This window comes from Coregonus lavaretus, assembly GCF_964263955.1.
Source record: "Coregonus lavaretus genome assembly, chromosome: 3".
Taxonomy (NCBI): Eukaryota; Metazoa; Chordata; class Actinopteri; order Salmoniformes; family Salmonidae; genus Coregonus; species Coregonus lavaretus.
This window is the reverse complement of record NC_139990.1, coordinates 17205520-17266467: the sequence shown is the minus strand read 5'-3', so window position 1 is coordinate 17266467 and position 60948 is coordinate 17205520. Positions and strand designations below refer to the sequence as shown.

At 43.3% G+C, this 60948-nt stretch overlaps 1 protein-coding gene across 1 annotated transcript; it reads right to left on the bottom strand.

The window, feature by feature from the left end:
- Positions 1–8950: 8950 nt before the first annotated feature.
- kcnk9 (potassium channel, subfamily K, member 9) lies at positions 8951–48768 on the bottom strand (the record flags this gene model as incomplete). Its single annotated transcript, XM_084157268.1, has 2 exons — positions 8951–9879; positions 48168–48768. The coding sequence occupies 2 exons, from the start codon at positions 48766–48768 to the stop codon at positions 8951–8953; spliced, it is 1530 nt and encodes a 509-aa protein (XP_084013394.1).
- Between the last annotated feature and the right edge of the window lie 12180 nt (positions 48769–60948).

Below are 60948 nucleotides of genomic sequence, written 5' to 3'. Positions count from 1 at the left end.
TAGTGTTATAGTGGGGTTACAGTAGTGTTATAGTGGGGTTACAGTAGTGTTATAGTGGGGTTACAGTAGTGTTATAGTAGGGTTACAGTAGTGTTATACTGGGGTTACAGTAGTGTTATAGTGGGGTTACAGTAGTGTTATAGTGGGGTTACAGTAGTATTATAGTGGGGTTACAGTAGTGTTATAGTGGGGTTACAGTAGTGTTATAGTAGGGTTACAGTAGTGTTATAGTGGGGTTACAGTAGTGTTATAGTGGGGTTACAGTAGTGTTATAGTGGGGTTACAGTAGTGTTATAGTGGGGTTACAGTAGTGTTATAGTGGGGTTACAGTAGTGTTATAGTAGGGTTACAGTAGTGTTATAGTGGGGTTACAGTAGTGTTAGAGTAGGGTTACAGTAGTGTTATAGTAGGGTTACAGTAGTGTTATAGTGGGGTTACAGTAGTGTTATAGTAGGGTTACAGTAGTGTTATAGTGGGGTTACAGTAGTGTTATAGTAGGGTTACAGTAGTGTTACAGTGGGATTACAGTAGTGTTATAGTGGGGTTACAGTAAGGTTATAGTGGGGTTACAGTAGTGTTATAGTGGGGTTACAGTAGTGTTATAGTGGGGTTACAGTAGTGTTATAGTAGGGTTACAGTAGTGTTATAGTGGGGTTACAGTAGTGTTATAGTGGGGTTACAGTAGTGTTATAGTGGGGTTACAGTAGTGTTATAGTAGGGTTACAGTAGTGTTATACTGGGGTTACAGTAGTGTTATAGTGGGGTTACAGTAGTGTTATAGTGGGGTTACAGTAGTGTTATAGTGGGGTTACAGTAGTGTTATAGTGGGGTTACAGTAGTGTTATAGTGGGGTTACAGTAGTTTTATAGTGGGGTTACAGTAGTGTTATAGTGGGGTTACAGTAGTATTATAGTGGGGTTACAGTAGTGTTATAGTAGGGTTACAGTAGTGTTATAGTGGGGTTACAGTAGTGTTATAGTGGGGTTACATTAGTGTTATAGTGGGGTTACAGTAGTATTATAGTGGGGTTACAGTAGTGTTATAGTAGGGTTACAGTAGTGTTATAGTGGGGGTTACAGTAGTGTTATAGTAGGGTTACAGTAGTGTTATAGTGGGGTTACAGTAGTGTTATAGTGGAGTTACAGTAGTTATATAGTGGGGTTACAGTAGTGTTATAGTAGGGTTACAGTAGTGTTATACTGGGGTTACAGTAGTGTTATAGTGGGGTTACAGTAGTGTTATAGTGGGGTTACAGTAGTGTTATAGTAGGGTTACAGTAGTGTTATAGTGGGGTTACAGTAGTATTATAGTGGAGTTACAGTAGTTATATAGTGGGGTTACAGTAGTGTTATAGTAGGCTTACAGTAGTGTTATAGTGGGGTTACAGTAGTATTATAGTGTGGTTACAGTAGTGTTATAGTAGGGTTACAGTAGTGTTATAGTGGGGTTACAGTAGTGTTATAGTGGGGTTACAGTAGTGTTATAGTGGGGTTACAGTAGTGTTATATTGGGGTTACAGTAGTGTTATAGTGGGGTTACAGTAGTGTTATAGTGGGGTTACAGTAGTGTTATAGTAGGGTTACAGTAGTGTTATAGCAGGGTTACAGTAGTGTTATAGTGGGGTTACAGTAGTGTTATAGTGGGGTTACAGTAGTATTATAGTGGAGTTACAGTAGTTATATAGTGGGGTTACAGTAGTGTTATAGTAGGGTTACAGTAGTGTTATAGTGGGGTTACAGTAGTGTTATAGTGGGGTTACAGTAGTGTTATAGTGGGGTTACAGTAGAGTTATAGTGGGGTTACAGTAGTGTTATAGTAGGGTTACAGTAGTGTTATAGTGGGGTTACAGTAGTGTTATAGTGGGGTTACAGTAGTGTTATAGTGGGGTTACAGTAGTATTATAGTGGGGTTACAGTAGTGTTATAGTAGGGTTACAGTATTGTTATAGTGGGGGTTACAGTAGTGTTATAGTAGGGTTACAGTAGTGTTATAGTGGGGTTACAGTAGTGTTATAATGGAGTTACAGTAGTTATATAGTGGGGTTACAGTAGTGTTATAGTAGGGTTACAGTAGTGTTATACTGGGGTTACAGTAGTGTTATAGTGGGGTTACAGTAGTGTTATAGTGGGGTTACAGTAGTGTTATAGTGGGGTTACAGTAGTGTTATAGTAGGGTTACAGTAGTGTTATAGTGGGGTTACAGTAGTATTATAGTGGAGTTACAGTAGTTATATAGTGGGGTTACAGTAGTGTTATAGTAGGGTTACAGTAGTGTTATAGTGGGGTTACAGTAGTATTATAGTGTGGTTACAGTAGTGTTATAGTAGGGTTACAGTAGTGTTATAGTGGGGTTACAGTAGTGTTATAGTGGGGTTACAGTAGTGTTATAGTGAGGTTACAGTAGTGTTATAGTGGGGTTACAGTAGTATTATAGTGGAGTTACAGTAGTTATATAGTGGGGTTACAGTAGTGTTATAGTAGGGTTACAGTAGTGTTATAGCAGGGTTACAGTAGTGTTATAGTGGGGTTACAGTAGTGTTATAGTGGGGTTACAGTAGTATTATAGTGGAGTTACAGTAGTTATATAGTGGGGTTACAGTGGTGTTATAGTAGGGTTACAGTAGTGTTATAGTGGGGTTACAGTAGTGTTATAGTGGGGTTACAGTAGTGTTATAGTGGGGTTACAGTAGTGTTATAGTAGGGTTACAGTAGTGTTATAGTGGGGTTACAGTAGTATTATAGTGGAGTTACAGTAGTTATATAGTGGGGTTACAGTAGTGGTATAGTGGGGTTACAGTAGTGTTATAGTGGGGTTACAGTAGTGTTATAGTAGGGTTACAGTAGTATTATAGTGGAGTTACAGTAGTTATATAGTGGGGTTACAGTAGTGTTATAGTAGGGTTACAGTAGTGTTATAGTGGGGTTACAGTAGTATTATAGTGTGGTTACAGTAGTGTTATAGTAGGGTTACAGTAGTGTTATAGTGGGGTTACAGTAGTGTTATAGTGGGGTTACAGTAGTGTTATAGTGGGGTTACAGTAGTATTATAGTGGAGTTACAGTAGTTATATAGTGGGGTTACAGTGGTGTTATAGTAGGGTTACAGTAGTGTTATAGTGGGGTTACAGTAGTGTTATAGTGGGGTTACAGTAGTGTTATAGTGGGGTTACAGTAGTGTTATAGTAGGGTTACAGTAGTGTTATAGTGGGGTTACAGTAGTATTATAGTGGAGTTACAGTAGTTATATAGTAGGGTTACAGTAGTGGTATAGTGGGGTTACAGTAGTGTTATAGTGGGGTTACAGTAGTGTTATAGTAGGGTTACAGTAGTGTTATAGTGGGGTTACAGTAGTGTTATAGTGGGGTTACAGTAGTGTTATAGTAGGGTTACAGTTGTGTTATAGTAGGGTTACAGTAGTATTATAGTGTGGTTACAGTAGTGTTATAGTAGGGTTACAGTAGTGTTATAGTGGGGTTACAGTAGTGGTATAGTGGGGTTACAGTAGTGTTATAGTGGGGTTACAGTAGTGTTATAGTAGGGTTACAGTAGTGTTATAGTGGGGTTACAGTAGTGTTATAGTGGGGTGACAGTAGTGTTATAGTGGGGTTACAGTAGTGTTATAGTAGGGTTACAGTAGTGTTATAGTAGGGTTACAGTAGTGTTATAGTGGGGTTACAGTAGTGTTATAGTAGGGTTACAGTAGTGGTATAGTGGGGTTACAGTAGTGTTATAGTGGGGTTACAGTAGTGTTATAGTAGGGTTACAGTAGTGGTATAGTGGGGTTACAGTAGTGGTATAGTGGGGTTACAGTAGTGTTATAGTGGGGTTACAGTAGTGTTATAGTAGGGTTACAGTAGTGGTATAGTGGGGTTACTGTAGTGTTATAGTGGGGTTACAGTAGTGTTATAGTGGGGTTACAGTAGTGTTATAGTGGGGTTACAGTAGTGTTATAGTAGGGTTACAGTAGTGTTATAGTGGGGTTACAGTAGTGTTATAGTGGGGTTACAGTAGTGTTATAGTGGGGTTACATTAGTGTTATAGTGGGGTTACAGTAGTGTTATAGTGGGGTTACAGTAGTGTTATAGTGGGGTTACAGTAGTGTTATAGTAGGGTTACAGTAGTGGTATAGTGGGGTTACAGTAGTGTGAGACCAAACACAGACCAGAGTCAGAAGACAGAGTTTGAGGCATGTACTACCCTGGCTGCTGTTGCTATGGGTGAATAGTGAATACTGCACTGTGCTATCTCATTTAGCGGAGGCATATAGCTGACATTTACAGTAGTGTTACAGTAGTAGTGTTGTAGTAGATTTACAGTAGTGTAAGACCAGACAGACCAGAGTCAGAAGTCAGAGGGTTTGGGGCATGTGAGAAGGAGGCTCATAGTTTTTATTCAAGTGGTGTCATGGCTTCACCCAGGTCACCTGACCCGGAAGTCACCACACCAAATCATGCACACACAAAAATGAAAACATAAACATAAATGGTTGTTTACTCTCTCAACAAGTTGCTCTTTCCCATTTATTGAAAAGAGAAAGCCCATACTGCTGCATGTATTGACATCAGGAGTGAGAATAGTTTTCCAAAACTGTGAAACAAAAATGTCCATTGGGTCAATTTGGTCATTTGTTTAACCAAATGTATATAACATTGTCATTTGGAGATGGTATGCATTTAACATTTTCAAATAAACATGGTGCATGGCATTTGTTCGTCAGACCTAAAATATATATATATATGTATATTGCAAAGGAAGGATTATTTTTTAAATTAAAGAAATTAGAGATATTAAGAAAGAGTAACATGGAATCATACAAATAACCCAACAGCCTTCTAGAATTTATCATGACACAGATAGTTAGTTGTGCAATATCTCTGTCTTTGTCCCAGTGATAGGAGAACTTGGCAATGTGGACATCTGGAAAGATAGATATCTGCCACATTAAGCCCCAGGCATTAGGAGGACATGCAGAATGTTGAACGATCAACCAATAACCATCTGAATCCAGATCAGATCCACGTCATACAGGTACTGTTTGTGTTTCTGGCCACACAGCTTGAAGGTAAACATATCATTTCAAAAGAGCGGGAATAATTCAACAACTAATATAAAGGCTGATACCAACAATCGATGTCTTTCGTACAATGTATTTTATATTGTTCTTAACAAACATTTGTTATCTGTTGACTCACTCAGCATGTAATCCATGCATGTTAATATGGCACATTTCGTGGCAAGCAAACCCCATTAATAATTATTGTTTTACTTTCTTGTAAATCATTGTAAACCATTATCATGTTGGCATCACCTCACTATGGTATGATCAGTCATTAATATGCTGCTATGCACTTTATACAAATCAAAATAAAATTATAGAGATGTATTGAATATAGGCAATATTGACTCATAATCAATAAAAATGGCTTTAACATTGACTCTCAACCCTTAATATCCATGTGCATGTCCACCAGCCACACCAAGAAAATACTAATGTAGTAGCTTAGCAAAATTGTAAAAGAGTGAATTCTCCACCTATACCCAATCATTCACCTCAATAATTGGACAAATGTAGAACCTGGGGCAGTTCTGCCTAAATAAATAATTTGGACGTTGTAAATCAGCTGGATTGTGTCTGTATGGTTTGCCGAAAATAAGTACATTTTTGCTTTGGTTTTGTATTTGTATGAAGTGTACATTAATCCTTAGAGATTGATACATATTTTATAAGGAAAAGGGTTGGATTTATTTCTCAGATGTAAAATGTGCCTACAGGTATAGAAACATTGAAATATCGTTTCTTAAAGGCACATATTCTAAAATGTGTAAAAATGCTAACGCATCTGAGCTGTCGAAAGGCCGTTTTATTCCAAAGGATGAAAACTTACAATATATGTACTGTAGTAGATATAAAGTAGTCTGTATATTTACATATGTATTCCTAGGGTCATCTGAACATTCTAGAACCTTGGATGTTAATGTTACAATATTTTTAGTTATTCTCATTCAAGACAGACACTAGCTATGTTTCCATGAACTTGTCCAGGGATTTTTTGTCGACATTTAGAAAGTTCGCATAGAAAATAGGTGTGACAGTTGCCTGCTACGGTGTGTTTTCATTTAACTATCTTGTCGATAAAAACAGCTGGATGTAATGAAGTCACATTTTAAAAAATGAAACTTTTTTGCAAAAACCTAGTGTTGAATAAAACTGTAGTGGTTGAATTGTTTCCATTACCCATTTAATCAAATTGCTCATTAATACATTGGCGACAGCCTGTGTGCCCTCCCACCAATCTCTTTCACGTCTCAGGTAGCCTGCGAAAGCCAGCATGGATAGAATGCAATAATTGACTAATATTTGCCATATTGTAATAATTATCATGTGCCAACATATCGCCAAGGTCCTTGCCATGGTGAAACTTGCGCTCCTGTAGATCTGAAATAATTGGATGGTAAAACCTGCCAGCCAACCAGAAAAGCAAGGCGAAACAATTCAGGCATTCTCGAAAGTCAGGACACTCCTTTTCCTGAAAAGAAACATTATTTTTATAGTTGAAAAAATTGATTTTGCAAGCAGTAGGCATTTAGAATGAAATGTGAAGTGGAGCTTTATAGTTAACCTACGTGATGACATCACATGTCCCGCGTACCTTCAAAATTATTTGGCAATCATCATTTATTCGATTTATTTATAAAGAAAGTTTGACAAAATGGCACATTTTGTGCTAAACGAATTAATGCCCAGTATTGAATTGTTCCTTCAGAAATCCATCTGGTCATTTTTCACCCATTGATTGCCATTTGGCTGTCATTGAATTTAAATGTTTTGGATTGAACCCAAGGATAACATCACTGTATACATCTCAAATGCCTGTCATTGTGTTCGTAGGCTTGTATATATTCTTAGTGGCACTATTGAAGTTTGGATTCTTGGATTACACCTGTCATCAACATTAACATCCTTATAGAATAGCAGTGGTTCCCTGGCCTGCTTCTCTATGGCTTGATACAGTGAATATCTGCTGTGTGTGTGTGTATGTGTGTGTGTGTGTGTGTGTGTGTGTGTGTGTGTGTGTGTGTGTGTGTGTGTGTGTGTGTGTGTGTGTGTGTGTGTGTGTGTGTGTGTGTGTGTGTGTGTGTGTGTGTGTGTGTGTGTGTGTGTGTGTGTGTGTGTGTGTGTGTGTGTGTGTGTGTGTGTGTGTGTGTGTGTGTGTGTGGACGTGTTTAACTATCCTTGTGGGGACCAGAAGTACCCACAAGAATAGTAAACAAACAAACATTTGACCAACTGGGGACATTTTGTTAGTCCCCACAAGGTCAAATGCTATTTCTAGGGGGTTTAGGGTTAAGGCTAGAATTAGTGTTAGGGTTAGAATTACGTTAAGGGTTAGGGTTAGGAGCTAGGGTTAGTTTTAGGGTTAGGATTAGGAGCTAGGGTTAGGTTTAGGTTTAGGTTTAGGGTTAGGTTTAAGGTTAGGTGTTAGGGAAAATAGGATTTTGAATGGGACTGAATTGTGTGTCCCCACAAGGTTAGCTGTACAAGACTGTGTGTGTATGTGCGTGTGTGCGTGCGTGTGCGTGTGTGTGTGCGTGTGTGCGGGCGCTCTGAACCCATGCTTCTCTATAGTACAGGAAGCTTCCCTTAGTAAGATGATGCATCTCAATATCCTTTTCCTGGAAAATTAGTACTATTTAAAAAATGAATTAATATGTATTGTTTTGTTTGGCAGGTGCATTCACATTTCTGGGATTTCTTCTGTGTTTTGATTCGGGGAGCAGAACCTAAAGAAGCTATCCATTCAAAACCTGAGAGCAAAGGTTATTGTACAATTTATCTGAATGAAAAATAATGGAAAAGCAAATAAACAGCTCAGCCTACACTATACATAATTACCTTTAAGTTGCTAAATAAATAAAGTATCTTTTAAAATAATTCTTATGATTATTTGCTCAATATTCATTTCAATTGCAAGGCTATTATTATTTTTCTCCATTCATCTATATGCATACCATATCTATATTCCACAGTACATCAGGACATGCACTTATCAACCTTTTCAAACTGGAAAGCCTTAAGATCCTTGCTTATTCCTTTTTACATCCTCATATTTTACATCATCTGAAATCCAGAAAGAAAACATCTACAGACACAAACCATATAATACAAAATCTGCTGTTAAAAAATAAATTAAAAAGTTAATGAAATAAAATAATTATGGCACACTCATGTGATGACATCTAATGCACATGCTAAGATTGGCAACAATATTTTGGCATGATGTTCTTTGAACAAATCTTTTTTTTTTTTTATCCTAGGGTTATAGAAAATAATACCTGATATCATTTCAAATTGTATCATCTCTGTCTGCAGTGACACAATGGAGGAAAAGCACTTAACTGCAATTATTTTAAGTTAAGGTGAAACAGGCATGCTCACTTAAAAAAATAACATATCCCCCTTATAATGCTAAGTGTACATCATTTGGTACATTGTTACCAAGGTGCTATATTATTTTAGTGAGCCGGCAATAAGGAAATGTGTAACAAGATCTGTTGGTTCTGGTTAGTATATCTCAGATGGGCCAATTTCCTGGGAAAATAAGTATCCATGCTTCATGCTTTGAATCCCTCACAAACAAAACACAATTCATGTCCAACAAGTTTTCCTTTTCTTTCCAAAGCTCCTTCCTCTTCAATCAATCCCTGTGAATCGCTTCAATATATTATATCTTTAGACCAACCAAAATAAACAAAATAAAAGTGCTAAAATTAGATTTGGTTAGGAGCAGCATTGGAGATGCATTGTACTTGTATATAAAAAAAGGAAAGCTAGGAGTTCTTTGTGTAGATAGGCCAACCCAGTCTGATGATCTGTTCCAATTCAACGTTTTAGCATGTAGGCAAAAACATTGAAACGCAACATGTAGTTCAAAACACTCTGATGCGCTAGGCTCAGATAGATTTCCTTCTCTTCATGAGTCGGTGATTGTCTGTGAAGCTGTGGAGGCCTGGGGAGACTGAGCTGATGGGCGAGGGGAAGAAGCTGTTCTTTAGGGTGCTGGGAGAGATCTCCTCGATGCGGTACGACACCGAGTGAAAGTACTGGTGTGGGTTCAACTGGGAACTAAAGGAGTTCTGGTGGGAGAAGGCACAGCCCATCCCTCCTCCTCCTCCCCCCATCCCTCCCCCCATCCCTCCCCCACAGCTGCCGAACTCGTGTGAGTGGTAGTTCATGCAGGAGCAGACAGATGGCAGGTCAGTGACCTCGGCGCAGTACTGGCCCTGCGTTTCCCTGCGCCTCCTCCTGGCACCTCCTCCTCTCCCCAGCGTCTCCTCCTGGATGTGGATGATCATGCTGTTTCTGTTCCCCGCCAGCGAGGCCCTCTCCTCGGCGTCCCGCCTCTCGTCCTCACTGTTCATGGTCAGGAACCTCAGCACCACCAGGTTGAGGAAGGCTCCTATGACAGTCAGGCCCACCAGGATATACATGAAGCTGAAGGCCACGTACAGGGGCCTCCGCTGAAGGGCCCGGTTCTTCTGCAGGGCCACAAAGTCCCCGAAGCCGATGGTAGTCAGTGTGATGAAGCAGTAGTAGTAGCTCTGGAAGAAGCTCCAGTCCTCGTAGTGGGAGAAGGCAGCCGCCCCGATGCACAGCGTCCCGATGCAGGAGAAGAACCCCACCGTCACCATGTTCTCCATGGAAACATCGGTGATGTGCATGCCACAGCACTTCTTGATGCGCTTCAGGAGGGACTTGACAAAGGTGTTCATCCTCTCGCCCAGGCTCTGGAACATGACCAGGGTCAGGGGTATCCCCAGGACGGCATAGAACATGCAGAAAGCCTTCCCCGCGTCTGTGCCGGGAGCTGCATGGCCATAACCTGCAGGGAGACAACAGACCACAGTCACCAGGATGTAATGGTACAGCGGCATGGTCATAACCTGCAGGGAGACAACAGACCACAGTCACCAGGATGTAATGGTACAGCGGCATGGTCATAACCTGCAGGGAGACAACAGACCACAGTCACCAGGATGTAATGGTACAGCGGCATGGTCATAACCTGCAAGGGAGAGAAGATGGAGACATTGATCAAGACATAACATCTATGGTACAGTAGCATGGTCATATCCTGAAAGAGAGACAACAAACCAGAAACCGGGACCAGTATATTACAGCGATGGCTAGATAACTGCCAGGGATGGGGTCAATTCACTTTTAAATTCAGTACATTCAGCAGGTAAAATAGCCCATTAATTTCCTCAATTGATTGAATTGAAAATAGAACTCAGCCCCGCCAAGCCACTTACTATAAACTGAACTCCCCAGTTTGGCTTTGTTTTCAAATATGATCCAGTAAAAAATCCCCTAAGCGTCCTGCTGTCCCTCTGCCAAGATGGCTATTGAATAACAGCTGACCCCCACAGACAGGGCCGGTATTGAATAAGAGGGCAGCACAGAAATGGGTCCAGTCATTCATCTTACTACGGCCCAGAGATTATAAGGTTGTCCAATTAGTGGGAACTTTCCTTTCCGGTCCTGTGAGCTGCAGGGGAGTGTGGGAAACATAGGAGTTATTGGATGAGGAAGGAGTCGTACCGGAGCCAATATGGCTTTTAGGATAAGTAGACTTTATCTTTAGGCCTGTATTTGCTGACTCGCACACACACACATAAACCCAACGGCGCTATTCTAAATGCAACCTGTGGTCATAACTAGATTAGATCTAACACAGATGTAGGGTAGGCTATACATGCTTTGTTATACAGTACAGTACAGTACAGTACAGTATATTAATGGTTTTGAGTATGAAAGGCCATGCTGAGAATACGTTACATTTCTTTAATACATTTCTGCTGTATCCGTATGTAGGCTTAACTCACAACAACCTAACTGTAGCCAAATAACACCCACCATTCTTATACAGAAACAAATGTTTTGACAAAGATGCATTACTCTCCTACTATTTTTCACAGACCCATTGTAACCTGAACTAGTCCATTGGCCTTTGTGTTTCTTTACTATTGATTTCATACATTCCCTGATGGGCGTCCACCCACTCAAGCACATGAGGAATGATTATTTTTATAGACTCAGGACTTTGATCTATCTTGATTTACAGCAAGCAGATAATGGGATTTTATGTGCATATAAAGTGTGTTCCCGTAACCCTATATGCTTTACCCATGGAATTCATGAAAATCAAAGATGGACCATGGGTCAATAGTTGATTTGACTGCATTTGATAAACTCCTGCAGCTTCTCTGGACTAGATTGAGTAGGTAGCACATTAGGGTACACAGTTCACAATGTTGCATTATATTTTGACTTATTTAGCAAACAAATGGAAGGATAAACTGGTTTGAAAATCTACGGTACCTAATATATCTCACCAGGAAAACTAAAGTCCGGTTTTGAGGACCAAGATTAAGCCTACTCCTTCACTAAAAAGCCATTCTGCAAAAAATAGCCTTGTGTGATATGTACAGTGCCTTCAGAAAGTATTCATACACCTTGACTTATTGAATTCAAATGGATTCATTATTTCTCTCTCCCATCTACACACAATACCCCATCATGACAAAGTGAAAATGTGTTTTTAGATTTTTTTTCTAATTGATTGAAAATGAAATACTGAAATATACCATTTACATAGGTATTCACACCCCTTTGCTCTTTATCTCTCTCTTTTTCTCTCTCTTTTTCTCTCTCTCGATCTCTTCCTCTCTTTCTCTCTCTTTCTCTCTCTATTTCGCTCTCTCTTTTTCTCTCTCTCGATCTCTTCCTCTCTTTCTCTCTCTTTCTCTCTCTATTTCGCTCTCTCTTTCTCTCTCTCTCTTGATCTCGCTCTCCCCTCTCTCTCCCACTGCATGTATGTATTTCATTGTTGTGTACAGCTTGACAATGTTTCTCCAAGCAGCCACCAAAGAGTTGGATAGCTGACTTGAATCTGATAACAGAAAGGTGCAAATCAAAATCTCACATTGTCAGTAGGAATTCGTCTTGCTCCGTTTTGCACCAAATCAATGACCCTCCACAGCTCTATCTATCTCTCAACACAGACAGAGAGATGTCTGAAAGTGTTGTCTGTGTGTGAGCGGACGGAGAAGTTGAACACCTGCCAACTATGATTTAGATCAGTTACAGTGTATGGGGGTGTTTTGTTTATGATGTCTTTATGCTGATAGTAGAATTTTGATACACTATTCATTAAAAATACAGTTAGGGCCCCAATGACAACACTGATATTGTTTTCTCAAAACGACCATATTACTCAGTTCGAGCAGCAATTACTTCGAAAACTCTAGCTTCAAACCTCAGTGAGATCCACCTCTGTTACAGTAGCTAGATGTAATATAAGATGTTACTAGTTAAATCACCTTGCTACGCTGCTCCCTTGCCAGTGCTTATTCATCACCTTTAGATGGAGTGATGATATTAACATTATCATCATCTTCATCATCTCTGTGTTCTGTTTTATAATCAAGTTGGGCGAGATAACACCCTCTAAGTGATTAAACTGTAAATGGATTTCCTGAGACCAAACTAAGAGCCAAATCAAACATAAGTTGTTTGGCATTACCACATTGACACTAGATGTTTGTGAGGATGTTCTTAACAAAATTGCTTCATAACATTTCATTGCAAAGTCAAAGACAGTAGCTAGCTGGATAACTTTATTCATAGCCTATTCATAGTGATTTTTGAAAAGTGAAACATTTCTGGATGGGTTCTTACAGCTATTACATCGTGTACAGCTTCTAGCAGCAGCAACCTGTCTTCATTCCCTGTTGCACATTAAACAGCCTAATTAATATTGATTTTAATGGCTCAAATTATTCCTGGGGAGTAATCAGGTGGTAATTAATTACATTGGCAGACAGAAATGACAATGAATGGATAAATCATATTTGATTTCTGGCACTAGTTCATGAGTGTGCTGAAACTGGCTCAACACCGTCTGTCGCCTATTGTGTAATAGCTGATTTATGCTTGATCCGCCAATGCTGTCTAGAGGCTCCGTATGGAGGTGGAGGCCAAATCAAGCTCCGCACTGCATCGCCGTGCACGTCCCAAATTTTGAAACAATGTGGAGGGCTCCGTATATATACAGAATATCCGTATTCCTCCACATTGAAAAGATTGGTTGATGGTAGGTGAGTGCAGGAGGTCCTGTATAAACACAAACTCATTTCCTTGACGACTTCCTTCACAACAGCTCTGCTCAACTGCTCTGCAAAGCACAATAATTATGAATACCCTGATTTCTGCAGAGGCCGTATCACCGTAAATGATGTACAGCCAATGCAGAAGTCGGACTGACCATACAGCACCTTTAACAAGTAGACAGTGTTGCACATAGACATTTTTACATTTTAGTCATTTAGCAGACGCTCTTATCCAGAGCGACTTACAGGAGCAATTAGGTTTAAGTGCCTTGCTCAAGGACACATCGACAGATTTTTCACCTAGTCGGCTCGGGGATTAGAACCAGCGACATTTTGGTTACTGGCACAACGCTCTTAACCACTAAGCTACCTGCCGCCCGAGAGATTCATAGAGATAGAGATTCAAGACAGTCAAAAAGTGTACGCGTGTGCATCTGATACTGTTACGAAACCGAATCATCAAAGCTGTCCTTGTCTCTCAGCTGGATGACAGGAATGTATAAAAGGCGTTGTATGCTCAATCCGACATCTGCATTGTCTGTGCAGCATTTACGGTGATACAGCCTCTGCAGAAGTCAGGGCATTCATAATTATTGCGCTTCGTGGAGCAGTGCAGAGCTGTTGTGATGGAAGTTGTCAAGGGAGTGAGGTATACGGAGCTATACGGAGCTCTCCACATTGTTACAACATTTGGGAGGCGCACAGCGATGCGGTACGGAGCTGGATTTGGCCTCTGTGTGCCTCCGGAGGCTCCGCAATTGCGTCACACCATCCATACGGGGCCTCCGACCACATTTCGGATCAAGCATAAATTGGCTTTTAGATATTGGTTCAATCATCTTTGCCGCTTCAGACACTGTGTGTGTGTGTGTGTGTGTGTGTGTGTGTGTGTGTGTGTGTGTGTGTGTGTGTGTGTGGGTTGGTGGGTCGGTGTGTTCTTTGCCCCTTCGGAAACAAGGAGCGCAGCCACTGAGTACCTCTGTCTCTCTCACTCAAATCCACACAGAGCATCTGGCATCAAAGCTCACGTCCTCACGTGTACTCAGTCTCACAGAGAGAGAAGGGATAAGGGCCTAGACACATTGGTAAGCTGACAGCATGCACTTCTCTAACATACAGTGTGAATCTTTAACTAAGACGTTAAGGAACCCACTGACCCCAGAACTTCTGTTACCAATGTCCTTGAACAGATTCAATCATGATTGGGGAGAGGTTGGACAAGTCGTTTTTCTGCATTTCTCTCAGTTTTAGACTCTGAGCTCTCACAGTAATACATCAAGTCCTACTACTGACTAGTTGAATAAATAAAACCACTTTATTCTCCTTTCCTCTGTCCCTGCATGTGTTTTTTTTTTTTAGGGGGTAGATCAGCTTTAATATTTCAGATCGATTGTAACTTCCATCAATGTAATTGTCTGCATCAATTCCAATCCCCCATATGTGTTTTTCTCTCGCATATATATATATATATATATATATATATATATATATATATATATATATATATATATATATATATACATATATACATATATATACATACATACACATACATACATACATACATACATACATACATACATACATACATACATACATACATACATACATACATACATACATACATGCATATATATACAGTGGGGGAAAAAAGTATTTAGTCAGCCACCAATTGTGCAAGTTAAATTGTGGCCTGCTAAAGTGCCTGTTTGATGTTGAATACTTGGTTTTGTGTTGCAGTATTGGACTCTTTGATTGGACACTTTGTGTTCTATATTAGTGCTAGATTGAATACTTTCTGGACTCTATAATTTGTTTGTCCTGTTATGACTATATTAGCTGTTGTTGTCAAGGGAACAGACACATTTATTCTGCTGAGCAGAGACCTGTGTGTGTGTGTCCATGTGTGTGTGTGTTTGTGTGTGTGTGTGTGTGTGTGTGTGTGTGGGGGTGCCTGCGTACGTGGGTGTTTGTGTGAGTTTATAGATGTGTAACAGTGATGCACTTGACAATAAAATTGCTGAATAATCCCCTGAGCCTTTACAATTAGCAACTGAATGTGACACTTACAAGGCTTCTATACAAATCAATACACACTGTGTTGGTCAACTATAAGCTTTTGATACTTCTTTAATATATGCAGTATTATCCAATTTGAAACTAATCCTGTATCTTCTCAACTTTCCTCAAAGGCAAGTTAATGAGAATAAAATACCCAGTATTGCAACACAGTCCTATACTCTCAACCCCTCTCATACTGAGGTCTTGGTGAACCTGCTCTCTCTGTCATTCCTAACCATATCAAATGTATGGTAATATAGCATGCATGACTGTAAGTCGTTTTGCAGATATTATCGAGGCCCCTCGTTGGTGTGGGGAGAAGGGTTAGTTACTTGAGTAGTTGTTCAAACAAATCTCTTTTAGCTCATCTGTTCTGGGAGGTTAATCCACCTCACATTATTCCAGTGGCCCGGAGATATTAATTACCTGTGAGCCATGGAATTATAATGAAGGTCAGCACAGGGAAGTTACACTGCAGGATAGGAGGTGGAACAGCAGTTAAACTGCAGAACACCTTGTGCACCTCCCTCTGATGACCTGTCACCAGATGCCACACTGACAAGAGCTAACTAACTGTGAGCTAACTAACTGTGAGCTAACTAACTGTGAGCTAACTAACTGTGAGCTAACTAACTGTGAGCTAACTAACTGTGAGCTAACTAACTGTTAGCAAACTAACTGTGAGCTAACTAACTGTTAGCAAACTAACTGTGAGCTAACTAACTGTGAGCTAACTAACTGTGAGCTAACTAACTGTGAGCTAACTAACTGTGAGCTAACTAACTGTGAGCTAACTGTCTGCGGTCCAGAACAGCACGTGCAGAGAAGACCCTCAAACAGTCCCTCCATGACCCTGGCCAACTCTATGTTGTCATAATGGCCCAGAGTGAAGTATCCTTAAATCTATGTATTTACTATAGCTACACATTCATTAATGTTTGTTTGTAGTTCTGGAGAACCTGAGAGAGAGGTAGAGAGGAAAGCCAATGGACATTAACTGAATGACATCAAATATCTCTATGGCAAAAAAGTATCAATAGCCCTTCATTGCAATCACTGTTGCTTGATATGGAAAGTTGAGTATTTTTAGTCTATTGTAGTCTTATGCTTTATGAACGATGAAGCCTACGCTTGAAAGTATTTCTTTCATAGATAAATCTAGTTTCTCTATGATGAAAGTACAAGAAACAGTATCTGTCATCTCATCTTACAGAAAACTTCCCACGGACACAAGTCTGCTTTGATCATTTTGCTAATGCTGAAGCTTCCAACACACAGTCTCATACACAGACACCAATATGCATGGATGTACACACACATTTGCGTGCGCACACAGACACACACACCAGGCTATTAAGATATATACTACCTGCTGTTCAAACATCAAATTTGATCATATCTGTGTCATTTATGTTATCGGATAACCTTGTTGTCTGCACCCACTCTGTTGTCTGCACCCACTCACCCACTCTACCTTTCTGCCCCACATTCTCCTGTGAGGCAGACACACACACACACACACACACACACACACACACACACACACACACACACACACACACTGCCATCTCACTGATAATGTACAGTATATATTTGTTTTATGTTCATCACACACTGTAGCTTTGGTCTGTAGGCTTTAATCATTGTTGTCATTTCATGTTATGTACCCCAACACCTTCAAGCCAAGGTTGACATTGAAAGATGTATGCAAGGAGACCAGTAATTCCCTTGGGCAAACAGTAGTTCTTGTTTCAATGTTTACCGATCAAAGACCAAGGTGAAGCTACAGCCATATTGCTTACACCTCTAATCATTTCAGATCTCCATCAACTGCCTCTAAAAGGCACTGCACGGTCAATCCAACGTCTGCATTGGCCGTGTAGCATTTACGGTGATACGGCCTCTGCAGAAGTCAGGGCATTCAGACTTCTTGAGCTACGCAGAGCAGTGTAGAGCTGTTGTAAAGGAAGTTGTCAAGGAAGTACGTTTATGTTTATACAGGACCTCCCGCCCTCACCTACCGTCAAACAATCATGTAAATGCGGAGCTATACGGAGCCCTCCGCATTGTTATAACATTTGAGAGGTGAACAGCGATGTGATGTGGAGCTCAATTTGGCCTCTGCAGGCCTCCAGAGGCTCCGCAATTGCGTCACACAATCCATACGCCGCCTCCGACCACATTTTTGGATTAAGCATAAATTGGCTATAACCCTTTTCAAGGTGAGTGAGTGGACAGAACTGTGAAAATGCCTCTAAATTATAAGAAGCTATCAACTAAACCAATACTGAAGCTATTTATAGAAACAGCTACACAGACAATTAGAATGTTCAGCAATAACAGAATTGGTTTCGGTATTGATGCTCATCAATCAACCAGTGTTGTTAAGTATTAATGCTATTTAACCAGTGTGGTTGAGTATTGACGTGGATGTCAATCATGTAAAGGACAGTAATTTGTGCTATAGTCACGGAGGCGTATACATTATTAGTAGACAATCTCGAGCCAGAATAACATTAAAGATATTTTTATTATTCTGAGGCTAATTAGGTTTTGGATTTCAGAACAGAGTTCAGTGAGCATACTCTCTCTCTGCCTCTGACTATCACATTCTCACTCATTCACTCACTCACTTACTCACTCACTCTCACACACACTCTCACACACACACACTGGTGCTGTCAGTTAACACAGTGATCTCACAAGCCAGGGTGGTAAAACACCTCTTTCCTAGAAAGGTGCCAGCCCAGACTTGAACACTGTGAATTAGTGTGTACTTCCTCATCCCTTCCACCCTCCACTGAGTTAGTACTGTAGATGACGTAGTGCCCTCCTCTGACTCCCTAGTGTCTCTGCTCTGCTGCTCGGCTGATTGGTTGAACAGACATGGAGCAAGAGACAAGGGAAATGAGTAGAGCTCTGCTCTGTGGAATATTACCAACTTGTCAGAGCTCTCCCGGCTCGGTGTGTGTGCTCTCTCTCGTCTCTCTCTCTCTCCCCCCTCCCCTCTCTCTCTCTCTCTCTCTCTCTGTCCCTGCCTCCCAGTCCCAGTTGTCACTGTGGAAGTTCTACAGGTCTAATGATGCTCAGTGCCCAGCACCACACTAAGGCTGTGAAATGCTGCTAAGCAACAGGCATTTACACACAGTACTGTCTGACCGCCCACTCATCATGATGCTGACACTAGTTCTGTGTCTGGCCTGCCCCTCTCCCCCTATACAATCGTAATGAGGAACTACTGTATGTGGGTTTAGTCAGCAGTTAACCTTTCGTCATACAATGACATACCATACAGGTTGTCTTCTTTTATTGGTAATTAGTCTGATGCTGAGAGGTTGTGGTGTTGTAAAGGTATTGATATGATAACTCCCCACACTGTACCCAACAGGCCCTCCTTACCCAGCTGTCATGGAAAACCAGCTTTTTGCTAGTGGTCTGTGGCCCCCTCTTGACTCTTGTGGCCCAGATCATTAGTCTCTGCCTGGCCTCTGACTTACCCCTGTCTTCTCCAGCTGGAGGGCTGTTCAGCTGGGAGGGAGCTCCACAAACCAGACAGCCCCAGAACAGATATTGCACAGAGGGGAGGGAACGGCAGTGGAAAGAGTCATAGTCTGGCTCTCTTTCTCTCTATTTCTCCTGACAATATGATAATCACAGTACATGAGCATTCACATGCTGAATTTATGCCAGAATAATTCAATCAAATCAAGCTTTATTTATATAGCACATTTCACACATGGATGTAACGCAATGTGCTTCACAGGAAAAAACTAAATAAAGAAAAACTATAAAAATGAAAACAGAAATATTTACTACACAACAAACATCATAGGATAAATTTAAAGCAATAACAATCAAAACTGAACGACTAAAAAGCACCGTAAGGAAAAGCAAAGCAAAACATTTGTGTTTTAAGATCCCTTTTAAATATGCCCACAGTTTCGGTCACCCTCAGGTTCTCTGGCAGGCTAGGGGGCATAATAACTGAAGGCTGCCTCTCCATGCCTCATGGTCCTAGGCTTTGGGATAGTTACATAACTAAAAAGCATGTCTGATATGTATTGGGGTGCACAATCTTGGATTGATTTAAAAACCAATACAGGAATCTCAAAATTAATTATAAAATTCAAAGGCTCTCCGTCTGGTCTTGGTCAGTACCCGTGCTGCAGCATTCTGTATGTTTTGCAGTTGACCAACGGCTTTCTTGGGTAGACCAGACAGGAGACCATTACAGTAGTCAAGCCTGCTTGTAATAAAAGTCTCTCTGTATCAGCCTGAGAGAGAAACAGTGAATTTGGTTAAACTTAATTGTAAGTAATAAGTCCTTATTTTTCAATAGAAGCTGGAATGTATAAAAGAGAACATCTTTTACATACAGAAGCTTTTTATAGTGAATATTTTTGCTCACACTGCACACACATGGTCGAATTCTACGCTACTGCTCACATGTCCATTACCTTATCGCTGTTCACATAGAGCTATTTATAGTTCAGCTTTTTACAAGGTGACACACACAAACACACAGGCGAGGCCATTCCCTGCTGAGACCTGCAGGGGAAGCTGTGAGCACAGTGTTTATCAGCTCTGAAGTTTATTAGACTTTCCAAGCTGTGAAAATCCACTGTACTGCAGCCCTCCCGTGTGTCCTCACTTACTAGTGTGGCTCTATTTGTTTTTCCAGCCCCTAGGGACACACTGTTTAGTATCACAGACACAAGACACCACTTGTAGAACACAGCATGCTCTAAACCGCCAGAGCAGTTCTGGTAAAGCTGATTTCACTGTGCCCACCACCATGTCTCTGGGGAGCATCTATTGTGGTTGTGGTACGCCAGTCTGCTTTTACAAGGAAAACTACTGTACCAAACTACCGCCTCTTAATGATAAGCTAATTAGGTGGGTGCTTACATTTGTCCTTGGAAATATGTTTTTTGCATATCCCACTCCTCGAGAGTGGGGTCAGAGCCAGGGATCAGCCATTATTGACGGCGGCCCTGGCGCAATTAGGGTTAAGTGCTTTGCTTTTTTTTTTTTATCCTTCTTTAACCTGTCTCCTCCCCTTCATCTACACTGATTGAAGTGGATTTAACAAGTGACATCAATAAGGGATCATAGCTTTCACCTGGTCAGTCTATGTCATGGAAAGTTCCTAATGCTTTGCACTCTCAGTGTAGATAAACCTAATAGGAGGCAATGAAGAGCACATTCCTTCCCTGAAAAGTGGTGGCAACATCAACACATGTTGAGTACACAACATGGACCTGACACATCACATAAACATTTTAGGAGAGGAATGCTTGGTAAGCAGAAGGCAGTGAGCTAAGACCTAACTGTTAGGTCTTGTTGTGGCATTCTGCTGGCTCACCCGGTGAGGTGGGATGGTCAGAGTGGACCAAGGGATTTAACTTCATGGATCAATAGCCTACTCTGAGCCAGAAGAGGAGCAGCGCTGAGGTGGGCCAGGGGCACAGAGCGGGAGAGGACCGGGGGTGCAGTGAGGGGTAGGACCGGGGGTGCAGTGCGGGGTGGGCCGGGCCTGGACCTAATGGGTAAATGTCACAGCTCCTAATGCAGCAGCACCCACGGGCCAGGCTAGCCCCCAGATCAGACTGCTATGGAAAGATTTGTAATATTCTAGTTCAGAGAAAGTTCTGTGGGAACATGTTTGGTAAGTAACTATGATGAAAATGAACATCCAAACCAACCAGTGACTTTGGTGCAACAAGCCCTGAAACACCTTCTAATTCCGCATACTGTGTTGTGTTTGGGCTCTTTTAAAGCGTATTATTCATTATATATCGATTGTCTAAAATAAATAATATGAGCAGGACAATAACCTACGACACAAGGCCAAATCTACACTGGAGTTGCTTACCAAGAATACAGTGAATTTTCCTGAGTGGCCAAGTTACAGTTTTACAGTTACAGTTACAGTACTTGAAAATTGCTGTCTAGCGATGATCCCCAACATCTTGACAGAACTTGAAGAATTTTGTAAGGAATAATGGGAAAATATTGCACAATCCAGATGTGCAAATCTCTTATAAATTTACTCAAGAAGACTCACAGCGGTAATTGATTCCAAAGGTGTTTCTAATATGTATTGACTCAGAGAGCTGAATATTTATGCAACAACTATGTTTTAGTTATACAAATTCTATGATTATTAATATAAACACATTTTTACTTTGACATTACAGAGTATTTTGTGTAGATTGTTGACCAAAAAAATACATTTTTTACATTTTAATCCCACTTTGTAACCATACAATATGAAGAAATCCAAGGGATCTGAATACTTTTGCAAGGCACTGTATATCAAACCTTAAATACGTTTTAAGACATTATACAATATTTAAAGTGCATAAATCAATATTTAAAATATAACTGCTTCATTTCTATGCATTATTCATATTGGTACCGCTTTACCACCAGTATGCACCAGTGTTTAAGGATTCCTGCATATTTTAATGTATTTTTTATGAGTACGGTTGGATAAGAACAAGTCTATGTATTTAATGGCATTTGATATGTTCATCTTTTAACATGGTTTCAAAGCTAGGGTGTTAGGGAATAAGGTTAATTAATTAAATTAAAAACATTCTCAAAATGTCTACTTGTTGATGTTGTTCCTACTTGTTGTTCATACATCTCAGTACTGGTCCAGACGCTTTCATTTGGATTTAGTATTTATATTTAAAGTGTTGGTTTACATGTCAGGAGATAAGGAAACAGTAGTGCCCTGACACAAGTCAAAGGGTACACTTGTTTCCCCAACACCTGCAGAGTTCAAGTGTTTAACCTCTTAAGGATCGGACCCTTTTTTTCAATTTTTGCCTAAAATGACATACCCAAATCAAAATGCTTGTAGCTCAGGACCTGAAGCAAGGATATGCATAATCTTGATACCATTTGAAAGGAAACACTTTGTTTGTGGAAATGTGAAATTAATTTAGGAGAATATAACACATTAGATCTGGTAAAAGATAATACAAACAAAATAACATCTGTGTGTTTTTTTTATCATCTGAAATGCAAGATAAAGGCCACAATATAATATTGCAGTTTAGGCGCAATTTAGATTCTGGCCACTAGATGGCAGCAGTGTGTGTGCAAAGTTTCAGATTGATCCAGTGAAGCATTGCAATACTGGACTATTTTGTATCATGTCTGCCCAAATGTGCCGAATTGGTCAATTGATACATTTTCAACTAAGAGAACATACAAAAATTATATGGTAATACAAAATGTAAGTTTACACACTCCCAGGAATGTCATACAAGATGGATCATTAGCTTATACACTAACTTTCACACATCTAGATGGCCGGGCAGGGTGGGTGTGGAGCCAGAGACAGCAGGGGTTCAAACTGTAGAACCCATTTCCTACATTTGAATATAAAATTTGATTTTATCAAACAAAACTATGCTACATTTTATCTCTGGGACCTTTAGGATGACAAATCAGAGCAAGATTACTGAATGTAAGTACATTATTTACCTTCAGAGGTGAATGTATCAAAACAGTTGCCGTGATAAGTTTTTTGTTGTTGTGCACTCTCCTCAAACAATAGCATGGTATTTTTTCACTGTCATAGCTACTGTAAATTGGACAGTGCAGCTACTTACAACAGTCATGCTAATCACATTAGTGCACGTTAGCTCAACCGTTCCGTATACGGGACACCGATCCCGTAGAGGTTAATCACTGTCTTTAACCATAGGGAAACCAGAGACATCAGGGGGTTAATTGGATGGAGAGGAATCCTGCAATACTCTACCTTCTTAGAACAAAGACTAAAAAGTACAAGTAACTCCCCACACAGGTACTCTAGATACTTCTTGTTTTCAGGAGAAAATATCTGCACAGGCAGTAGCCATTTTGCTACACTTTCTTCACAATCTCCATTTCACAGACAGTGAGGAAGAGAAATATATCTGCTGTAAACTCAGAACAAAGAGTGAAACAGAGGAGGAGCTCTCCTTTGCTAATAGATGTTCGATGCAAGCTGCTCTTTGAAAATGGGGGTGATACTTTAATGAATAGAACATGAAAAATGAGTTTGATGAAACACGCAAAACTCTGTGTAGCCCACTGTGAGTTTCAAGAAAATCCTCACTGTGTGAACATTAGACTGAAGGCTCTTAAGACCAGGGGCCTTATCCACAAAGTGTCTCAGACTAGAGAATTGGTTGTAAGTGCTGAGAATAGAGACATTTTACTCCTACCCTTATGGATAAAAATAAAAGCTATGCATGAAGCCTCTTTAGTCATAAGAGTCCCACCTAGTCGACAGATATTTAGGACACCTCATGAGTTGAGTTACCAGCAGGTGTCTTGATAATAGAAAATGTAGTCAGTGGTTCCTGCGCTACATGCAATTGCTTTGCTGAAAGAATGTTTTGATATTTCTATATGATCAACCCATAAATAATCTAGACCGACATACTTTTGAAAATGATTTCACATGAGCCCTATTTCACATGATATGCCTAGATACTTATAACATTTTACATTTTTTGTCATTTAGCAGACGCTCTTATCCAGAGCGACTTACAGTTAGTGAGTGCATACATTTTCATACTGGCCCCCCGTGGGAATCGAACCCACAACCACATACAGTAGGCTTATAAAGTATCAGATTTTGATTTTGATTATTTAATTAACCTACATCACGTTATTTCAAGTAATCCATTTGGAGCGCAATAACACATTTAAAAAAAATATGCCTAAATTAAAGGCATCTAGGGCCTATGTTAACTTTGATTGTGTTCGGTGAAAATTACAGACCTTTCAAACATTTTATGCAACATTATCGGCAAGTGATTTGATGCCAACTGTGCCAAAGCGATTTAGAGTTGTTAAACGGGAGAGATGAGTGTGTTGATATAACGGTAATATCATAAAAAATGCCGCTTTTGTAATAAGAAATTAATAAAAAGACATAATATATGTTATGCACACCAACATATTAGCAAAGATTTAAAAGTAGGCAAAGTGATCGTGTAAGGCGAAAATTCTATCAAATGTTTTACCATTGCAACATTTGACAGTCATATTCACCGTGGTTGTCTGAAGCGTGTACAGCTGGCGATGCCGATTCGTGATTGGTTATTCTCCATTATTTACAACAATGTCAATGAGCATCACCGTCTTTCCTTTGCGGTACCTCAAACTGTCGTGATTACCAGCGGAGATAAAATGTTATGAGTTGATTTTACTCCTGGCTCAGACTTTGTCTGGGCATTGTCATATTATTCTAAAACCTACTCTGAGCTGGGAGTGTTTTTTAGTCTTAAAACAGGTTTTGACAGGATTCCTAGAACCTTTTCTGAGTTGCTTCTAGCCCTCAAAGTAACCAATAATGTCTAAACAAACTCGACAAAAAATCGCTGTCAAGACCACACGCAGACACACACACCTCGCCCCACCAAAAAATCTTTATCAAGACCACAACCTCATTGGCAGAACCACACACAACCATACACATACAAACACACATCACACACACAGCACCACCACAACCAAACAACAATCACTGTCAAGACCACACTACCCCATTGACAGAAGTCTTCACCAAACACTCCTTGTCAACAGTGGTTGGAGATGACAGCCACTGAGACACACACACCCTTCCACATGCGCACACACACCATACACACACACAGTACACGCACACACCCCAAACAATCCCTGTCAATGTTATGGTCCAGCTCATGTGGCTGTAGGAGATGACAGCTATGTATGGAGGGGGGGACAGAGTGCAGCTGTGAAGTGCCTTTGGCTACCGAGAGCTGTCAATCACGCTGGCAGCAGACAGAAGAGACTGTGTGTCCACTGTCATCATTCTCCACACTAGATGCTGTCATCACGCTGGCAGACAGATGAGAAACAGAGTTCAAAATGGCACCCTACTCCCTATATAGTGCACTACTTTAAACCAGGGCCGATAGGGAATAGGGTGTATTACACAATGTTGGGAATAGGGTGCCATTTCAGAGAATCAGCTGTGACGGTGTAGCTCCATCAGTCATACCTATGGTACATCACCTCTCTGCTGTACAAATTAGCAGCATATGGCCTATAGAGAGATATGGCCAGGGTAAACACATGACATACTATTTGACATGATGCCTGACAGGGATGAGGCTTAGAGCTGGGAGTCCTACTGGTTCTTATTAAGGAATCTGTAAACGTTTACACTCTGCATGATGCCTTCACACATACCTCCCTACACACACACACACACACACACACACACACACACACACACACACACACACACACTTTATAATACCCACCAAACACTGCATAACATAACGCAGCTTTAAATTATTCATACACACTCTTGATTGGAAACCCACCTACTGCTACTAACGTCACCACATCACATGAATGAGATGTGAACGTATATGTTGTGTTAGGTGACATAGAGAGAAGGGTTTTTCAAGAGAGGTATTTTTTACAATACTGAGGTCCACTCCACATAGCCCCACTCTTAGAAAAAAAGGTGCTATCTAGAACCTTAAAGGGTTCTTTGGCTGTCCCCATAGGAGAACCCTGTCACGTTCGTTCATAGACGGGTCAGACCAAGGCGCAGCGTGATATGCATACATGTTTATTTGAACCGAATACACAACAACAAAACAACAAACGAAACGTGAAGTCCAAGGTACACAAACAACATACCTAACACGGAACAAGATCCCACAACCCACTAGTGCCAATAAGCTGCCTAAGTATGGTCCCCAATCAGAGACAACGAGCGACAGCTGCCTCTGATTGGGAACCACACCGGCCAACATAGATCTAGACATACTAGATCTAAACATAGAAAATACAACATAGAAAATCACAACAAGGAATATACACACCCTGACTCAACATATAAGCGTCCTCTGAGTCAGGGCGTGACAGTACCCCCCCCCCCCCCAAAGGTGCGGACTCCGAACGCACAACATACACATAACAGGGTAGGGGCCGGGTGGGCATTCCGCCTCGGAGGCGGATCCGGCTCAGGGCGTGACGACCTCTCACTCTTCGCCTCCCTGTTGCGCCCCTGGTCTGGTCTAGACCTCGGCGCGTTGCTTCCCCTCTCCTTCCTCCCACTATACTCCAAGCCCTGTCTGGACCCTGGTGTGGGAGACCCCGAACCTGGAGAGGGGCTGACGTCTGAGTCTGGACTGGAGCCGCTGACCGGAGCTGGACCTGGCACCGGTGGAGCGGACTGCTCAGGCTCCGGACTGGAGCCGCTGACTGGAGCTGGACTGGGCACCGGTGGAGTGGACTGCTCTGGCTCCGGAGTGGAGCCGCTGACCGGATCTGGACTGGACCCCGGTGGAGCGGACTGCTCTGGCTCCGGAGTGGAGCCGCTGACCGGAGCTGGATCAGGCACCGGTGGAGCGGACTGCTCTGGCTCCGGAGTGGAGCCGCTGACCGGAGCTGGATCAGGCACCGGTGGAGCGGACTGCTCTGGCTCCGGAGTGGAGCCGCTGACTGGAGCTGGACGGGACCCCGGTGAAGCGGATTGCTCTGGCTCCGGAGTGGAGCCGCTGACTGGAGCTGGATTGGACCCCGGTGGAGTGGACTGCTCTGGCTCCGGAGTGGAGCAGCTGACCGGAGCTGGATCAGGCACCGGTGGAGCGGACTGCTCTGGCTCCGGATTAGAGCCGCTGACCGGAGCTGGACTGGACCCCGGTGAAGCGGATTGCTCTGGCTCCGGAGTGGAGCAGCTGACCGGAGCTGAACTGGGCACCGGTGGAACAGGCACGGGCCATGCCGGACTGGACACACGCACCACTGGCTTGGTGCGAGGAGCAGGAACAGGCCGGACCGGGCTGGCGACGCGCACCACTGGCTTGGTGCGGGGAGCAGGAACGGGCCGTACCGGACTGGCGACGTGCACCACTGGCCTGGTGCGGGGAGCAGGAACAGGCCGTGCTGGCGACGCACACCACTGGCTTGGTGTGAGGGGCAGGAACAGGCCGGACCGGGCTGGCGACGCGCACCACTGGCTTGGTGCGAGGCACAGGGCCGGGCCGGGCTGGCGACGCGCACCACTGGCTTGGTGCGAGGGGCAGGAACAGGCCGGGCCGGGCTGGCGACGCGCACCACTGGCTTGGTGCGAGGGGCAGGAACAGGCCGGGCCGGGCTGGCGACGCGCACCACTGGCTTGGTGCGAGGGACAAGAACAGGCCGGACCGGGCTGTCTACGCGCACCACTGGCTTGGTGCGAGGGGCAGGAACAGGCCAGGCCGGGCTGGCGACGCGCACCACTGGCTTGGTTCGAGGGGCAGGAACAGGCCGGGCCGGGCTGGCGACGCGCACCACTGGCTTGGTGCGAGGGACAGGAACAGGCCGGACCGGGCTGGCGACGCGCACCACTGGCTTGGTGCGAGGGGCAGGAACAGGCCAGGCCGGGCTGGCGACGCGCACCACTGGCTTGGTTCGAGGGGCAGGAACAGGCCGGGCCGGGCTGGCGACGCGCACCACTGGCTTGGTGCGAGGAGCAGGAACGGGCCGGACCGGACTGCGAAGGCGGACTGGAGGTCTGGAGCGGAGAGCTGGCACAACCCATCCTGGCTGGCTGCCCACTTTCGCACTACACGTGCGGGGCGCTGGCACAGGACGCACTGGGCTGTGCACGCGCACTGGCGATACAGCTCGTAGAACTGGCGCAGGATACGCGGGACCGAGGAGGCGTACTGGAGACCAGGAGCGTTGAGCCGGCACACCCCGTCCTGGCTGGATGCCCATCTTCGCACGGCACGTGCGTGGTGCAAACACAGGACGTACAGGCCTGTGCCGGCGCACTGGCGACACAGTACTTTTTTTATTTTATTTCACCTTTATTTAACCAGGTAAGCCAGTTGAGAACAGGTTCTCATTTACAACTGCGACCTGGCCAAGATAAAGCAAAGTAGTGCAATAAAAACAACACAGAGTTACATATGGGGTAAAAAACATAAAGTCAGAAATACAACAGAAAATATATATACAGTGTGTGCAAATGTAGCAAGTTATGGAGGTAAGGCAATAAATAGGCTATAGTGCAGAATAATTACAATAGTATTAACACTGGAATGCTAGATGTGCAAGATATTATGTGCAAATAGAGATACTGGGGTGCAAAAGAGCAAAATAAATAACAATATAGGGATGAGGTAGTTGGGTGGGCTAATTTCAGATGGGCTGTGTACAGGTGCAGTGATCGGTAAGGTGCTCTGACAACTGATGCTTAAAGTTATTGAGGGAGATAAGAGTCTCCAGCTTCAGAGATTTTTGCAATTCGTTCCAGTCATTGGCAGCAGAGAACTGGAAGGAATGGCGGCCAAAGGAGGTGTTGGCTTTGGGAATGACCAGTGAGATATACCTGCTGGAGCGCAGACTACGGGTGGGTGCTGCTATGGTGACCAATGAGCTAAGATAAGGCGGGGATTTGCCTAGCAGTGATTTATAGATGGCCTGGAGCCAGTGGGTTTGACGACGAACATGTAGTGAGGACTAGCCAACAAGAGCGTACAGGTCACAGTGGTGGGTAGTGTATGGGGCTTTGGAGACAAAACGGATGGCACTGTGATAGACTACATCCAATTTGCTGAGTAGAGTGTTGGAGGCTATTTTGTAAATTACATTGCCGAAGTCAAGGATCGGTAGGATAGTCAGTTTTACGAGGACGTAGCTCCGCATAACATGGAGCTTGCCCAGTCATACGCCTTCTCGCGTGAGTACGGGGAGTTGGCTCTGCTCTAACCCTAGGCTCCGCCAACCACCCTCTTAGCCCCCCCCCCCCCCCCCCAAAAAAATATTGGGGCTGTCACTCAGGCTTCTTCCTCGACCGGCTTCCTCTGTGCTGCCGTTGCTCCTCTCCTGCCTGGGCATCTACCTTTGCCCATGGCCCTTTCCCCGCAAATATCTCCTCCCATGACCACCATTTGCCCACCTGTGACATGGCTATTCGCTCTTCCTGGGCACGCTGCTTGGTCCTCGTTTGGTGGGATCTTCTGTCACGTTCGTTCATAGACGGGTCAGACCAAGGCGCAGCGTGATATGCATACATGTTTATTTGAACCGAATACACAACGACAAAACAACAAACGAAACGTGAAGTCCAACGTACACAAACAACATACCTAACACGGAACAAGATCCCACAACCCACTAGTGCCAATAGGCTGCCTAAGTATGGTCCCCAATCAGAGACAACGAGCGACAGCTGCCTCTGATTGGGAACCACACCGGCCAACATAGATCTAGACATACTAGATCTAAACATAGAAAATACAACATAGAAAATCACAACAAGGAATATACACACCCTGACTCAACATATAAGCGTCCTCTGAGTCAGGGAGTGACAAACCCTTTGAAGAACCCTTTTTGGTCCCAGGTAGAACCCTTTTGGGTTCCACGTAGAACCTTTTCTACAGAGTGTTCTACCTGGAACCAAAAAGGGTTATCCTATGGGGACAGCCAAATAACCCTTTTGGAACTCTTTTTTCTAAGGGTGTAATTGAGTGACAGTGAATCAGACTGTGCTGACCTGCACCTCATTGACAGTCCTTAACCCCTGTCTATTGAAGCGACTGTATACAGAACATGATTGTTGCTCAGACTTTAATAGGTCCAGTAGTTGTTGTTATGGTAGAAAGATGTGGGCAGTGTTTGTATTGGTGAATCTAACTAGTCGTGACACACAAAAGCAGCACAGCGCTTCAAAGAGCTTATTCCTGGCTCCCATAAAAGCTATTGTTCTGAAAGCAATAAGAATGTCAGTTCACCTGTCCTACTCTCAGGTACTCGTGCACACACACACACACACACACACACGCACGCACGCACACACACACACACACACACACACACACACACACACACACAAGGCAATGGGAGCTTTTATCTCACACAGAGTCATCAGATCTTTAAAGATATTGTTGTGTTGCATGATGTCGATCTATATACACAGTTTTCACATTTAGCTGTATTAGAGTAAGATATAAACAGCTTTTTGAAATTTGATTTAGCAGCGGCATTTTGTTGCTATATATTTGAGTGAATTAAATGTAAAATGCCTGTTAGACTAATACATTTTGTACCATGACCATGCCTTTTGAAGAAGTGAGTGCTTTGTGACTAATGATGTGTGTCCATGTCATGTTTCACCAGTGTACCCCATTACTCATGAAACCAATTCAAATGCATGATTTAATCACAGGACAGAAATCACTACAAAGAAAAGCTCTACAACTGTTTTTACACCCCAGGATACATATGGGCCCTGGTCGAAAGTAGTGCAGTAAACAGAGAATAAGGTGTCATTTGGGACAACGCCTGTAATAAAATGCAACATCGCAGCCTCTGTAGTAACCTGTGCGTGATCCATCACTGTACTGTAGTCTCTGTCTCTGTACATAACAGACTCAGCAGGTCAGACCCCAACATTGAGTTTCTGCTAGACATGGGATTTGACAAATCCGCGTCTCTTGCACACCGCTGTAGCTAAAGCTTATTTTGTGCAGCTAATGCAAGGCCTTAGGTCTCCGGTAAACTACACTGAACAGCAATATAAACACAACATGTAAAGTGTTGGTCCCATTTTTCATGAGCTGAAATAAAATATCCCAGAAATTTACCATACGCACAAAAAGCGTATTTTTCTCGGATTTTGTGCACAAATTTGTTTACATCCCTGTTAGTGAGCATTTCTCCTTTACCAAGATAATCCATCCACCTGACAGGTGTGGCATATTAAGAAGCTGATAAAACAGCATGATCGTTTTAGAGAATTTGGCAGTATGTCCAACCAGCCTCACAACTGCAGACCACTTTTATGGCGTTGTGTGGGTGAGCAGTTTGCTGATGTCAACGTTGTGAACAAAGTGCCCCATGGTGGTGCTGGGGTTATGGTATGGGCAAGCATAAACTACGGACAACAAACACAGTTGCATTTTATCAATGGCAATTTGAATGCACAGAGATACCGTGACGAGATCCTGAGATCCATTGTCGTGCCATTCATCCACCATCATCACATCATCTGTCAGCACGATAATGCACAGCCCCATGTCACAAGGATCTATACACAATTCCTGGAAGCTGAAAATGTCCCAGTTCTTCCATGGCCTGCATACTCACCAGACATGTCCCCCATTGAGCATGTTTGGGATGCTCTGGATTGACATGCACGACAGCCATTGAAGAGGAGTGGGACAACATTCCACAGGCCACAATCAACAGCCTGATCAACTCTATGTGAAGGAGATGTGTCGCGCTGCATGAAACAAATGGTGGTCACACCAGATGCTGACTGGTTTTCTGATCCACGCCCCTACCTTTTTTTAAGGTACAGTATCTGTGACCAACAGATGCATATCTCTATTCCCAGTTATTTGAAATCCATAGATTAGGGCCTACTGAATTAATTTAAATTGACTGATTTCCTTATATGAACTGTAACTCAGTAAAATCGTTAAAACTGTTGCATGTTGAGTTAATATTTTTGTTCAATATAGTTACGTGAGTGTGGTTCACCATTTGAACCACATCTATTACCAAAGCACCCTTTGTCTATGTAGTCTTTCTTCACACACTAATGCACAGAGCCAAGAAACGTCTTCACTTTCCAAGCAATTAGTCAGAGAAATGAGTGGAATCAACCCCCAGGCCAATCTGGACACAGTGGAAACGTGAGTTAGAACTGCAAACAGAACAGAATCACCTCAACGACACGGCATGCAGTGTCTCCACGGCAACAACCACGTCGCTACAGCTGTTCTCACATGCGCTCATCTCCCCTCCTAAATCAGGATGATCACACGCTACTTATAGATTACTAGCATTTAGCAGTGTTGGTGGCCATGGTGATGATGATGATGATTTTATTTTATTTATTTTGATTTATTTGATATCAACTATGGTTAAACCAGTCACATTCAGGGCATAATTCTACAGTTTTGGTTTATTTTTACACACAACAAGCAGCGCCACAACAAGCAGAGACAGATTTCTACAGTAAAACATTTACTGGAGTCTGTAGTTGTTCTCTCTCGAATGACTTCTCAAAATCAATATGACAGGTCTGTGTCCAGACTTGTGGATATCGACTTTCTTTGTTCACCTATGTTGTGCACGCATGCATGCATGCACGCACACATACACACACACACGCAAACACACACACTCACACAGTGTACAAAAAAAAAACACAAATCTAGTTGTTTCAACTCATTATTATTAAGTAACTGGTTCCACAGCCTTTTTTAGTTTACTCAACTTTTCGGTTAAAGTGTTACCTGAACTTAATATTTTTAGTTGGCCGAAACTTAGCTCCAACTTGAGAAAACTTCTATCAATTTAAAATTATGTATTTTCTCAATTTGTCTTATGTGTTCATTCAACAAACAAACAAATATTGTTGGTATTTTACCCCCCAAAAAGGCTGTGTAACTAGTTACGCACACTGATTGTAACATAAAATGTTCTCAACTTACATATTTGACACACATTGTGCATGCTCATTTATACAGTAATTATTATTCAACATGTCCGCACCTGGGATTTGAACTCACAACCTCTTGGTTCATGGCGTGCCAATCTTCCTGCTACACCACCATGTCTGTATCAATTTTCAGTTAATCTGACTATTCTCTCATCACTGACTTACTTATATATTTAATTAATTTGAGTTTTTTCTGTTTAGTTGTCTAATGTTGGTGGGGAATATTTATTTGTTTAACTTCTTAATCACTATGATAAATAAAAATAGTTTTTCTTGAGTGTACTTTTAACAGAGCAGAGATTTACTTTGAAGTGCAAAGTGTAGCAATACCATTGAAATCAGTTATTGACACAGACATAGTTGTGTAGCAGGAAGATTGAAATGCTCTAAACCAAGAGGAGACGACATGTTGAATACTAATTCATGTATAAATGAACGTGCACAATGTAAAGCCTATGGATACAGCATTATCAGCCTTGTGTACATAATGAGTACCGTTTGTGTTGAGGTTGTTTTTTTTAACCCCTCACATGGCAATTCGTCAGTCAAGTCAAGTGACTCATCCTCCTGCTGAATGTTTGGATGGAAAAACAAATAGTTAGTCAAAACTGCTACAGTGTGGCCTGTATCCATATAAACTCTTTCTTTATCTGTATATGGAACGTGTCTCTTACAGTGTAATTACAATGTAATAACTGCTGTATAATTGAATTTCCACATAAGGCCCGCGGCTGGATTGTGTAAAAAATAAAAAATAAACTCTATATACTTTTAAATGACTAAAACCAAAATCAAAACTGTGTAGAAATTATAATGGACCTAATAATCACCTAAATTAAAGCGAGACAGCCAGGGATTATCGAAAATTCTATCTTTAGCAAATTTGGACTGCGAGGAAATATATTTGTAAAATCAGTGTGGCACTCCAGACTTCGTTAAAGACCGAATTTGGCCCCGGTAGCAATTTTATTTGACACCCATTATCTAGGGTTTACTAAATGTAATTTGTTTCAGCTTTACTCCAAATGCATTACAGCATTAGTGTCACCATTACCTATGCATAATCATTATCATTACCTAGGCCTATGTGATTGCCTTGTGTGTGTGTGTGTGTGTGCGTGCGCGTGTGTCCGTGTGTGTGTGTGTCCGTGTGTACGTCCGTGCGTGCGTGTACGTGTTTGTAGGCTATGCTACCTTCATTTTCCACGCCTCCACATTTTGAATGCACCCCAGAAATATTTTCTATTTCTCCTGGATTGTACGACAACATACTTTTTTTTTCTTTGGGGGTAGATCAGCTTTAATATTGTAGATAGATTGTAACTTTCATCAATGTAATTGTTTGCATCACTTCCAATCGCCCATATGTTTTTTTTCTCGCAAATATATATATATATATATATATATATATATATATATATATATACATATACATACATACACATACATATACACATACATACATACAAATACATATACATACATACACATACATATACACATACATACAAATACATATACATGCATATCAACTCAGCAAAAAAAGAAATGTGTAAATATTTGTATGAACATAACAAGATTCAACAACTGAGACATAAACTGAACAAGTTCCACAGACATGTGACTAACATAAATTGAATAATGTGTCCCTGAACAAAGGGGGGGTCAAAATCAAAGGTAACAGTCAGTATCTGGTGTGGCCACCAGCTGCATTAAGTACTGCAGTGCATCTCCTCCTCATGGACTGCACCAGATTTGCCAGTTCTTGCTGTGAGATGTTACCCCACTCTTCACCCTCGCTCACCACCTTCCGGAGACATTTGAAACCCCACCTCTTTAAGGAATACCTGGGATAGGATAAAGTAATACTTCTACACACCCCCCCCCCCCCCCCCCCCCTCCCCCCTCCCAGACGTGCTCAATGGGATTGAGATCCGGGCTCTTCGCTGGCCATGGCAGAACACTGAAATTCTTGTCTTGCAGGAAATCACGCACAGAACGAGCAGTATGGCTGGTGGCATTGTCATGCTGGAGGATCATGTCAGGATGTGCCTGCAGGAAGGGTACCACATGAGGGAGGAGGATGTCTTCCCTGTAACGCACAGCGTTGAGATTGCCTGCAATGACAACAAGCTCAGTCCGATGATACTGTGACACACCGACCCAGATATTGACGGACCCTCCACCTCCAAATCATTCCCGCTCCAGAGTACAGGTCTCGGTGTAACGCTCATTCCTTCCATGATAAAAGTGAATCTGACCATCACCGTGGGTGAGACAAAACCGCGACTCGTCAGTGAAGAGCACTTTTTGCCAGTCCTGTCTGGTCCAGCGACGGTGGGTTTGGGCCCATAGGCGACATTGTTGCCGGTGATGTTTGGTGAGGACCTGCCTTACATCAGGCCTACAAGCCCTCAGTCCAGCCTCTCTCAGCCTATTGCGGACAGTCTGAGCACTGATGAAGATATTGTGCGTTCCTGGTGTAACATTGCAATGTATTGCCCTGGCCACATCTGCAGTCCTCATGCCTCCTTGCAGCATGCCTAAGGCACGTTCACGCAGATGAGCAGGGACCCTGGGCATCTTTCTTTTGGTGTTTTTCAGAGTCAGTAGAAAGGCCTCTTTAGTGTCCTAAGTTTTCATAACTGTGACCTTAATTGCCTACCGTCTGTAAGCTGTTAGTGTCTTAACGACTCTTCCACAGGTGCATGTTCATTAATTGTTTATGGTTCATTGAACAAGCATGGGAAACAGTGTTTAAACCCTTTACAATGAAGATCTGTGAAGTTATTTGGATTTTTACAAATTATCTTTGAAAGACAGGGTCCTGAAAAAAGGACGTTTGTATACATATCCTTTTTTTTAAATATTGATTTCCCTTTATTACTTTCCAACCCCACCACCCCTTCCCTAATTGGAGTAAACTAGTGAACAACATACTATATACATTTTAGGGACACAGTCAATTTTACAATAATTCTACTTTGTTTGTTTTTACTCCTGAACTTCCTCTACCCTCAACCGCTCTGATCATTTTCATGATGTCCATCCGGTTTGTTTCTATATGCCATATCTTTCTAACTGTGCTCTTTCACAAAAGCTCTCAACCTATAACCTATGCATGAGTGAGGGAAAAAAGTATTTGATCCCCTGCTGATTTTGTACATTTGTCCACTGACAAAGACATGATCAGTCTATAATTGTCACGGATTCTGCCGAGGCTGCTCCTCCTCCTTGCTCGGGCAGGCTTCGGCGTTCGTCGTCCCCGGAGTACTAGCTGCTGCCGTTCGATGTTATCGGTGTCTGTTTAGTTTTGTCTGTATTGTTTACACCTGTTCGTCATTATGTTTGATTGTTGCCCTTATATTACCCCTGTCTCTCATCGGGATATTGTGTGTGATTGTTTTCCCTTCACGTATGTCATTAGTGAGCAGGTTATTTCCTCCCTGCGTGGAGTTATTTCTGTGTTCTATTGTTCAGTATCGGATTAAAGTATGTGTCCGAGAGTTCTGTGTCCTGCGCCTGACTTCTTCAACCGCATCTCACCGACAGCCGTGACAGAATCACACACCACAACATGGAGTCAGCAGGAGCGACGGCACCGACCGGATCACTCGAGGAGCGCGTCCTACAACAGGCAGCGATGCTACAAAATCTTGGTGCCACCATGGATAACGTGATTAACACTTTGGGACGATGGGAGAGAGAAGGTTTGCCCACACCTCCTCCAACGATACCACCACCATCGGCCACTCCTATCGTCTCACATCCGGAGTCCAGTGGGATTCGGCTCTCGCTCCCGAGGGCTTATGATGGCACCGCAGCCGGGTGTCAGGGTTTCCTGCTCCAGGTGGAACTTTACCTGGCAACCATTCACCCGGCACCCTCGGGATACGAAAGCGTGTCCGCCCTCATCTCCTGTCTGTCCGGCAAGGCACTGGAGTGGGCCAACGCCGAGTGGGGAGGGATAGACGCCGCTACTGTGAACTATGCGGAGTTCACCCGCCGCTTCAGGGCAGTGTTCGATCATCCCCCGGAGGGGAAGGCGGCGGGTGAGCGTCTATTCCACCTCAGACAGGGGAGGAGGAGCGCGCAGGAATTCACACTGGACTTCCGGACTCTGAGTGCCAATTCGGGATGGAATGAGAGGGCCCTCATCGACCACTACAGGTGTAGCTTAAGAGAGGACGTTCGTCGAGAGTTGGCCTGCAGGGACACCAACCTAAGCTTCGATCAGCTGGTGGACATGTCGATTCGCCTGGATACCCTGTTGGCTACCCGCGGACGTCCGGAGCTGGGGCCGTCCATTCCATCCCCCAGCACCTCCGAGCCGAGCCCTATGGAGCTCGGGGGTGCTGGTAGTAGGGAGGCCAGGAGGGAGGCTGTCCCCTGCACCAACTGTGGCCGCCGAGGACACACGGCGGTTCGGTGCTGGGGAGGGTCTCCTCGGATTCGAGGCAGCAGGCAACGCATGGATAAGTCATTCCCGGTGAGTAAGGCCGCAACTCACCCAGAGCTCTCTGTTGTTCATATGTGTATTCAAGTTGTGTTTCCAGAGATTTCTTCTTACTCCCAGCATAAGGCGCTAGTCGATTCAGGCACAGCTGGGAATTTTATCAATCGCCATTTCTCATATAAGTTAGGAATCCCTATATTACCAGTCGATGTGCCCTTCCCTATCCATGCCCTAGATAGCCGGCCTTTGGGGTCGGGATTGATTAGGGAGGTCACAGCGCCACTGAAGATGAAAACGCAGAAGGGTCATGAGGAGACTATACAGTTGTATTTAATTGACTCTCCTGCGTTTCCAGTGGTGTTGGGGCTTCCCTAGTTAACATCTCATGACCCCAACATTTCATGGCAACAGAGGGCTCTCAAGGGATGGTCTGATCAGTGTGTGGGGCGGTGTGTAGGTGTTTCCGTAGGGGCAACGACGGTGGAGAGTCCGAACCAAATACCCACAATGCACATTCCTCCTGAGTATGTCGATTTGGCACGTGCCTTCTGTAAGAAGAAGGCGACTCAATTACCACCTCATCGACAGGGGGATTGTGCGATAGACCTCCAGGTTGGCGCTGCGCTCCCTCGCAGCCATGTGTATCCTCTGTCTCAGGAGGAGATGGCTGCTATGGAGACATACGTCACCGAATCCTTGAGACAGGGATACATACGGCCGTCCACTTCTCCTGCGTCCTCGAGTTTCTTTTTTGTGAAGAAGAAGGATGGGGATTTTCGCCCGTGTATTGATTACCGTGGTCTCAATCAGATCACTATTAAATACAGCTATCCTCTCCCTCTGATTTCTAGTATGACGGAGTCATTACACGGGGCGCGCTTCTTCACAAGATTGGATCTCAGGAGCGCTTACAACCTGGTGCGCATTCGGGAAGGAGATGAGTGGAAGACAGCATTCAGTACCACCTCGGGTCACTATGAGTACCTCGTCATACCATACGGTCTAATGAATGCTCCTTCAGTCTTCCAATCATTTGTGGACGAGATTTTCCGGGATTTGCATGGACAGGGGGTAGTGGTGTATATTGATGACATTCTGATATACTCCGCTACACGTACCGAGCATGTGTCCCTGGTACGTCGGGTGCTGGGTAGACTGTTGGAGCATGATCTGTATGTGAAGGCAGAGAAATGTCTGTTTTACCAGGAGTCCATCTCCTTCCTGGGACACCGGTTGTCTGCGTCAGGGGTGGAGATGGAGATTGACCGCGTTTCAGCCGTGCGTAATTGGCAGACTCCAACTACAGTAAAGGAGGTGCAGCGTTTTTTGGGTTTTGCCAATTACTACCAGAGGTTTATCCGGGGTTTTGGACAGGTAGCAGCTCCCATTACCTCCCTGCTAAAGGGTGGCCCGGTGCGTTTGCAGTGGTCGGCTGAGGCGGACAGGGCGTTTAGTCATTTGAAGGACCTGTTCACCTCAGCTCCGGTGCTGGCACATCCGGATCCCTCTTTGGTGTTCCAAATCGAGGTGGATGCGTCCGAGGCGGGGATCGGTGCTATACTGTCTCAGCGCTCGGGCATGCCTCCAAAACTCCGCCCCTGTGCTTTCTATTCCAAGAAGCTCAGTCCGGCGGAACGCAATTATGACGTGGGGGACAGGGAGCTGCTAGCTGTGGTCCAAGCCCTGAAGGTGTGGAGACATTGGCTTGAGGGGGCTAACCACCCTTTTCTCATTCTGACTGACCATCGTAACCTGGAGTACATCCGGGCAGCGAAGAGACTGAACCCTCGTCAGGCTAGGTGGGCCATGTTTCTTGCCCGGTTTGTATTTAAGATCACGTATATCCCAGGGTCATAGAACGTTAAGGCAGACGCCCTGTCCCGACGATATGACACAGAGGAGAGGTCCATTGAGCCCACTCCCATACTACCGGAGTCTTGTCTAGTGGCACCGGTGGTGTGGGAGGTCGACACGGAAATCGAGCGGGCGTTACGTACCGACCCTACTCCCCCAGAGTGTCCAGAGGGACGGAGGTACGTGCCGCTCGAGGTCCGTGACCGACTGATTTATTGGGCTCACACGTCACCCTCCTCTGGTCATCCTGGTATTGGTCGGACAGTGCACTGTCTTAGCGGGAAGTACTGGTGGCCCACCTTAGCCAGGGACGTGAGGGATTACGTTTCTTCCTGCTCGGTGTGCGCCCAGTGTAAGGCGCCTAGACACCTGCCCAGAGGGAAGTTACAACCTCTGCCCGTTCCACAACGGCCGTGGTCTCACCTGTCAGTGGATTTTGTCAGGGACCTTCCCCCCTCCTAGGGGAATACCACGATCTTGGTCGTTGTGGATCGGTTTTCTAAGGCCTGCCGTCTCATCCCTATGCCAGGTCTTCCTACAGCCCTACAAATGGCCGAAGCCCTGTTTACTCACGTTTTCCGGCACTACGGGGTGCCTGAGGATATAGTGTCTGATCGGGGTCCCCAGTTCACCTCTAGAGTGTGGAGGGCGTTTATGGAACGTTTGGGGGTCTCGATCAGCCTTACCTCGGGTTTTCACCCTGAGAGTAATGGGCAGGTGGAGAGAGTAAACCAAGATGTGGGTAGGTTTCTGAGGTCCTACTGCCAGGACCGGCAGGAGGAGTGGTCGGGGTATATTCCCTGGGCAGAGATAGCCCAAAACTCACTCCGCCACTCCTCCACTAATCTTACTCCTTTCCAGTGTGTGTTGGGCTATCAGCCGGTTCTGGCACCCTGACATCAGAGCCAGATCGAGGCTCCTGCGGTGGATGAATGGTTTCGGCGCTCGGAGGAGACATGGAACGCTGTGCATGTCCATCTGCAGCGGGCCATCAGACGGCAAAAGGCGAGCGCCGATCGCCACCGCAGTGAGGGTCCGGTTTATGCACCGGGAGATCGGGTCTGGCTCTCGACCAGAAACCTGCCCCTTCACCTGCCCTGCCGGAAGCTGGGCCGGCGGTTTGTGGGGCCATTTAAAGTCCTGAGGAGATTGAACAAGGTATGTTATAGGTTAAAGCTGCCTATTAATTATCGCATTAACCCCTCGTTCCATGTGTCTCTCCTCAGGCCGGTGGTAGCTGGTCCACTCCAGGAGAATGAGGTACGAGAGGCCCCTCCGCCCCCACTAGACATCGAAGGGGCTCCGGCGTACTCAGTCCGTTCCATCGTGGATTCGAGGCGTCGGATGGGGGGTCTGCAGTATCTCGTGGAGTGGGAGGGGTACGGTCCGGAGGAACAGTGCTGGGTCCCTAGGAGGGACATCCTAGATCCCTCCCTGTTGACAGAGTTCCACCGGAGTCATCCGACTCGCCCTGCTCCGCGTCCTCCTGGCCGTCCCCGAGGCCGGGGTGGAGCCGCGCGTCAAGGGGGGGGGGGGGGGGGGTACTGTCACGGATTCTGCTCCTCCTCCTTGCTCGGGCAGGCTTCGGCGTTCGTCATCCCCGGAGTACTAGCTGCTGCCGTTCGATGTTATCGGTGTCTGTTTACTTTTGTCTGTGTTGTTTACACCTGTTCGTCATTATGTTTGATTGTTGCCCTTATATTACCCCTGTCTCTCATCAGGACATTGTGTGTGATTGTTTTCCCTTCACGTATGTCATTAGTGAGCAGGTTATTTCCTCCCTGCGTGGAGTTATTTCTGTATTCTATTGTTCAGTATGGGATTAAAGTACGTGTCCGAGAGTTCTGTGTCCTGCGCCTGACTTCTTCAACCGCATCTCACCGACAGCCGTGACAATAATTTTAATGGTAGGTTTATTTGAACAGTGAGAGACAGAATAACAACAAAAAAATCCAGAAAAACGCATGTAAAAAATGTTATAAATTGATTTGCATTTTAATGAGGGAAATATGTATTTGACCCCCTCTCAATCAGAAAGATTTCTGGCTCCCAGGTGTCTTTTATACAGGTAATGAGCTGAGATTAGGAGCACACTCTTAAAGGGAGTGCTCCTAATCTCAGTTTGTTACCAGTATAAAAGACACCTGTCCACAGAAGCAATCTAGGCAAATCCCCGTTTTACCTTAGCTCACTGGTCACCATAGCAACACCCACCCGTAGTCTGCGCTCCAGCAGGTATATCTCACTGGTCATCCCCAAAGCCAACACCTCCTTTGGCCGCCATTCCTTCCAGTTCTCTGCTGCCAATGACTGGAACGAACTGCAAACATCTCTGAAGCTGGAGACTCTTATCTCCCTCACTAAATTTAAGCGTCAGTTGTTATTTGTTGTTATTCTGTCTCTAACTGTTCAAATAAACCTACCATTAAAATTATAGACTGATCATGTCTTTGTCAGTGGGAAAACGTACAAAATCAGCAGGGGATCAAATACTTTTTTCCCTCACTGTACTTATTATGGACACAGTATGCTTTACATTAGTTATCTTGCTGTTATTAGTTGTTGTTAGTTGTTATTAGTCCCATCCTTCAGCTCCATTCAACACCTCCTATCTATCTCTTAACACCATCCATATTGGATTTCTATTTGCCATATAATTTTCAACTGTACTGTGATGTTTCACAAAAGTTCTGAACCCTTCTATTCTCATTGTTTCTACAGATTGTAAATTGAAAATAAACATTTTTGCTAAAAGTATTATTATATTATTGATCGATTGACTCTGACTTTTCAGATCACCCAGTAGTGCTATCTGCAGGGTTTGCTCCAAGCCATTCCTGGACCTGTGACCAAAAACAAGCTACAAATGGACAGTACCAAAACAAATTATCTAATGATTCTGTCTCTTCGCAGCAAAATCTGCAGAGCTGGGAAGATTGTTTCCCCCATATAAACAACACACTTTGTGAAAGGCTCATGGGTTATGACATAATGTGTAATGAATCAGCAAGTGGAGCTGCTTTCTGTAGCCTCTGTACAGCAGGCTGTGTTGCGTGTCTTTGAACAGGTTTCACTGGATCTGCAACGTGATGTAACAGATGGTCAGAACGTTTTTATAGAAAAACAAATAGTCAAAACTGCTACGTTGTGGCTTACATCCATGTAAATTATTTATTTGTGGAACGTATCTCGTACAGTGTAATTACAATGTAATAACAGTTGTATATAATTTGAGTTTCCATACCTATCTATCTAGGTACATTGTAAAACCAAGTGTTTCGGATCTGCACACATGACTAAACACTTTTCTGTAACACTTTTTAAACGCGCCAAGGCATTTAGAATTTCAATGAAAACGCATCACAGTGTTTAGATTGTAAACACCAGAACATGTTATATTCGCTGTAACACTTTTTAAACACATGAACACGTTTATTCAACACAAAAAAACTGGGGGTGTTATTTTAACAGGGTGTAAAGTGGTTTGCATATTGCATATTTCCCAGCCTGCCTTTCGAGTGAATGTGAGGGATACCCACCCATGACTGTGTTTGTTAGTGACAGAGATTGTTGCATTCAATAAATTATATTCATGAAGCCTTCACCAAGTGACTGCCTAAGTGAATGTGTTTCAATTAAAAGTAAACCCTTTATGACAACATATTATACATGTCACAAGGCCTTTAGTTATGGGCTAGGTATCCTCAACATTGTGGTCTGAAATTCCTGGCTCATGGGCCACATCAGACCTGCCAGTCACAATACGCTGGTTTGTGAAGTGATTAGAGGGAGGATACCCAACAATTTGGATATTGTATCACCCACAACCTCCTCTCAGAGTGACTGCTATGGTGAGGACTTAACAAACAAGACTACCTAAACCATCTAAACTGGAACACCCATGTCCGTAACAGGTGCAATAAGTCCAACCCCTTAAAGATTGTATTAGTTTAGAATTGTTTTATTTATTTATCTTTGTATAGTATAAGATCAATTAATCAGTCAATGTGCATGAGGAAACAGATATTAAAATAAACTATTCTAAAAATCATCCTGCAACAAAGCATGCTGGGAAATATGATAATGAGGCCCTTCCCACATCTTTTTCACTCTGAGAGAGTTAACAGAAATTATGTCAACATAGCCGAGTAACAACACCACGTGATTGAAAAGATTTCTTGAATCAAATGTCCTGTTCAGTTGTGCTGAAAGGTAGGTAAGGTGACAGACATTCCTAACACTGATCTGAATAAATGGCATGGAAAGTCACATCAATTTCTAATGTATAAATGCACTCCACAATGGGAAAGTAAACACTAGTGTTTAAAATCTGAACACTTAGGAGATATAGGTGTTCTCCTGGTTTGAAACTGAATGGAAAAAGCTGACTATCATGTTTAATCTTGCATTCTAAATGCCTGTGTTTAAGATGAGAACACTTATTGGCAAATCTAAATGCCTAATGTTTAAGTTTTAAACACTGACGTTTAGGTTATAAACATGTCACATGTTTCATGTTTCATGTGTCCACATCACTAAGGAATTATCATGGTCCACACACACCAGCACAGTCGTGAAGAGGGCACGACAACGCCTCTTTCCCCTCAGGAGGCTGAAAATATTTGCCATGGGCACTCAGATCCTCAAAAAGTTATACAGCTGCACCATTGAGAGCATCTTGACTGGCTGCATCGCCGCTTGGTATGGCATCTGCTTGGCATCCGACCGCAAAGTGCTACAGAGGGTAGTGCGTATGGCCCAGTACATAACTAGGGCCGAGCTCCCTGCCATCCAGGACCTCTATACCAGGCGGTGTCAGAAGAAGGCCAAAAAATGTTTTCAAAATCTCCAGCCATAGACCAATAGCTTCCCGGACTATCTGCATTGACGCTTTTTGCAGTAACTCTTTTGACTCATCACATATGCTGCTGTTACTGTTTATTATCTATCCTGTTGCCGAGTCACTTTATCCCTACCTATAAATACATATCTACCTCAATTACCTCGTACCCCTGCAGATGGACTCGGTACTGGTACCCCGTGATATAGCTAAGTTATCATTACTCAATGTGTATTTATTCCTTGTGTTTATATTTTTATATTTTTATATTATTTCATATTTTCTTTGCTCTGCATTGTTGGGAAGGGCCCCTAAGTACATATATTGTTTACAAAGCATGTGACAAATAACATTTGGTTTTATTTGATGGTTTTACAGTGTAGGCTACAGCAATATTTGAATAATATCTGATTCATGGGAGAATATATGCTTAACATGTTTGTATTATTCAAACATAACAGGCACCTAACACATTCCCCATCTGTTGAAACCAGAAAAGCAGGTATGAGGCAGGGCATGTAAACTCATTATAACTCAAGCAGACAATCTACAGCCAAACATAAATGTTGAAAAACAGGTGATAATGCCAGGAGTTGTTCTTTCAGTGCCACAGCACTAATAGCTCATGTGAAAGCACAGTCTCAAAATGCCACTGCTGAAAACAGTGGTATTAAATCCACTACTGTAGGCTATAATTAAATTGTGATTATAAATATGTAGAGTACATTCAGAAAGTATTCAGACGCCTTCACCTTTTCCACATTTTATTACGTTACAACCTTATTCTAAAATTGATTAAATAAAAACATGTTCCTCATCAATCTACACACAATACCCCATAATGACAAAGTGAAAACAGGTTTTTAGAATTTTGTAAAAATGTATTAACATTTAAAAAACAGAAATACCTTATTTACATAAGTATTCAGACCGTTTGCTAAGAGACTCGAAATTGAGCTCAGGGGCATCCTGTTTCCAGTGACCAGCCTTGAGATGTTTCTACAATTTGATTGGAGTCCACCTGTGGTAAATTCAATTGATTGGACATGATTTGGAAAGGCACACACCTGTCTATATAAGGTTACACATTTGACAGTGCATGTCAGAGCAAAAACCAAGCCATGAGGTCAAAGGAATTGTCTGTAGAGCTCCAAGACAGGATAGTGTCGAGGCACAGATCTGGGGAAGGGTACCAAAACATTTCTGCAGCATTGAAGGTCCCCAAGAATACAGTGGCCTCCATCATTCTTAAATTAAAGAAGTTTGGAACCACCAAGACTCTTTCTAGAGCTAGCCGCCTGCCAAACTGAGCAATCGGGGGCGAAGGGCCTTGGTCAGGGAGGTGACCAAGAACCCGATGGTCAATCTGACAGAGCTCCAGAGTTCCTCTGTGGAGATGGGAGAACCTTCCAGAAGGACAACCATCTCTGCAGTACTCCACCAATAAGGCCTTTTATGGTAGAGTGGCCAGACGGAAGCCATTCCTCAGTAAAAGGCACATGACAGCCCACTTGGAGTTTGCCAAAAGGCACCTAAAGACTCTCAGACCATGAGAAAGAAGATTCTCTGGTCTGATGAAACCAAGATTGAACTCTTTGGCCTGAATACCAAGCATCACGTCTGGAGAAAACCAGGCACCGCTCATCACCTGGCTAATACCATCCCTACGGTGAAGGACGTGGTGGCAGCATAATTCTGTGGGGATGTTTTTCCAGAGTGCTCAAAACCTAAGACTTGGGCGAAGGTTCACCTTCCAACAGGACAACGACCCTAAGCACACAGCCAAGACAACACAGGAGTGGCCTTGGGACAAGTCTCTGAATGTCCTTGAACCCGATCAAACATCTCTGGAGATACCTGAAAATAGCTGTGCAGCGACGCTCCCCATCCAACCTTACAGAGCTTGAGAGGATCTGCAGAGAAGAATGGGAGAATCTCCCCAAATACAGGTGTGTAGCGTCATACCCAAGAAGACTCTAGGCTGAAATCGCTGCCAAAGGTGCTTCAACATGCCAAGAGTGTGCAAAGCTGTCATCAAGGCAAATGTGGCTACTTTGAAGAATCTCAATTATAAAAAATATGTTGATTTGTTTAACACTTTTTTGGTTTGGTTAGTTTTGATGTCTTCACTATTATTCTACAATGTAAAAAAAAAAATAGTACAAATAAAGAAAAACCCTTGAATGAGTAGGTGTTCTAACACTTTTGACCAGTAGTGTAAATGTTTAAAATATATATATAACAATAATAAATGAAAATAGGCTAAAATGTAGTCCTACTCTCAGTGTAGAAACAATGCTCTCTAATATACTGCCTGTCTTTTCTTGGTCCTCTACAAAAACCATTATGATTTTGTCCTGTTTTACAGAAATGTTTATTCACCCTAAAACCCATTGTTTTGGGGATGAGAGCAGCTTAAAGAGATGTCCAAGTTGTGGCGAGATCAAAGGAGGCTAGACCTTTCACTTTAAAGTTCGCAATTCCACTTCAATCAATTAACTAGCATGTTCATTGTAGGCCCTAAACGAAATATAGGCCATGCAAATCTGGACATAAAAGGAACCAGACTACTCTGAATGTGTGCTAAAGTTGTAGGCCTTTCTACATGTATATCCTACAGCATAAATATCTGTTTTCTTCTATCAAATTGGATATAGTGACCTCAGGCTAAGATTCGTTTGAGGAAAAGGACCTGATCGTTTCGCAGAGAAAAGGTAATGGACTTTTTATTCGGGCTGCTCGTGCATGGCCTGCAGATCCTCCCCCATGACGTGACTGTAGGCAGCGCAGCTCGCAGGAACTCGAGGACCTGTCCTTTCAGCACCACGTGCAGCTCAGCTCAGCTCATGTTCAAGCTGCAGCAACAGCTGACAGAATGAACTTCAGATACAGTTACATGCACACAATAATGGGATTATTGTGGATAGTCAGGTTAATATAATAGTTCGTTTAATACATGCTTTGCAAGAAGAACGATTTCCGTAATAATCCTGTTTACATCCTGTTACATCTGAAATCAGGCTGATGGGAAATGCAGACAATCGCCAATCAAAAGAAACGCTCTACCACAGTGACAATTATTTTTGTGAAGACTATTTGATTCTAAATTCGGACACATAAAGTTTGTATGTGAAACTATTCACTTGCACATAAGAGGGAAACTTGGCTACCTGGTGCTGGCACATGTGCAGATCAAATACACAGCTGGAATGCCGATTAAACTGTATACATGTCCTAATAATTGGATAGATTGCTCAGAAAACCAGGTGTTTTAATTGGTGTATTCTTACTTCGATTATGACCGTACACCAATTAAGATAAGCAGAGTAAAGTGTTTACATGACTAATGCCATACTCGGCCTTCTGCCATAATCAGTTTAGTATCGAATTATTCGTGTGAATGTAAACATATTGATGCCTCAGTTTTTTTGTGTTGAAGCGTTATCAATCACAACATTTTGTAACCTACCACTTGCACGATCTGTCATTAAATCATGACGGAAATGTAAAGGATTCAAACCTGTTTTCTACAGGGGTAACCAATGCAGATGCAGCAACAGTCGTGCAGTTGAAATTATTATACATGTAGGGCTATCATTATTTGATTTCCAAAAATGTGTTCAAGCCTATCTCAGTGGCGTGGTAGGCTACTCCTAATTTGATGGTGCAATGTGGTGCTCGAGGGAATGGTTGCATACAGTAACCTATAGGACTGCTTTTTTTATGTGTAGGCTACTTATCTTTACTCATTAAATTGATTAGCAGCTGAAATGTATAATGGAAATTGTCCGTTTATCTAGATAGACAGACACATTATTTTGTTGCTACTGATGGTAGTAATGCTGTTTTTATTATCTATAAAGTTGATGTGCAGAAACATTGTGCACAGGTGGCATTTTACTGTTATTGCATCATCATTTTGTTTCGCCTGTTAACATACCAGAGTTATTTAGCTAAAACGACATTTTCTAAAACAATTTATGTTGCATAATGAACAGGTTTTAAGGGTTAATACCGGGAAGTGGGTATAGACTACATGTTGCTGGACTAGGTTTAGTGAAACACTTGTCTGCACAATGCTGTGTTGACTTTAATTCCTTGTGCTATATAGTGGTTATAAGTTATGTAACTATTTAAAATGTAGCCTATTCACCACCCAACATCCACGGCCCTGACTGTGATTAGGCTATAGACTTTATATCACCGCATAAATTACATTATCTTGACACAGTGGTTGTGCGTAATGCTATTACGCAATTAAACCTCCATGGAATGTAGACTGCAGACTCACCTATGGTGGTGATGACTGTGATAGCAAAGTAAAAAGATCCCGCAAATTTCCACTGAACCCCAGCCCTGTGGGGCTCGGCCTCCATAATGATGGTCTCCAGTTTGCGGTAGTCATCCTCGCTAATGTTATATTTCCCTTGGAGACGCTTCTCCTCTGCCTCCAGCTGTTCTTTCTCCCGCATTTCGAAATCTGACTCCAGGGCATCGAACACCGCGGCCCCGACCAGCAGGTACGTGAACGTGCAGATGATCAGGGACAAGGTCCGCACGTTCTGCCGCTTCATGACCACCAGGAACCGGCGAGTGAGGGGCTCATGTCCCCTCGTATCCCCCGGGAAGGCTGCGCAGCAATCGGGAAAGCGTTGGCAGCGGCTGGAAGAGGAGGGACAGACTGGCGCGTGTTGGTGACGGTGGGTGCGCTGGATGGAGGAGCAGTAGTGGAGACTGCTATGTGTGTGATCCCTGTAACAGGTCCCCAGATGCTGCTCCGGGTTCGCAGAGAGACACAGGATACTGCTCGATCGCCGGGACCACGAGCCCTGCAGCCGAGACACTCTGCGCAAAACCTGCCCAAACCAAGTCCTCCCGGCGCGTAGTGCCATCAACAAGCAGCTGCTAGAGTCCTCTGTTGTCTTCTTATCCAAGAGTCAACGTTTTTATAACGAATTCAATTAAACACATTTGGCAAAAGAATGTTCGATTATTTTCGTTGTGAATCTGAAAATGTTTGATGCAGTATTTTCAGCTTGTGTATCATGCATTCCTGGAAGATTTAAAGAGAAGTGAACAGATCCACGAGAGGTTAGATGCGGGTGAAGCATATTTTCGCATTTGCTTCCAGTAAGTTTCAGTAAGCAGCAACCTGTTCATCTCGCTGCCTCATCCTCAAGTGTCAGGCTATTTTTAACAACGAACCATCCCCCCATTCTCACATAATCAATTGGCTGTGTGGAATCCAGAAATACAGCTCAGAAATAGAAGACATCAACCGAAGTAATTTCCATTTGATTCACAATGTGTTGTGTTGAGTCGTCGATAAGACAGAGGGATACATGAGGAGAGCAACACAGCTGAGGATCCGGGAGAAAAAAAGGCTACTCACTCACTTGATTCGCGCTGTGGGGATCTGAACGCAGGCAATGATCAACAAATTAAACCAAACAGAGATGTAACACTGTGCACAGCATAATTTGTGTCCATTGCGCAATTATTTACTACCGATTCCTTTCCTCATATCGGATCATATTGCCATGCTTTATGGTAAAGATAAAACTATCCCAAAACAGTGACTGGAAGAACCACCTCGTGATCAATAAATCAACATTGACAACAGGTTCCATTTCAAATGCTCCTTTCCTAAAATAGTGACGTGGGGTTCTGCCTCAGGACCAAAAGTGCATTGTCACTGCGTAGCCTACTCTAGCAACCAGGAGCAGGCAAACCCGAAATACCCGTATCGTATAGCCTAACTGATAAATGACAGAATTGGAGACTTCACAAAATCCAAATCCAAATCGCGTGGTGACTACCTGCTCAGCTACGCACATCCATGTGCCCTGGAGGCTTGAGCTGATTTCTCCGCGGGCTTCCAATCAACTGGAGTTGAATTAGAAAAATGTTCGGTTTTTCTTCGTTAGTTGAAGTTACTCGAGGCCATCAATTAACGCTACTTTCAGAGGATAGAGAGACAGAGGCACTTTGATGATGACGCCGAACACTGCGTGTCCTCACAGGCTACTGATGCTGTGTGTGGATTCTTTCTGCATCAAAGTTATCTCCTGTGAGAAGTGTGGCAGCCTAGATCATTTAAGAGACCGTTGCGATCTGATTACGGAGCTGTTCTATTTTAGGACATTCTATTTTAAGACATTCCAATTGTTGAACATGTTTACTTCAATCCGTCTTCCTCCCCAGGGGCATCTCTTAATACCCCCCTCCCCATCTTGTCACCCACCCCTCCCCTCTCCACCCCACCGGCATCGACCACTACCACTCATTATCAATACGAGTTTACTTTCAAACACATGACTACCTCACATATGAATGCTCTGCCAGCCGGGTTAGCCCAAATCCAATGAAACTGTAAGTCGTTGTATGCGCCGGTAGCCAGTAGCTGCTGTCCATGGTGCTGGTTTACAGTCCGGGTTCGCATGCATGTCCACTGGAAGGACTAGGGAGCACCGTGTTGCAGTAGAAGAAGGCATCCATCTATGGAGATGGGTGTTCAAAGAAAACATATCTGAGGAAAATATTGTTCAGGTGTCAATTCCTCCTGTTATTTTTCTGTAATTCGTTATGGTGTAAGTCTATATAGCCTTGATTGTGTAATTAACAATTCAAATATTGTAACAACATTGCAGATTCTGAATTTCAGTTTAAATTAATTACACTGAGCAAAAATATCAATGCAACATGCAACAATTTCAAAGATTTTACTGATTAAAAGTTCATATAAGGAAATCAGTCAATTGAAATAAATGCATTAGGCCCTAATCTATGGATTTCACATGACTGGGAATATAGATATGCATCTGTTGGTCACAGACACCTTAAAAAAAAGTTAGGGGGGTGGATCAGAGAACCAGTCAGTATCTAGTATGACCACAATTTGCCTCATGCAGCGCTACACATCTCCTTTGCATAGAGTTAGTTGATCAGGCTGTTGATTGTAGCCTGTGGAATGTTGTCCCACTCCTCTTCAATGGCTGTGCGAAGTTGCTGGATATTGGCAGGAACATACTGTTGTACATGTCGATCCAGAGCATCCCAAACATGCTCAATGGGTGACAAGTCTGGTGATTATGCAGGCTATGGAAGAACTTGGACATTAACAGCTTCCAGGAATTGTCTACAGATCCTTGCGGCATTATCATGCTGAAACATGAGGTCATGGCGGCTGATGAATGGCACGACAATGGGCCTCAGGATCTCGTCACGGTATATCTGTGCATTCAAATTGACATCGCTAAAATGCAATTGTGTTCGTTGTCCGTAGCTTATGCATGCCCATACCATAATCCTACTGCCACCATGGGGCACTCTGTTCACAACGTTGACATCAGGAAACCGCTCGCCCACACAACGCCATACACACTGTTTGCCATCTGCACGGTACAGTGGAAACCGGGATTCATCTGTGAAGAGCACACTTCTCCAGTGCCAGTGGCCATCGAAGGTGAGCATTTGCCCACTGAAGTCGGTTACTGCAGTCAGGTCAAGACCCTGGTGAGGATGACAAGCACACAGATGAGCTTCCCTGAGACGGTTTCTGAAAGTTTGCCCAGAAATTCTTAGGTTGTTCAAACCCACAGTTTCATCAGCTGTCCGAGTGGCTGGTCTCAAACGATCCCGCAGGTGAAGAAGCCGGATGTGTAGGTCCTGGGCTGGTGTGGTTACGTGTGGTCTACGGTTGTGACGCCGGTTTGACGTACTGCCAAATTCTCTAAAACAACATTGGTAGAGAAATGAATGTTCAATTCTCTGGCAACAGCTCTGGTGGACATTTCTGCAGTCAGCATGCCAATTGCACGCTCCCTCAACACTTTAGACATCTGTGGCATTGTGTTGTGTGACAAAACTGCACATTTTAGAGTGGCCTTTTATTGTCCCCAGCATAAGGCACACCTGTGTAATGATCATGCTGTTTAATCAGCTTCTTGATATGCCACACCTGTCAGGTGGATGGATTATCTTGGAAAAGGAGTAATGCTCACTAACAGGGATGTAAACAAATTTGTGCACAACATTTGAGAGAAATAGGGCCTCCCGAGTGGCGCAGCGGTCTAAGGCACTGCATCGCAGCGCTTGAGGCGTCACTACAGACCCGGGTTCGATCACAGGCTGTGTCTCAGCCGGCAGTGACTGGGAGACCCATGAGGCGGCGCACAATTGGCCCAGTGTCGTCCGGGTTAGGAGAGTTTTTGGCCGGCCGGGATGTCCTTGTCCCATCGCACTCTAGTGACTCCTTGTGGTGGGCTGGGCACCTGCAAGCTGACTTCGGTCGCCAGTTGTATGGTGTTTCCTCCGACACATTGGTGCGGCTGGCTTCCAGGTTAAGGGAGTAGTGTGTCAAGAAGCAGTGCAGCTTGGCAGGGTTGTGATTTGGAGGACGCATGGCTCTCGACCTTTGCCTCTCCCGAGTCCGTACGGGAGTTGCAATGATGGGACAAGATTGTAACTACCAATTGGATATCATGAAAAAGGGGTAAAAGTACCAAAAACTATTTGAGAGAAATAAGCTTTTTGTGCGTATGGAACATTTCTGGGATCTTTTATTTCAGCTCCTGAAACATGGGACCAACACTTTACATGTTGTGTTTATATTTTTGTTCAGTGTAGTTTACCTGAGACCTAAGGCCTTGCATTAGCTGCACAAAATAAGCTTTAGCTCTACAGGCTAACAGTCTGGTGGTGTGCATATTTTATTTGTATTCAGTGTATCTTTTAACATGGTGAACTGATCATTCCAAGGAGTAGATATGCCTATCAACCCATATCTCACACACATCCCTCTTTATCCAACAATAATAGATGACAAAACCTTTATTGGATTTCAAACTGTGGAAATCTTATCAAAGTAAATGATCTACAGGATTCACATAGGATCACAGGTTTCACATTCTCAGGATCAATATTTTGTCAGAAAAAAAAAACTGCTATACTCTGGTCTGATGTCAGTTTTATTTGTATGGAGGACAGACCTCAGAGTGCACCCAACCCACTCACTGTAATCAAGGGCATGTAGTGCCAATCCTTCAATAGACTCTGACTCTATAATTTAGCATTTTGTCTTTTGAGAGAAGTGTGAACTTAAAATCCCCTTGAACTTCATTAAGCATACTTGAATAGGCTCAACTGTCAGTTCTATGCCTTCTACTGGCTACTAGTCTATGCCAGATGGCCAGCCCTGCTCCTAGAGAGATACTGGGTGTGCAGGGGTTTGATCTAGCCCAACTCCATAATATCTGATTCAGCTAATCAAGGTCCTGACAAGCAGCTAATTTGTAGAGTCAGGTTTGTTAGAGTAGGACTGGAGCAAAAACCTACTGAAGGGCTATACTATAGCTCCCCAGGAATAGGGTGACTGACTACCCCCTGGTAAATTTTTACCATCGTTTGAGAGTCACTTGCATGAAAACGATTAATGAGTCCCTCAAAGTTTATTACGTTAAGTGCCCTTTACAGTTTAATTAGCCCAGAATGCTTTCTATTGTAAGTAACTGATGGGTAGCACAACTATCTGTCCTAAACCTCTCCCTCAGAGTCAACAAAATTAAGGAGCTGATCATGGACTACCGGAGACAGCCAAGAGAGCATGCCCTCATCCACATTGATGGGGCCGCAGTGGAGAGGGTCAAAAGCTTCAAGTTCCTCGGCATGCACATCACTGACGAGCTGAAATGGTCCCTTCACACGACAGTGTGGTGAAGAAGGCGCAACAGCGCCTCTTCAACCTCAGTAGGCTGAAGAAATTCAGCATGGCCCATAAGACCCTCACAACTTCTACACCATTAAGAGCGCCCTGTCGAGCTGTATCACCGCCTGGTATGGCAATTGCACCGTCCACAACCGCAGGGGTGGTGCAGTCATCCCAACGCATCATCGGGGGAACACTGCCTGCACCCGGTGTCACACACTCATTTGAAGGGGTGTCCACATACTTTTGTGTGTATATACAGAGCCTTCGGAAAGTATTCAGACCCCTTGACTTACAGCCTGAATTCAAAATGGATTAAATTGATTTTTTCTCACACCCATTTACACACAATACCCCATGATGACAAAGCAAAAACATGTTTTTAGAAATTGTTGCAAATGTATTGAAAATTAAATTCAGAAATATCTCATTTACATAAGTATTCACACCCCTGAGTCAATACTTTGTAGAAGCACCTTTGGCAGCGATTACAGCTTTGAGTCTTTCTGGATAAATCTAAGAGCTTTCCACACCTGGATTGTACAATATTTGCACATTATTATTTTCAAAATTCTTCAAGGTCTGTCAACTTGATTGTTGATCATTGCTAGACAACCATTTTTAAGTCTTGCCATAGATTTTCAAGCAGATTTAAGTCAAAACTGTAACTCAGGAACATTCACTGTCTTCTTGGTAAGCAACTGCAGTGTATACAGTGGGGAAAAAAAGTATTTAGTCAGCCACCAATTGTGCAAGTTCTCCCACTTAAAAAGATGAGAGAGGCCTGTAATTTTCATCATAGGTACACGTCAACTATGACAGACAAAATGAGATTTTTTTCTCCAGAAAATCACATTGTAGGATATTTAATGAATTTATTTGCAAATTATGGTGGAAAATAAGTATTTGGTCAATAACAAAAGTTTCTCAATACTTTGTTATATACCCTTTGTTGGCAATGACACAGGTCAAACGTTTTCTGTAAGTCTTCACAAGGTTTTCACACACTGTTGCTGGTATTTTGGCCCATTCCTCCATGCAGATCTCCTCTAGAGCAGTGATGTTTTGGGGCTGTCGCTGGGCAACACAGACTTTCAACTCCCTCCAAAGATTTTCTATGGGGTTGAGATCTGGAGACTGGCTAGGCCACTCCAGGACCTTGAAATGCTTCTTACGAAGCCACTCCTTCGTTGCCCGGGCGGTGTGTTTGGGATCATTGTCATGCTGAAAGACCCAGCCACGTTTCATCTTCAATGCCCTTGCTGATGGAAGGAGGTTTTCACTCAAAATCTCACGATACATGGCCCCATTCATTCTTTCCTTTACACGGATCAGTCGTCCTGGTCCCTTTGCAGAAAAACAGCTCCAAAGCATGATGTTTCCACCCCCATGCTTCACAGTAGGTATGGTGTTCTTTGGATGCAACTCAGCATTCTTTGTCCTCCAAACACGACGAGTTGAGTTTTTACCAAAAAGTTCTATTTTGGTTTCATCTGACCATATGACATTCTCCCAATCCTCTTCTGGATCATCCAAATGCACTCTAGCAAACTTCAGACAGGCCTGGACATGTACTGGCTTAAGCAGGGGGACACGTCTAGCACTGCAGGATTTGAGTCCCTGGCGGCGTAGTGTGTTACTGATGGTAGGCTTTGTTACTTTGGTCCCAGCTCTCTGCAGGTCATTCACTAGGTCCCCCCGTGTGGTTCTGGGATTTTTGCTCACCGTTCTTGTGATCATTTTGACCCCACGGGGTGAGATCTTGCGTGGAGCCCCAGATCGAGGGAGATTATCAGTGGTCTTGTATGTCTTCCATTTCCTAATAATTGCTCCCACAGTTGATTTCTTCAAACCAAGCTGCTTACCTATTGCAGATTCAGTCTTCCCAGCCTGGTGCAGGTCTACAATTTTGTTTCTGGTGTCCTTTGACAGCCATTTGGTCTTGGCCATAGTGGAGTTTGGAGTGTGACTGTTTGAGGTTGTGGACAGGTGTCTTTTATACTGATAACAAGTTCAAACAGGTGCCATTAATACAGGTAACGAGTGGAGGACAGAGGAGCCTCTTAAAGAAGAAGTAACAGGTCTGTGAGAGCTAGAAATCTTGCTTGTTTGTAGGTGACCAAATACTTATTTTCCACCATAACTTGCAAATAAATTCATAAAAAATCCTACAATGTGATTTTCTGGAGAAAAAAAATCTCAATTTGTCTGTCATAGTTGACGTGTACCTATGATGAAAATTACAGGCCTCTCTCATCTTTTTAAGTGGGAGAACTTGCACAATTGGTGGCTGACTAAATACTTTTTTCCCCCACTGTATTTGGCCTTGTGTTTTAGATTATTACACACATTTAGATTATGTCTCCTGAGTGGCGCAGTGGTCTAAGGCACTGCATCGCAGTGCTAACTGTGCCACTAGATCCTGGTTCGAATCCAGGCTCTGTCGCAGCCGGCCGTGACTGGGAGACTCATGGGCGGCGCACAATTCGTCCAGGGTAGGGGAGGGAATGGCCGGCAGGGATGTAGCTCAGTTGATAGAGTATGGCGTTTGCAACGCCAGGGTTGTGGGTTTGATTCCCATGGGGGGCCAGTATAAAAAAATAAAATATATGTATTCACTAACTGTAAGTCGCTCTGGATAAGAGCGTCTGCTAAACGACTAAAATTATTGTCCTGCTGAAAAGTGAATTCCTCTCCTAGTGTCTGTTGGAAAGCAGACTGAACCAGGTTTTCTTCTAGGATTTTGACTGTACTTTGCTCCATTCCTTATCTTTTTTATCCTGAAAAAACCCCAGTCCTTAACGATTAGAAGCATACCCATAACATGATTGTGACGAGTACTGATATACGAAGAGTCAGGACGCAGACGCAGGAATTAACAAGGTCAAGGTTTACTTAATAATGAGAAAGAGAATAACAAAGAGAGAGTAAACAACATGACGCTTAACAATCACACACACAACACAATACTGAACAGTCCAGGGCTAAATAGGGGTGGTGATGAGATGATGAGGTGCAGGTGCGCTGGAGGTGATTAGGGTGCGTTGGGTTTCCATTCCGGTGTTGCCGAGGTGGTGCGCTCAGACTGGTGGCTCAGTAGACGGCGAATCAGAGCGCTGGAGGGGAGCAACGGGAGGAGACATGACAATGATGCAGCCACCACTATACTTGAAAATATGGATTTGCCCCAAACATAAAACTTTGTATTCCGGACAAAACAGTAATTGCTTTTCCGTTTATTTTTTGCAGTATTACTTTAGTGCTTTGTTGCAAACAGGATGCATGTTTTGGAATATTTGTATTCTGTATAGGCTTCCTTTTACTCACTCTGTCAATTAGGTTAGTATTGAGGAGTAACTACAATGTTGTTGAGCCATCCTCAGTTTTCTCTTATCACAGCCATTAAACTCTGTAACTGTTTTAAAGTCATCATTGGCCTCATGGTGAAATCCCTGAGAGGTTTCCTTCCTCTCCGGCAACTGAGTTAGGAAGGATGCCTGTATCTTTTTAGCGACTGGGTGTATTGATACACCATCCAAGGTGTAATTAATAACTTCACCATGCTCAAAGGGATATTCAATGTCTGCTTTTTTTTACCCATCTACCAATAGGTGCCCTTCTTTGTGTGGCATTGGAAAACATCCCTGGTCTTTGTGGTTGAATCTGTGTTTGAAATTCACTGCTCGACTGAGGGACCTTACAGATAATTGACTTGTTAAGCACATTTTACTCCTGAATTTATTTAGGCTAGCCATAACAAAGGGGTTGAATACTTATTGACTCAAGACATTTCAGCTTTTCATTTTTTATGAATTTGTAAAATTTCGGAGAACACAATTCCACTTCGACATTATGGGGTACTGTATGTAGGCCAGTGACCAAAGAAATCTCAATGTAATCCATTTTAAATTCAGGCTGTTTTTTATTGCTAGGTATTACTGCACTGTTGGAACTAAAATACAAGCATTTCGCTGCACCTGCGATAAAATCTGCAAATCTGTGGACCGACCAATGAACTTTTTTGATTTTGAAAACCACATCCCAGTTCAACACTAACCCTAGCCTCAACCAAACCTAACCCTAGACCTAGCTTCATGTCAACATCCCAGTTCAACCTTAACTCTAGCCTCAACCAAACCTATCCCTATTATATGCTTCAATAAATACCCCTTTTTACCATAATTTTACATTCACTGCCATGAAAACGATAAGTGAGTCCCTCCAAATTTGTGGCATGACGGTTCCAGTGGAATTAGCCCAGAGTGCTTTCTATTGGAAGTTACTGATGGGTAGCACAACTATCTATCCTAAACTTTCAATGGACAGTTCAAAGCAAACATGATCTCTCTCTCTCTCTCTGTCTCTGTCTCTGTCTCTGTCTCTGTCTCTGTCTCTGTCTCTGTCTCTGTCTCTGTCTCTCTCTCTCTCGCTCTCTCACACACACACTGTACATACAGTGCATTCGGAAGGTATTCAGACCCTTTGACTTTTTCCACATTTTGTTACGTTACAGCGTTACTCTAAAATTGATTAAATCGTTTTTTTCTTCCCCTCATCAATTTACACACAATACCCCCATAATGACAAAGCCAAAACAGGTTGTTAGAAATCTTTGCAAATTTATTAAAAATAGCAAATGGAAATATCACATTTACATAAGTATTCAGACCCTTTACTCAGTACTTTGTTGAAGCATCTTTGGCAGCGATTACAGCCTCGAGTCTTCTTGGGTATGACGCTACAAGCTTGGCACACCTGTATTTGGGGAGTTTCTCCCATTCTTCTCTGCAGATCCTCTCAAGCTCTGTCAGGTTGGATGTGGGCGTTACTGCACAGCTATTTTCAGGTCTCTCCAGAGATGTTAGATCGTGTTCAAGTCTGGGCTCTGGCTGGGCCACTCAAGGACATTCAGAGACTTGTCGCAATGCCACTCCCGCGTTGTCTTGGCTGTGTGCTTAGGGTCGTTGTCCTGTTGGAAGGTGAACCTACACCCCAGTCTGAGGTACTGAGCGCTCTGGAGCAGGTTTTCATCAAGGATCTCTCTGTACTTTGCTCCGTTCATCTTTGCCTCGTTCCCGCCTAGTCTCCCATTCCCTGCCATTGCAAACCATCCCCACAGCCTGATGCTGCCACCACCACGCTTCACCGTGGGGATGGTGCCAGGTTTCCTCCAGACGTGACGCTTGGCAAACTCCAAGCGGGCTGTCGTGTGTCTTTTACTGAGGAGTGGCTTCTGTCTGGCCACTCTACCATAAAGGCCTGATTGGTGGAGTGCTGCTGAGATGGTTGTCCTTCTGGAAGGTTCTCCCATCTCCACAGAGGAACTCTGGAGCTCTGTCAGAGTGACTATCGGGTTCTTGGTCACCTCTCTGACCAAGGCCCTTCTCCCCCCGATTGCTCAGTTTGGCCGGGCGGCCAGATCTAGGAAGAGTCTTGGTGGTTCCAAACTTCTTCCATTTAAGAATGATGGAGGCCACTGTGTTCTTGGGGACCTTCAATGCTGCAGACATATTTTGGCACCTTTCCCCAGATCTGTGCCTCGACACAATCCTGTGTCGGACCTTTGCTCTGACATGCACTGTCAACTGTGGGACCTTATATAGACAGGTGTGTGCCTTTCCAAATCATGTCCAATCAATTGAATTTACCACAGGTGGACTCCAATCAAGTTGTAGAAACATCTCAAGGATGATCAATGGAAACAGGATGCACCTGAGCTCAATTTCTCATATCTGAGGGTCTGAATACTCATGTAAATAAGGTATTTCTGTTTTTTATTTTTTATAAATGTGCAAAATAAATTACAATCCTGTTTTCGCTTTGTCATTATGGGGTATTATGTGTAGATTGCTGCGGATTTGTATTTATTTAATCTAATTTAGAATAAGGCTGTAACGTAACAAAATGTTGAAAAAGTCAAGGGGTCTGAATACTTTCCGATGGCACTGTACATGTACACATACAACACTGCACTCAAAAAAGAAACTCATCCCCAATCTGAATTCATCTTAAGAAGAGAGAGGGGTGGTGGTGAGGTACATTTACTGGAAAGGAACAAAGTGTCTACACTGTAATGCATAAATCAAGTTTCAAGCCGTGCATAACTGCAACCATTTGGATTCTGAATAGCTACTTCAATCAACACTGTCTGGATGGTTCTGAGTGTTCTATCTATAACATCTATATAAACTCAGCAAAAAAAGAAACGTCCTCTCACTGTCAACTGTCAACTGGGCATCTTTCTTTTGGTGTTTTTCAGAGTCAGTAGAAAGGCCTCTTTAGTGTCCTAAGTTTTCATAACTGTGACCTTAATTGCCTACCGTCTGTAAGCTGTTAGTGTCTTAACGACCGTTCCACAGGTGCATGTTCATTAATTGTTTATGGTTCATTGAACAAGCATGGGAAACAGTGTTTACAATGAAGATCTGTGAAGTTATTTTGATTTTTATGAATTATCTTTGAAAGACAGGGTCCTTTTTTTGCTGAGTTTATAACTCCATCTTTTCAACTCATCTCTCGTGTCTCTGCTCTCCTCCCACCTACAGAGCTGTACATATTCCTGGAGAAGAGTAAAAATAAAGTTGATAATGGCAGCAGGTGCCTACAATGGGGAGAACAAGTATTAGATACACTGCCGATTTTGCAGGTTTTCCTACTTACAAAGCATGTAGAGGTCTGTAATTTTTATCATAGGTACACTTCAACTGTGAGAGACGGAATCTCACATTGTATGATTTTTAAGTAATTAATTTGCATTTTATTGCATGACATAAGTATTTGATACCCTTTTTTTTTTATCTTTATTTTAACAGGGAAAAACAGACTGAGACCTGGATCTCTTTTACGGCTGTGCCCTGTGTAAACATGTTGACATGTACAGTTTTAGACATACAGACAAGAACATTTAAAACATACAAAACAAAAACACAATTCAACAGAAACAATCACAGACAACATCATATTGATCCTCCATAACATTTTTTAAATGGGCATAGGACACCAGAATATCTAACTTAAGTTGGATCTGCAGTTTGTTCCATAAATAAGGTGCAATGGAACTGAAGGCAGTCCTACCCAACTCTGTGGAGACCACAGGAGTCTCTAATGTAATCCACATCTGTGATCTGGTTTTAAAATTAGTTTATCTAGTGGAAATTAATGATGATATATATGGAGGTAGTTTTAAAAGAAGTGCTTTATAAATAAACAAGAGAGCATGTTGCTCTCGCCTCACAGATAGAGAGGCCCAACCCACATGTTGATATAGGAAACAGTGATGAGTTTTGTAACTATCACCCATGATAAACCTGAGTGCACAATGGTAAATAGCATCCAGTGGTTTTAATGTGTTTGCCGATGCATGCAT